This window comes from Polypterus senegalus, chromosome 18 (genome assembly GCF_016835505.1).
Source record: "Polypterus senegalus isolate Bchr_013 chromosome 18, ASM1683550v1, whole genome shotgun sequence".
Lineage (NCBI taxonomy): Eukaryota > Metazoa > Chordata > Cladistia > Polypteriformes > Polypteridae > Polypterus > Polypterus senegalus.
Genome location: NC_053171.1, coordinates 62,382,404 through 62,454,492, shown reverse-complemented (window position 1 = coordinate 62,454,492; position 72,089 = coordinate 62,382,404). Strand labels below are relative to the sequence as shown.

Genomic DNA, 72,089 nt, shown 5'->3' with positions numbered 1-72,089 from the left:
GACTTGGAGAAAGCATATGACAGGGTACCTCGAGAGGAGTTGTGGTATTACATATGTCACAGTAGAAAAATATTCTTATAACTTTAAGGCATTTTATATCTCTTTTTATATTTTGAGAATTAAGAATATTTTTAACTTTTTGTATTTCTAGATTATTTTATTACATTTTTCATAATCTACTACATTTATTAAAAATACTGTGTATTTTCTAAACTCTTTAATGTCTGAGTGTTCATTATTTAATTTAAAGTGTTAATCATGCAGTAACCGAATTAACTAGGTCTGATGAGATGGTGAGATGAATGCATGTATGAATGCATATAAAAAATTTATGGCAGGTAATATCTAGAATCTTTTTTAATAATATTTAGTACATTTAACAGAGATTGTACAATTGTTTTCTTACATATTTCATAGTTAAAAAAACACTTCTCACTATTTATTTTACCTTTTAAGAACTTGACTCTCTTAACAACATTTAAACCCTTCTTTTATAACATCTACCTTACAATTCTATAACAAAATACTTTTGTCAGTCAAATTTTTACCCCAGTCATTTTTTCTGTAGATGTGTAGGTCATTCACTTTAAGAGCAGCAGACCTGTTCACTATTGTATCCCATCATCCTCAGGTATGACCAGAAGCCACCTTTAATCTCATTGGCCCAATTTCTCTTATGACTGCATTCTGGCCTGCTACTTTACAATAAGAGCAGAAATCATAAGTGCTGGAAAAAACTTACAGTACTTTTAACTTATGACACCATCCGTTCATAACACCTGAAAATCACAATGAAGACAAGAGCCTCCGCTGTCTGGAAAAGCAGGTAAATAAATGGAAAGAGAAACAAACTCCCTATCACATGTGGAGGGAAGGCCACCTTGAGGACAGCTGTGCAGAGTTGGATGTTTTGACAGCCGGTCTCCATAGCCACTGTTCTTTTGCACCTGGACATTGAAGCAAGAAAAAGCTATCAGCATATACTGTAGAACACCTATCCAACTATTTTATCAATTTCATTGTGGAACGACTTAAATAAAATCAGTCTTGGGTTATCTTCTGTCTGCCACATTTGTTATTTTTTTCATTTCATCTTATTCCAATATATAATACACTTCTCTTTGCAAGATTATAGTTCTGTGAACATCTATCCACCCATCTTGTTTACTTACTTATCCAGGATATTTGCATATATAACTCAAACAAACAAATAAAACAACATTTATTAAAAACACAACACACACTATGCAATATGCATATACCCTAAGGTACAGAAGGAGTGCACTGGGCAACTGTGTGTAGTTTTTCAGGGTAAGGATACTGATTTTTGACTTCTCTAGTGCATTCAACACCATAATGCTAACGAAGAAATTCTGGTCAATGAGGGTTGATGCTATGACTGTGTCCTGAATAATGGACTACATAACTGGCAGAGCACAGTCTGTGCAGCTTGTGAATGCTGCTTTGGACATGGTCAGGAGCAACACAGGTTTCACAGGGAACTGTGCAAACTCCTGTCCTGTTTACCCTGTACTGTATACCTCAGACTTTAGATAAAATACTGAATCAGGTTATCTACATATATTTTCTGATGACACTTCTATAGTTGGGTGTATCAGCAGTGAATAGGAGAATAAATACATCACATTTGTGGAGGACTTTGTTGAATGGTGCAAAATGAAACCACCTGCAGCTCAACATAAGTAAGACAAAGGAGATAATCATAGACTTTGTTAAATTCATTTTGCCACCTCTTCTCAATAATCCTCTCTTACATGTTTTCAACCAGCCTGTGTTGGCTAGCATAATATTCTACATGGTAGCGTGCTGAGGAAATGGCATTGGTGCACATAATGCCAACAGATTAAATACACTGATTAAAAATGCTGGTTCAATCTTGAGCGTCAGGCTGGACTCACTGCAGGAAGTGGTAGAACAGATGGTCAGTCACTCAGGAGGCTGCTTTCTATCCTGGGCCATGACTCTCACCTCCTCTATGAGGTCTTGGCTTAGCAGAGGAGCCCCTTCAATAAGAAGGTAGGAAAACTTTGTTACTCTAAGAATTGTTTGTATCCTCAGTTATCAGGCTCTATAATGAATTACCCTGTAGCCTAGGTGGTCTTGTTCCCTGTTTGTTGAATGGTAAGTGGGTCTAGCACACATCTTAACAAACAATAATACCATGTGCACTATACAGTGATAATGATGGACATCCTGTACTGTGAAATTGTAACTTTTAAGTATTTGCAGTTCTAATCACCTAGTCGTTACTTATATATCATTTTTCACAACCTGGAGTCTAGAAGCTCCAACTAATATAGTGATTTAGTACTAGTTTTTGTGTTTTTGTATTTTTTTTTGGGTCACCTTGGTGATTAAGTCATTGTGTTCAGTCAAACTTTGCTGTGGGGCCTTTACACATTCATTAAATGATGAAGTTCTTGAATTTATTTTATTTAACTGCAAAGGACTGCAGTCTTGTCTGAACTTGACCTGAAAACAAAAGCAAACATTTCCATAAAGCAATGACTAAGTATGGATTTGTTGAAGAATTACAGGTACGTATGTGGTTGCACTCTCTGATTCTTTTTTTAGCCCAAATATAACAGTTCACTCACTTATTCTATGGTGGCTAACAAATCTCTGCCACCAAAAAATATAATTTCATAAAACTACCAGCGCTGGCTCTCATTTATGAAAATGCTCTCAGGTTTCACAAATATATTTCTTTACACAAGAGCTTTACTAGGTCATTAAGTATGTATGTTGTTTGGTAGCTTCTTATTAATCAGATGCTACATAAACTGGTGATTATTATTCACATTGCACCATGCCTCAATGCATACATATTCATGCAGAGTGAGTTCTGTATGAGCAAATGCATTTTAAATATTTGTACACTGAAATGAACAGTAGTGCAGAAAAAAAAAGCTGCCTGAAATCAACATAGCTGTTGTTGGCAATGAACAAAACACACAACAGTCAGTACTCATCACACCACGACAACACATTTTGAAAGCAGCAATCGTTTTCAACCTCCACTTCTTCAAAATCCTCATCCCCTGCCTCGTGTAATTTGTGTAATTCAAGTGAATCAGCTGACAACTCTGCAGTATATTCCCTGTAGTGATCTTAATATTTTGAACTCTTGGGAATGTTTTTTCATTAATTATTTATGAATTAAACTCCAGTTTTACAATTATTATAATTAATTTTAATTTTGTTTCTGACATTTCAACACCACAATTTTGTGCATTGTTTTGGGTCATAATCACCATTTTGTAGTCTCTGCAGCAGCCAGGACTGTATTTAGAGTAAACTAAACCAGTTAGGTGTACTTATGGTATCTGCAAGTGGATTTTTAGCTTCTTGTCAGGTAGGAAGCAGTATGTAAGACTGGGCCCTTATATGCCGGATCTAATGTCAATTAGCATAGGCACCCCCCAAGACTGTGTTCATTGTCCCCTCCTGTTCTCATTTTATCCAAATGACTGTAGATTCTTGGACAAATCTGTAAAAATCCTAAAGTTTGCAGATGACACCACCATAGTAGGGTCTAATTTCTAATAATGACATCTTCTTATCAAAGAGAGGCAGGCCATCTTGTAGAATGGTGTTCTTGTAACAACTTGGAGCTCAGTGCTATTAATAATAAAAATCCTTGGGTACTGTTTAGAACAGTGGCTCAATTAACAAATGGGAATTCAGACCTACAGTGCAAAATACCAACAGATATTAGCAGTACAGACTTTATGAACTTCTTCAATGAGAAAATTAAAAATATAAGATCCCAGATCTCAGCATCACAGTACAAACCAAATACTAGCTTAACAGACCCTGCCTCACATTGCATTCAGCACTTTAGTAATTTTAATCCTGTAACTAAGCAGAAAGTCTTAACTTTAATTTCTAAAATGAAACCCACTACTTCTTCCCTAGATCTAGTGAAAAACAAAACTAGTAAAAAGTGCAATGGATGTTCTTGCAGCGCCTGTTCTAAACATTATCAATAGTTCATTATTTCATGGCACAGTACCTGATGCATTAAAGTGTCAGTCATTAAACTATTACTTAAAAAGTCAGACCTAGACCCATACATACTTAATAATTATAGGCTTATTTCAAATTTACCCTAGAAAAAGTACTAGAATACTAGAAAAAGTAGTCGCCAATCAGCTTCAGTCACACCTTACGCATTACGCAAATTTATTTGAGAAATTCTAGTCTGGTTTCCGCACTGGTCATAGTACAGAAACGGCACTAACACGGGTTGTAAATGACATTCTGATATCCTCTGATGATGGAAACTCCACTATAATTATGTTGTTAGACTTAAGTGCAGCATTTGATGCCATTGACCATTCTATTTTACTGCACAGGCTAGAAAATAATGTTGCGCTTACAGGCACCGTGCTCGCTTGGTTTAGTTCTTATTTATCAAATTGATTCCAATATGTACAGAAATGTGCTGACAGTACTCCATCATTACACAGAAGTGAGATATGGTGTCCTCAGGGGTGGTCCTAGCCTGTTTGGTGCCCTGGGCGAACACCCCCTCTGGCGTCCCCACAGAGCCCCCCCCCCAGCATTCTAATAAACACTGAACAAAATCAGTGCAATAAAACAAACTATTGGAAATGTAATGTCTAACAGAGGCAAAATCAAATTTTACATTTATACAGCACCAAAATATTTAGTTACAGTGTAAAGAATTTTCACTTTAGTACCATCTCCAGTCATCAGTTCACCAGATCACTAACAACTACATAAACCTTTTCTCTCAGAGCTGCAGTCAGTTTATTATTTCAGGTTAACTTTCCCCACCTACCACTCTCCACTACGTGAGTCATTTGCATTAGTAAGTTAGCACACAAACATATATATCCATACAAAAAAACTCTTACTAACTCAAATCATTTTATCAACATGTTCAAAATCTCATTGATGATATTTTACCATTTTAAAGCCTGTAATGTGCACTCCAATTATGGCAAATTTACTAACCTGTGATAAAGAATAGAGAGAGCACATGCGTTGACCTGGCGTAAGCTTCACACAGGAGAATCCCCGCTGCCCCGCCCCTCTCCTCCCTGTGCAGCAAGCAGCAAGCGTACCTTGCAAATGGAGTGTGCCCTTACTCCCTGCAAATGGGCAATAGAAAACCAATCGGTGCCCATGCAATCCCAAAAATGAGCTGGCATGATGTGGGCGCACGCAAAAAAAAAATAAAATTTTTTTTTGCCAATGCCCAAGATGCTGCCCCCACCACGATGCCGTCCTGGGCAACAGCCCATGTGGCCCATATCAAAAACCGCCACTGGGTGTCCTACAGGGTTCAGTACTGGTACCTTTACTGTTTTCACTTTACATGCTTCCACTGGGATCTATCATTGGGAAACATAATGTTATTTTCATTCGTATGCAGATGACACCCACTTATACCTTTCATTAGACCAAATGAAGTTTCTCCAATGTTGTCTTTGATTAGTTGTGTTAGTGAATTAAAGGAGTGGATGGATGAGAACTACCTATTTTAAACACCTATAAAACACAGATGTTAATTATTGGAGAGAATGATGCTGATCGCAACAATATTTTGTCATCATTTTGTAGCAAGGCTACATACCTTGTCAGGCGGGTTGGCCTTCTGGAATGTCTGTCACTTTATAATGTGGCTGGGAGGGTGTCTATGAATAGCCCTTCAGGCACTTTTGTGGATGACCCAACCAAGCGGGAAAAGATGTTTCGGTGGGAAACTTTTCTTTTTAAGGGGAATAGCGGATCGAGGAGAGGAGGAGGAGGAAAAAAAAGAAGGAAAAGGCAGAAGGCGACTATCTGTGTTTTAAGAATCATCAGGATCTGACTTCACCCAGGGCCATCTGCTATTTGTGGGTGGCCACCCCGAAGTAATAATCAGTGTGACAAATCCACGAGAAGAGGCCAGCAGTTGGTGTTCTCCAGATGCTCCCGTTTGGTGAGTCAGACTTGAGATTGAGTTTCTTCATGATAGCCAGCGGTGAAGCCGTTTTCGCTGGAGGACTGTTGTGTTTTCCTCACGCCATCCTACAGTAGGAACTGAACTGCAGGTTTCTTCTTCGTGTATATGGACTTCGTTAAATCTTTCTTTTTGTTTTCTTTGAGAACAGTTCCTTTTTATTTTTCTTTATGTCTGTGTTAAACCGGGGGTTAAGATTTGGCCGCTGGGGAGGGTGTCTAGGGAAGAGGATTAACAAATGAGCACTCAGGCACTGGGCAAGTAAATGTAATCAGTGGATTTCAATATATTTCCCAGACCCACTTTCTTCAGATTTTTTTGCCAGTTATTTAAGTGCGCACATAGGGGACAAGAGGGGCCGAGGATCAAATATGTTAATGCTATTTTATCCTTCAAATATCGGCCACTTCCCTCTCGGGTGGTGAAGTGTAGGAATCACGTTCCCATATTGGGCAATTTTTACATTTTAAGTCAGTTGGAATTGCCATTAATTTTACTGAATCAGTCCACAATCTAGGAGTTATCTTTGACTCTAGCATGTCATTTAAAGCGCACATTACAAAGTTGTCCAAATCATGTTTCTTCCATCTTAAAAATGTTGGGAAATTAAAGCGCTTTCTAAATAAACAGGATTCTGAGAAATTAATTCGTGCATTTATTTCTAGTAGGATTGACTACTGCAATGCGGTGTTCACTGAATGTTCAAACTGTTCTTTATACAGCTCCAGTTAATCCAAAATGCTGCTGCAAGAATTATTGCAAGAACAAGAAAATACGAACACATAACTCCAGTTTTTAAATCCTTACACTGGCTCCCGGTTAAGTTTAGGAAAGATTTCAAAATCCTCCTTTTATCATGTAAAGCAGTGTTTCCCAAACTCGGTCCTGGGTAGCCTCTGTGGCTGCTGGTTTTTGTTCCAACCGGATTCCTAATCAGTGACAACACCTGATAGCGCTGATCTCATTTAATTAGCTGGTATTTTTTTTCTTTTATTCGACATTCAGAAAAGCACAGCAGCATGCTTTTTACATCTATAAGACATTTAGAAATATTTCTGCTTTTGCTATAGATTTAAATGCTTAGCTCTCTTTTGTTGATTTCATTCTATTTTGCCCTTTCTTTGTGCAGTTTTTCCCCTTCGTTGTATCTTAATAATGACAATTAAAAATGAGCAGATCACTTAAGCAAACAACACTGAATAATCAAAGGCTGCAACTACTTTAGAGTCAGACTCACTAATGAGTAAATAATGGATTACTTAAGCAATTAGAACACCTAGAAAACTAGAATGTAAATCAAGATGAAAATACTGTTTAAAAGAAAAAAAATACATTATTTCTATATAACTGCTTGGTACATTTTAATATTTTTTTTTAGCAAACTTAGTTTTCTAATTTCTACATTGTTCCCTAAACAGAGAACTTGGGAAATTATCAGTTCACTTAATTAGCCCAGGAGTTCAATTAAAAGCAGAAGCCAGTTGGAAGAAAACCTGCAGCCACAGGCGGTCCCCAGGACCGAGTCTGGGAAACACTGATATAAAGTATTAAATGGTCACGGTCCGGCTTACTTCTCTGAACTTATCATGACTTACAAACCAGAGTGCATATTAAGATCTCAAGATGCTGGTCTGCTTATGATTCTGAGAATTAATAAAATAACAGTGGGAGGTTAAGCTTTAGTTACAGGGCCCCTAAACTGTGGAATGGTCTGCCTACTACTATAAGAGATGCTCCTTTGGTCTCAGCTTTTAAATCCCGACTGAAGACTCACTACTTCAGTTTAACAAATCCTGACTTGAGCTGCTGATTAACTATACAGACTGTATCTCTGTTGTTAGTCATTAGCACTAAAACATAAGAAACATGATATGTATAATTTGTTACTAACCCTCACCTATTTTGTTTCTCTTCTCAGTACTCAAATGTGGCACTTGGTGCCACGGCCAACCTGCCAAGTTTCTTTGCCTGCCTAAGGTAAAGTCATCCCTGATGGAGGATTACAGGAATCGTGGGGTAGATGAGTCCTTTCATTGGATTGGCTGGCCCAGCGCTGTCTCAGCTGTGGAATGGCCAAATAGGGGAGACAGATTGGTGGCCAAGGTCTCCAGGACTCTAAACAAACCCAAATCATATTATATGATATCATCGACTGTTAAATTCTGCTCCATACTTGTAAATCTTTTATTTTTATATTGTATTGAGAATTTGTTCTGTTCTATGTATTGTATTACGCTCGTTGAAAGGAGTGGCATCGGACACCATAGGAAGAAGCCAATCTGCTACAGCAACAGCTACTCCTCGAATATGACAGCCATCAGAGCGACCAGACCAATAAAAGATGTATCCATCTACAGAGATCTGGCCAGTCCCTGGTCTACGCACCTCGGAGAATGCTGCCCCTGAAATGCGTAGTTTACGCAGCTCCCCTGACAGCAGAGGAAGATGATCTTCTTGCTGGAGAAACAAGATGTTCCATGTGCCTACCTGTAAGGGCTGCCTCAAATTGGGACCCAAGTGCTGCCGTACAGCGGGCGACACCTCAACACCAGACCAATTCCGATCCCCAACAGACCTGACCCCATTGGCTCTCCAACGGTTTCGACTCTTCCAGAGATGGAGCTCCCGAGGGCTTTTCCCCATCCCCTTCATAATGCGAGCAGCCTTCCTATCTGCGGCTGCAGCAGAGCTACTCCTGCAGAGAGCAAAAACGACTGTTGACTCAGTGTATGCTCCGACCACGGTGAGTGATATCTCAGCAAGGGAGACATGTGATTCACAGCTTTGCTCAGTGATTGATGGGTGCACATGAGGTGACACTCCTCTGGTCATGGGTGACTTCAATGCAACCACTGGCACTGATGGGGCTGTCTATGAGGATTGCCTCAGTTCCCATGGGTCTGGTGACTGTGGTGAAAGTGGCTCCATGTTCCTTGACTTTGCAAAATGTCGGACGCTTCAAATCGCTGGATCCAGGTTCCAGTGCCCAGAACCACATGGTGCTGTGAAGGAGATCGATCACATCCTCGTGGGCAGACACTGGAGGCTCTTGCAAAACTGTAGGGTCTACAAAAGTGCCCAGTTTGTGAATTCTGACCACAGACTTGTTGTTGCTACTTTAGGATCCAGCACAGGGCCAGTAGGTTACCACCTACTAGGAAAATGAGCCTGAACATGGCAAGACTCCAAGATCAGGCTGTTTCTAATGAGTTCCAGTGAAGAACTCTAATGAGTTTGTGTGAGGAACTTGCAGATTTGGGTGCACCTACTGATCTTAATGTGGTGTGGGAGACCTTCCGTGACAAAACCCTGAAGGTTGCTGAGGGTTGTGTTGGTGTTACTGGTGTTCCCAGAAGGAGGTGTTTCATCTCGCAGGGCACCCTGGATATCATTGAGAGGAGTCGCAGTGTTTGGCTCAATGGCAACTCTGGTCTGTACCAGGAACTGAGAAGGACGGCTGTGAGGCCTCTGAAGGCAGATAAAGTGGCGTTTTTTAGAGGAATCTGTGAGCAAGTGACACACCATCTGTGGTCTAGCAACCCACATACCGCTTACAGAGGAATCTGTTCCTCAGAGTGTTGCAGTCAGGGCAGCTGATGGAACGGTCCTTATGGATGACACTACAGTTGTGACCCGTTGGGCTGGATACTTTGAGCAGTTGTTCAAAGCTGATCCTCTGGCTAGGATGTTGTATATCTCTGGGTCCACGGTTCTTCAATTAGCTGTGAACCACCCAATCTCACTGAGATTGCTCAGGTGTTGAACCAGATGAGGGGAGGAAAGGCTGCAGGGATCTGTGGTATCCAGGGTGAACTTCTCCAGGCTGGTAGTATGGCTGTCTTTCTGGCATTGGAAGCAATCTTTGCTTCCATTTAGAAGACTGGCATCATCCCAACTGACTGGAAAACAGGACTTGTTGTCCCTATCTGGAAAGGGAAGGGTGATCACCTGGATTGCAGCAACTACAGGAGGATAAAACTGCTCTTGGTGCCGTGTAAGTTCCTTGCTAGGTATCGTCCTCAATAGGATCTGTGATCACTTGCTCACCTACCAGTGACTGGAACAGTTTGGATTTATGCCTAAGAAGTCTACCATCGACCGCATCCTGGCACTGAGGGTTGTCATGGAGTGGAAACACAAATATCGGTAGAGTTTCTTTGCAGCCTTCGGTTCGATTTTCATAAAGCGTTCGACTCAGTGCATTGAGCTGCCCTGTGGGACATCCTGAGGGTTTGCGAGATCCCCTCAAAATTGCTGGATATCATGGTCAGCCTGTACACTGGTACTGTGAGTGCTGCACAGAGAGTAGGCAGAACCACTAAGTTTTTCCCAGTTGATTAAGGGGTTTGTCAGGTGTGCTTTCTGCTCCAACTCTGTTCAATGTTTGTATGGACTGGGTGTTTGGCAAAGTCGTGGGGTCTAGCGGCTGTGGAGCATCTGTTGGTGAAGAAAGATTCACGGATCTTAGATAGATAGATAGATAGATAGATAGATAGATAGATAGATAGATAGATAGATAGATAGATAGATAGATAGATAGATAGATAGAGACTTTATTAATCCCAAGGGGAAATTCACATAATCCAGCAGCAGTATACTGATACAACAAAGAATATTAAAGAGTAATAAAAATGCATGTAAAACAGACAATAACTTTGAATAATGTTAGTGTTTACCCCCCCGGGTGGAATTGAAGAGTCGCATAGTGTGGGGGAGGAATGATCTCCTCAGTCTGTCAGTGGAGCAGGACAGTGACAGCAGTCTGTCACTGAAGCTACTCCTCTGCCTGGAGATGATACTGTTCAGTGGATGCAGTGGATTCTCCATGATTGACAGGAGCTTGCTTAGTGCCCGTCGCTCTGCCACAGATGTTAAACTGTCCAGCTTCATTCCTACAATAGAGCCTGTCTTCCTAACAAGTTTGTCCAGGTGTGAAGTGTCCGACATCTTTATGCTGCCTCCCCAGCACACTACTGCGTAGAAGAGGGCACTCGCCACAACCGTCTGGTAGAACATCTGCCGCATCTTATTGCAGATGTTGAAGGATACCATCCTTCTAAGCAAGTATAGTTGGCTCTGACCTTTCTTACACAGAGCATCAGTCTTCATCACATGTGACGTCAGAGCGACAGGCCGGAAGTCATTCAGCTCACTAGGATGTCATACTTTTGGGACTGGGGTGATACAAGATGTTTTCTTGTATCAATTTCTTGACTTTGCTGACAATGCTGTGACCTTTGCAGAGTAAATTGAGGCTCTAATCAGGGCACTTGAGAGATTGAGCGAAGAGTCTGAGTGTCTGGGCTTGAGAGTGTCGTGGATAAAAACCAAGATCCAGGCCTTTAATGACCTCTTGGGCACAGCCATCAGCAAAGTGTCTGTTTTGGGAGAGAGTGTCGACCTTGTCGAGAGGTTTACTTACCTTGGCACTGACAGTCATGTCTTTGGTGACTCTTCCTATGAAGTCAGTAGATGCGACGGATTGGGATAGCATGGGGGGGGTCATGAGGTCGCTGGAAAGGGGTGTGTGGTACTCCCGATATCTATGCAAATGGATGAAGGTACAAGTCTTCAGAGTCCTGGTGCTTCCTTTCTTGCTATATGGTTGCGAGACATGGACGCTATCCAGTGACCTGAGATGAAGACTGGACTCCTTTGGTACTGTGTCTCTCCAGAAAAATCCTTGGGTACCACCGGCTTGACTTCATGTCAAATGAATGGTTGCTCATGGAGTCCCGAATGAGGCACATTACCTGCATTGTGAGGGAGCATCAGTTACGGCACTATGGCCATGTGGCGTGTTTCCCTGATGGTGATCCAGCTCATAAGATCCTCATTGTTGGGGACCCAACTGGCTGGACCAGTTCAAGGTGTCGCCCACGTAACATCTGGCTGCGGCAGATAGAGGGTCATTTCCGGAGGGTGGGACTGGAGCGCGTGTCTACCTGGGGGAGGTGGATCCCGATTTGTTTCATTTTGTAGTGTACCAGTGCATGCTCCCCAACTTGACTTGACTTGTGTATTATATTGTATTGACCCCCTTCTTTTTGACACCCTCTGCACGCCCAACCCACCTAGAAAGGGGTCTCTTTTTGAACTGCCTTTCCCAAGGTTTCTTCCATTTTTTCCCTACAAGGGTTTTTTTGGGAATTTTTTCCTTATCTTTTTAGAGAGTCAAGGCTGGGAGGCTGTCAAGAGACAGGGCCTGTTAATGTCCAATGCGGCACTTCTCTTGTGATTTTGGGCTATACAAAAATAAATTGTATTGTATTGTATTAAGACAGTGGAAATGAGGATTGATTTCTGCCAACACGTCACTAATAGTCGATCTTTGCAAATTAATGGCCAGATTGTGTCTGTGGTTCATTTGTTTAAATTACTGGGGATTACCATATTTACTTGTGTACCACATGCCCTCGTGTAACACGCGCACCCTAATTTTTACAAAGAAAATCGTGAAAATCATTTTGCCCCGTGTACAACACATGTTGAAATTGTATAGGAAGCTTGGCATATTGAAGTTTATATTGTTAAATTTTTACTTGGCCATCATTGAGAGCATTGTGACCTCCTCCATCACTGTTTGGTTTCCTTCTGCCTTCTCTCTTTCTAAGACTCGGTCACAGTGGGTGATTTGTTCAGTTGAGAAAATCATTGGCTGTTGTCTCCCAACATTAAAAGATCTATTCATCGCCAGAGAGAAAAAAAGAGAGCAAGAAAGATTGTAGCTGACTCCATCCATCTCAGCAGCCATCTGTTCATTAAATTGCCATCATAGAGGAGGTACAGGCATTCTTTCCTCAAATCATTCAGATCCTAAAGAAACTTACATAGGGTTAATTCTGTTTTTGCAACATATAACTGGTAACATGTGCTGTTTGTCTATTTGTAAATACTGTACTCATACTTGTCTTGTATCCCATGTTTTGCACCTAAGCAAAGTCAATTCTGGTATGTTTCACATGTTATGGTAGCAATATAGTGATTCTGATTCTAGCAGTTTAATAGTATATTTAATCTAAAATGAGTACATGATTCTTAAGAATGAATGTTGTTAAGGTTTTTAAACTCTTCTGGGACTCCCCCCAGTGGGAACGACACGCTGAAGAGCATCCCGAAACATGATCACCGTGTCTGTAGAAGACAGCCTATTAGTTGTTGGGGCAACTGCAGGCTCCCAGCACTGTAGTGGCTTGCAGTGAAAGCATATCCGAAAAGATTGCGTTCACGTTATAAGCGCATGCCATCAATGGGTGATGCAAGGAACATTATAAATGCAGGGAGTAGTATTACTTGGCCACTAACCTGGCCACAACCCTGCCTGATTTCTGTGACTGTGAATGGGTAGATCCCACTGTAATAAATAACCGTGCTGTTCCTGTTTCAAGCTGAATAAAGCTGGTTTTGCTACAGTACTGAGACTCAGCCTTGTGTTTTGGGGTGCAAGACAGAGACTTACACATCACAATGTCTTTTGAAAAAGTGTCCTGTACTGTGAATAATTTTTAAAAAGTCTTGAATCCATAATGTAATTAATGGGTTTACATTCACACTGTTCAGTTTCTCAACCAGTATTTGAGGCTAGATGGTATGGAACACTGAAGAAAAATCACCAACTCCATCCCTTTAGCTTCCTAAATAACTAGAGTTGATACAGAAAGGCAGCATTAATTTGGGACATAGCTTCCAACAAGGATAGAGAGAGACCTCGGCTCCCTCTGGAAGTTATTCAAAGGCTAAAGAAGCCAACTACATATCACACATAAACTTTGCAACATTCTTGTTGTTTTTTTATTTATCGTATACGAAGTATAGGGGAAAGTATTGTAATCGTCCAAAGATTTGATATTGAGATTTTGATGAATCTCAACATTTTAGACCTCCCTGAGTCTGAAATACCATTTTTGGAATTATGTCTGTGTGTCTGTCTGTGTGTGTTGCCACACACGTGCGAGTAGGGGGACGTCGTATGGACCAAGCAAAGGTAATTCCACACCAGGCCGGGGGGTGGCGAGGTGCACTAAACCTTCTCCTGTTATCTCTACAGATCAGCTACGGGAAAACCTATCTAATTCAGTGCTGGTTCTGGCACCTAGAAGAAGGTCACTTCTGGTTCCGGCGCCCAGAAGAACATCACTTCCGGCACACAGGCTGACATCAGAGGGACATCACTTCCGGTCTGATCCCTTAAAGCCGCCATTTTTTCCAACCCTCGTCAGTTCTGTCTTGGACTCAGCATTGTCAACAGCTCTGTGCAATTTCATAAAACCATTTACAGCCAGGAATATTATATGGGTGGCTGCCCCAAACCTTTTTATGTGTGTCGAGTCTGTTCATTTTCACAGTGTGTAAACATAATAACTTGATTTCTCTTTCACTTAGATCAACCAAATTTTGCATACAAGTATTAGATATAAAACGTAGATTTTTTTCAACTTTTGGGCGATTTCTGTTAACCAGAAGTGGTACTTTAATTTTTATTCATGCAGCCGCAGAGTCTGATTTATTCAACTTTACTTTTATAATAATTGTTCAATTTATTATTAATTTGATTTGATTTGTTGTTGATGGTTCTTTACTGTAGATAATATAAAAATATAATCATTATCTTGTGGTTTACTCCTCAAATATCCATCACCTTATCTGAGTATACGAGGAAGTCTAGGGGAGACCACTCCCGATTTTTTCAACATATTTTCTTATTCTCTCTTTCTGATTTATTCAAAGAAACTATATGGGGAAAGGATAATCAGTTAGAAGTCATTTTTTATCTTTGTCTTAAGGCCTTCAAGTAAAACATATTTACAAATATACATTCTGTGTCTTTCTAAAAGGAAAGAATCATAACAGTTTATTGCATTATGAAACAATGTGAGAGACAGTAGGATGTGTCACATTGCTCTAATACAAATTTTACTATGGAATCGGACTTCCAATTAGCAGTGGTTCAACAGATGCAAATATGGAGTTTATGTTTCTCTTTGATCAAAGCATCATGCTCTGAATTCAACAAACAGTTAAATTTTTGTATGTGAAAAAATCCTTTCTTATAACAAACAAAAATAGGCAATTCATTTCTTCCATTTCCAAGCATTAGAGACTCAGCTTCATATACGTTATGGCTGCACCACTTTAAAAAAAAAGAAAAGCTTAATTTCAGACTTACTCCTCATTCAGGCAGAGCAGGCTGGACAGGATGTAGCCCAGCAGGTATCCAATGAGTGGCATCAGGGTGCATGTACTAATCAGTCGGGGTGAAAGCAACGTCCAGACTTCTTGACCAATTTTCATGGCTGCAATTATACCTACAGTCGTGGAAGCCAGGAGCATTATCGTCAGTCCAACCTAGTAAAAGAAAAAGATGCAGATTGTTAGAGTAGCTTAAAATTCAAACGTTATTGAAAAATATGAACTTTATTTTTTCAGTAGATCAAAAGTGACTGCTTAAATTTTATTTTCACATTATGCTTATGTTGTAGTCACTGTGTGGACTACTTTTCTGTCTGTGTTGACTACTTTGCTGAGTAGGAATTTTGCTTCTAAATTTTGTTTTTACAGCAAATTATCTGAGGTTGTAGTAAGTTTCTGGTTCTCTGTCCAGGGATTGTTCCTGCCTTGTACCCTATGCTCCAAGAAACCCCTGCAACCCTATTCAGGACTAGACAGGTTAGAAAATGACTGACTGACTGTGGTAAGTTTTCCCAGTCTCTGGGAAGGATTGTTAATGTGTTTATATGTATATATATATATATACACTCACCTAAAGGATTATTAGGAACACCTGTTCAATTTCTCATTGATGCAATTATCAAATCAACCAATCACATGGCAGTTGCTTCAATGCATTTAGGGGTGTGGTCCTGGTCAAGACAATCTCCTGAACTCCAAACTAGATGTCAGAATGGGAAAGAAAGGTGATTTAAGCAATTTTGAGCGTGGCATGGTTGTTGGTGCCAGACAGGCCGGTCTGAGTATTTCACAGTCTGCTCAGTTACTGGGATTTTCACACACAACCATTTCTAGGGTTTACAAAGAATGGTGTGAAAAGGGAAAAACATCCAGTATGCGGCAGTCCTGTGGGTGAAAATGCCTTGTTGATGCTAGAGGTCAGAGGAGAATGGGCCGACTGATTCAAGCTGATAGAAGAGCAACTTTGACTGAAATTACCACTTGTTACAACCGAAGTATGCAGCAAAGCATTTGTGAAGCCACAACACGCACAACCTTGAGGCGGATGGGCTACAACAGCAGAAGACCCCACCGGGTACCAATCATCTCCACTACAAATAGGAAAAAGAGGCTGCAATTTGCACGAGCTCACCAAAATTGGACAGTTGAAGACTGGAAAAATGTTGCCTGGTCTGATGAGTCTCGATTTCTGTTGAGACATTCAAGTGGTAGAGTCAGAATTTGGCGTAAACAGAATGAGAACATGGATCCATCATACCTTGTTACCACTGTGCAGGCTGGTGGTGGTGGTGTAATGGTGTGGGGGATGTTTTCTTGGCACACTTTAGGCCCCTTAGTGCCAATTGGGCATCGTTTAAATGCCACAGGCTACCTGAGCATTGTTTCTGACCATGTCCATCCCTTCATGACCACCATGTACCCATCATCTGATGGTTACTTCCAGCAGGATAATGCACCATGTCACAAAGCTCGAATCATTTCAAATTGGTTTCTTGAACATGACAATGAGTTCACTGTACTAAAATGGCCCCCACAATCACCAGATCTCAACCCAATAGAGCATCTTTGGGATGTGGTGGATTGGGAGCTTCATGCCCTGGATGTGCATCCCACAAATCTCCATCAACTGCAAGATGCTATCCTATCAATATGGGCCAACATTTCTAAAGAATGCTTCAAAATTTCTGGAACTGAGAATTTACCTTGACTGGTGATTTTACAGGACAAAATAGATTGCTTATGTCTAAGCCAGAAAAGACTTGTTGTGTTTACAAATTGCAAAAAACTGTGTCAGTGAGCTGCAAAAAACTGCAGTGTGTTTGGAATGGCACTGCCTAAAGCTGCGTTCAAACACTACCAGTAGGTGGTCTCTGGAAAACCAGGAGTATGTTTTTCAAAGAAACTGCAATGGAAAGACCTCCCTCCATTCCCAGTGAACACCACACAGTGCAATCACTAGCAGGATTCTGTGAGAAGTTCAATTTGTTTTTTTCATTTTCAGAAATTTACAGCAAATACGCCATTAGCCTAATTGCGTTTTAGCTTTTTAAAAAAAAACATGACGAGGCCTGACCAAAATGAACAAGACATGGAGAGGGATCAATGCTAAACACTCAACCAGGTTTTCTTTGTACAGCAGCTTACAGTATTTGTATATTGTCTGTGTTGAAGCTCACACTCTTGTTACAGCTAAGAACATATCCATCCTTTAAGTTTTTGAACATTCTAAAGTACCAATTTTATCTTGGAAGAAAGTTCTGCAGAATGTGGCAATTCAAGATGATGTAATGCTGACATTAGACTCCCAGAAAATCACAATAGCAATGTTTCAGCTACATCTTGTTTTGTAGCTTCTGCTCCTGTGCTTGTATTCATTCTGCAATGTAGTGTTTTTTTTACCATCTTTCTATGAATGCGTTTTCAGAGCTACAGAGTCTGCACATGCTTGTGTGAAAGTTGTGCATTGTCCCAATGTACCTCATAGACCTGGATTTTAGATTAACTGGTTAATCTAAGATGGACTAAGCAGGCGAATGTGGGTGTGTGCCTGAGTGTGTCCTTAATGGGTTTGGTTCCCACCTTGTACTTCCCAGTAGCCTCCATCTCACTTCAATTCTAAAGTGGAAATTGGCTTAAAGCATGGCTGCATGGATGAAGTGAATCAATTTGGACTGTATAATACTAACTGAATCCCCCATGTTCTGAAGATATGACCAATTAAGGATTTCTTAGACATGTACAACAATTCAGAATGATCTTGTAAGTTCAGTTTGGTGCTCATGTAACTATTTGCCTAACAAAGTTACTTGGCATATTGAGGTGTCCGGTTATCCCAACAATTCTGACGATAAGGTTAGCATACTGCCTACTGAAAAGAAAATGACAACATGCTAGAAAAAGAAAGCAAAAATATGTAGGTAACAGAAAAACAGATTAAGATGCTGTTCAATGCTCACCTTTGTGATGATCTTGGAGTAGCGTGGAGTCTTGGCATTAATAAAGATCCCAATTGCACATGGCACTATCGTCATTATGAGTGCAATAACAATGCCATTGTAAGGAATGGCATTCTTCATGTTAGGAATGAGAGCTTTACAGTAAAGGTACAAGAGCAGTGGCATCATGACCAAAGCCAGGGTACTGGAGCACGTGGTCATAACAATGCTGCAAAAGAAACACAAATTGAGAAGCTTTACTGGTTAAGGAGAGCCAGTAGACAAAATGCATACTCCAAAAAACAAAAAAGTTATATTATTTCTGTAATTTTTCTTGTTCTGAAAGTCTGCTGTGTTACATTAGAAATCAGGGATGTCAAATAGTTTTGCATACAGTTTCATATTTAAGTGAACTGTACTACCTTTCATAGAACTGCGTTAAGGGAAGGAGGGATAGAGTACATACCACATGCAGAACATAAGAGATGGGAGTTGTGAAAGGTTAGGAAAAAAGCTTTAAAAGAGTTAGAGAGAATTCCAATCGCTGCGTACACACACTCATTATATGGCTTTACAAAAGTGAGTGTGGGTGTGCATGTGAATGATGCCTGCATTACCTGTTGTTAATTCCTGCCTTGCACCCACTACCAGGATAGGCTCCTGTCCAAGCAAGCTTGACCAGGATAAGGACATGGATGGATGGATGAATGCTGATGCATGGATTGATGAGTTCATTAGCATATATGTCTGCTTCAGATGTTGTGAATTAGATAAAGTTCTGCTTGTTAGGAAATCACTGGGATCTTTTGGATTTCATTGTATTTTATTATTGTACACAATTATTTTACTGTTTTGTGTGTTGTTTTGAATTGGTATTGCCGTCTTATCCTGTAGTGCTTATGGGTGACTAGTGAGTGCAAATTTAGAAATTCACTGTACACTAGTGTTGAATCGATACCAAAATGTTGACTGACACCAGCTTTCACACCTCAGTACCCACAGGGCCATCTTAATGCATGGGCAGGCTGGGTAGTTGCGTGGGGGCCCCACGAGCATAGGGGCCCCATGCTAATCTCTATATGTTGTGACTTGCTGAGTAGTTGTGTTGGTATGGGCCCCAGTGTACTGCTTTGCTAGTTGTCCTATAATACTGTTTAAAATGATACGTAAGCAAATAATGGATAACTGTCCCCCCACCAAACCCCAGCTTCCAGCTGCCTTTTCCCCTGGCTCACAGGGGTCAGAGGCAACCCAACTGCCACCATATCCCACAGTTCTGCCAGAGTCCACTCCAATCTCACTGTGCTCACAGGACAATAGGTCTCAGAAACAGGGAGGCATGTATTAAAGTGGTTCTCACAGTGCTGGATCTACTGTACAGCTTCATGGTCAATGTGTCCCTCTCAGGTCCTCGTCAGATTTTTGAGCTTGTTATTATTTATGTATTGTTTTTCGCTCCCTTGGAGTTTTGGGAATGCTTACATACAAATATTATAGCAGTGCCTCCCTTAGGAATTTTAAGTATGCTAATATTCAATTATTCCTTCAAAGAGCAGGGTGTGGAGTTGGCTTTCTGGTGCTCCTGGACTTTTGAGGCTTTAATGCATTTTGTACCACTATACCACACAACACTACTATACACTGGAGAAATTGCTAAGGACTTGAAGTGATCAAATATTATTCCAATATTTAAAAAGAGATTGGGCTGATCCAAATAACTACAGGCAGGTAAGCTTTACCTGCATCACAAGTAAATCAACAGAAGGAATTATTTAGCTGCACGTGTCAAAAAAAGATGTTATATAGTCAGTATGAGTTCACACATTGAACATTCAAATCTAACATTTCTACTTCATGTAATGTAATACTTTACATTTATTTATATTAAATTTCTTCTGTTACAAATTTGCCCAAGTCTTTATACTGTCCAAGTCCCTCTGTAATGATTTAACTGATTCTAGATGATCTGCCAATCCATGTGGCTTGGTATCCTCTATAAAACTTAACCAGCTTGTCATGTATATTCTTTTGTAGATCACTTGCTGTCTGTACATTAAATCGAGTAGCAGCCCCAGCACTGACCTCAGAGGGACATCATCTAGTTCTGAAAAAGTTTCTCTCAACATAATCCTCTGTTCTCAGTGTGTCAGCCAATTCTGACCCCATCTACATACCATACCCTAAATAACCCACTTTTTTAGCATCAAGCATAGCCTCTTAAGAGGTAAATTATCAAAGGTTTTCTGAAATGCAAGCCTCACTGGCCGACAGTTACCTGATCTGCCTGATCACCTTTTTAAAAAAGTGACACAACATTTGCTGACGTCCATTTCTTAGGTATTCCCTCTCTGTGCAGAAGGACAATTTAGGCTACAAGAACTCTTTTGATCAAATTCCCAAAACATGACCTACTGATGTAAGCACTTGATGACAGATGCCTAAAGACTGATTATTATTTTCATTATCATTTTACATGACACGTGCATGATTGAAGATTAATTTTTTATTAAATTATGGCATGTTGATGGATATTGAACTAGAATGAATGTCATGAATATGTGAATATTTTCTGCCAGAAAGGAAATGGTAGAAAAAAATTGTTAGCATACCAGAAGAAATCCCAAGCAGTTAAGCTGGTTCGAAGCATAGGCAGACCCACCTGCCTTTTTAAATCCAAACATCCTTGCTACAAAAAAAAAAACTGTCAGAAAAAGAACTGGGAGCTGAATAAAGTCAAAGTCAAAAGATACACCATGGGTTGTGAGCATAAGAGCACAACGCAGGCCTCAAAACAGAAATATAAAAAATATAGCCAAGTCGAAGATGACATTTAGATTAAAACATTAAATAACAAACTGGAGAAATGTTTGGATTTTGAAAGTGAAGTCTTTCCTTTATTAAAGGACCCCTAAGCTTCCCTAACAGGAGGGAGGACAAGTGACCTCTGAGCCAAACCACTAAACCAGATTCAAAAATAGGTCAAGATTGTCAAAAATCAGACTTCTTTACAAATCTCAAGCACTATAAAGGGTCAAAGAAGTATCCACCTTTATGGATAAAGAACCAGGCACAACTCCAGCTTCGATAGCATCATGCTAATAACATCACATGACACAATGATTAAGAGTGTGGCCAAGCACCAGGAGAAGATTTTGACAAGATTTTCAAAACGTAATAGTAAAATAGTAACTCTAAATAGAACTTATTCATAGAAAATGAAGGTACCATTAGATATTCCATGTTTCAAAACTAGACTATAAACTTAGAACAGACAAAAGAAAAATGTATTCAGCCCAAAACAAATTAAAAAACAAGCACTAACCTAACACAAAGTACTAATAATTTCTTTCATCCATCCATTATCCAACCCGTTATATCCTAACTACAGGGTCAGGGGGGTCTGCTGGAGCCAATCCCAGCCCATACACACCAAGCACACACTAGGGACAATTTAGGATTGCCAATGCACCTAACCTGCATGTCTTTGGACTGTGGGAGGAAACCCACGCAGGGAGGACCCAGGGTCTCCTAACTGCAAGGCAGCAGCGCTACCCACCGCACCACCCTAATAATTTCTTGCATCCTAAAAATTTCTTTATCTCATGAGTCTATTATATTGTGTGCATGATTAGTTTTATTAATACTAGATTAATATGATGCTGATTTGTGTTTCATACGAATCTGACTGCCAGGTCATATTGCTCTATTATAATAAAGACGATTTTCTCGGAGACACTTTAACATTCTGCAAGTTAAGGAAGTGAGACAAAAGGACAGTTGCTCTATAGGCTCCATGTTGCCATTCACTCCCGTACCCTTAGATTTTCTTCCTCCATTCACTTGACTGTCCCCTTTGTCCATCTTACTACAACGCTTTGGAACTCACTACCATCTAAGCTTAGAAATATTGAATCATTTTCACTTTTCAAATCTAAACTTAAAACTCATTTGTTTAAGACTGCTTTTTCTCTTTGATTATAATTGCTCTGTCTGATTTTAACTTTTGCATTTTACTTTTGTTTATAATCTGTGTGTTGTCTATTGTTCCGTGTCCATGAGTGTTTAGCAATGCTCCTACAAATACATAAAAAATATTATTATTATTATTATTATTAAATGACCGACGCACAGTGCAACATTCAAATCACGCTGCACGGCATAAGCAGCAGCAGCACCAAGACAGCTGATGCAGCATTGAGGAGGTAAAAAAAATGTATTTGTTTCCCATTGTATTATAATTTAAGAGGGGGTTTCGGAGGAGTGACCACATTTCCTTAGCGTGCGCTCAGCCCCCCCCCATGACAACTCGAAAGGCAGAGATGCAAAGTGGCTGCCATTCAGTGTGCCCCAGAGGATCGGGGGTTTGGTATAGGGAATAACTCATTCACTACAGCTTTATTACTGGCAAATATCAAGAAATAAAAAATGAATGAAATGAAAATAACAATCTCTTTAAATTGTATATCCGGTTAACCAAACCTGGGGGTGGGCGAGAGAAGCAAGCAGGGGGTGGAGCCCCCTAGTGACTCAGATAGTCAAGCTGCCAAAAATAAAGAACACGCAATGCTACATATCAGTGTATTGCAACTAGTTTACTTGCCATTATTTAACACGCTGCTATGATAAATCAATATTTTGTTTGCATTTTACTCCACCAGCATCTCAAAGCACTTTATTTTTTTAGTGCAAGACATGTTGTATAATGTCTCACACTTGCTGTGCAGTGTGATTTAATTTTGCAAAGTTGTGGTTACACATCTGACACCTTGGCTTCAGGACTTCACTGCCCATAATTAATCTTGTAATTAAATATGCTGCGCTGCCTTGTGCGACTTTCACTCAATTTCATTTTCAGATTTCTTTTCATTTAATTAATGATTTGCCCAGATGTCATCATTTAATTACTTTTTATTTGCTAAAGTTACATGAAGATTATGAATCAAAGTGCCATGGTTACTTAACCCCCACTTTTGATTCTTGATCATCTGTAGCATCATATTTTAGTTAACACTTTGAAATCATTTGACAGCAGTATTGTATATTTACCTGAGGTTCATGTCTCCTTTGAGGGCCAGAGAGAAGATATTTGACAAGTTGCCTCCAGGGCAGCACCCACAGATCAGCACTGCCACAGATTCAATGTCTTTCAGCTGAAAGAGCTTCGCCAACAAAAAGGCAGAAAGTGGCATAACTCCATACTGGGCCAGAACAGCAATGACTATTCCCTTTGGTTTAACTATATGGATTTTGATCTTGGAGAGCTCCATGGTGCACCCCAGTGACACCATAGTAATGAACAGGATGAGGATGGTGATGCCATTAACAATTTTGTCCAGAAGTGGAGGAAATAAAGCAGTGGTGGAGTTATTCATGACAGTGAAATTGGTAAATTCTGTAGAGTACATAGCTGAGAATGCAATCATTTGGTAGATACCTATATTAAAACAAAAGATTCAGTTATTGCCAGTTCCCAGATTTCAAAGAATAAGGCATATCAAAATTGTCAAGAGATAAAAATGAAATATATAAAATGATTAAAATACTGTAATATAAAAAATCACATATTCAAATAACCTCAGTCAACCTCAGTTTTCATTATCCCTAAAACAGTAACACATCTATATTATGGATGATGTTCAGCTTATATGTTAGTGCATTTCACACTTATATTGCTTTTTTTGTAAAACAGTTGGCACATGAAATTAACAAAATTACAGTAAGCACCAAAAATAGAGATAAAACGAGATAGAAGCATAACATAAAAACCTTGTAAGATCTTTCTACCAGCCATTGCAAGAGGAACTAATAGTTTTGACCTTACTGGAGAGCCCATTTATCTTGGATTGGCCAGCTGCATTGCTATGGACACACCCCAGAAACTGCATCACATGATATCATTGGTGCAATGCTGTTTAAGTCGGCACCATGTGGGATCTTGGCATCCTCTAAGCATTTTGTGTTTCAGATCTCTAAGGTGAATTCTGCTTAGGCTTTTTGACATTTGTTATTTGCTTATATTTCCTGCTTTGGAGATTTTGTCTGAGCTCCTAGTTTTGACCTTAGCCAATTTCTTGACTTTGTCTTTATCCCCTGGTCTTTGTTCGTTGGCCTTTTAACCTGCCATTCTCCATTATTGTGGCAGTACAGCAAACATTTTGAGAATCAGGATGGAACTTTCACAGTACCTGACTTCAAGTCTGAGAGCATATCACATTTAATAACTGCAGTTCTGGATCTTGTTACCCTGAGGATGTTGGATTATATTACTAGTAATTACAGATGTCCTGGAGGGCTAAAGTCATCATTTTGGGATGGAAGGCTGTTCAGATGAGCTAAGATGAGCTGTATTTGAACGGTAGAGATTTACTGAAAAAATATTTCAGAGGGAGAAGTGCTGTGAGGCCCAGTGAGTAGCACTGTAAGAATATGTTTTCTTTTTGTGTTTTTTTCAATTGTATGTATTTTGTCTATTTTCCTTTTACACTATCTAAGTGTTTCTTGACATAAAGAATGGAAAGCCTGAGGGTGAGAGAGAAAGACTCCATTCACCTGGATGTCTATGACTGAATATCACTGAAAAGTTGTATAGTGTGACACTGGCCTAATGTTGCTTTTGGTTACCTTTCCCTGATTTCTTTTTATGTAGAGGCCAGTAGCTGTGTATTGCAGTCAATACACTTGATTTATTGTTTTTATCCTCTTTCTCTGTACATTTAGCATTTGTTTGAGGTCAGAGGTTGATGTGCTTGCTGCTTCCTGAGCAGGTCTTGTTTTCTCCATTCTAGCGACCCGCTTCTTCTCTTCTTTCGTCGGCATCTTTTCGCACTGATTAAGTCAGTATTTGTGTTGCAATTACTTAGTATGTTTTTCTTAATTTTTAACTTGAGCTGGCACTTAAGTCTTCAATCTGCCTCAAGAATGATTTAAGATATGAAGAGGCAGGGGAAGTGACGGCGAACGTGGTAGGGATGAGAATGGTGCCCGTACGCATGTGCTGCACGGCTGCACTGCTGGCCGCTGCCGAGAGTTGATTCTACAATAAAATAAAATAAAAATAAAAAGAGGAATAAAAATTATCAGCAGATGGAAGACATCATGTAGTATATGTGTACCAAAGTTCAGGTCAATAGGTCCAATGGTTTGTGAGCTACAGGTAATTTAAAATCCTGGACAGACAAACGAACAGCCACGGTAGCGTATTATATAAGAAGATATATTTTGTTTTGTTTACATTTTCTTATGTTTTCTATTTAAAACATATCTGAGCATTGGAAGATCGTGTGAACTTTGTAAGCATAGGCGTCTTGTTTTGACCACTTAATTCTAGTAAATTGCTTTCCTGTCAACTTTTATATCAGTTTAAAAAAAAAATATCTGGCACAAGCTAAAAAATAGTTTCATAGGTGAGGGATCACTTAGGGCAAAGCTTACATTTTCTCTTGTGAGGTTATCCATAAGAGAGCAGAGGTCAGATGTTAACACAGCTCACTGCAATCAGAACTACATGTAAAGAAAGTCTCTGTTAGCCATTTGTAGATCTTTGTTGTGATGCTGTTTTTCTTGTCTTCTTTCCTAACTGAAGTAATGACCTTTACTAAAGAGCAAACAGATTTTTCAGAAGAAGGTTCTCATTTTTCTCATTTCTTTTTTTCAGTTTTTGTTTTTTCCTTAAAATTTCGGTGAATGTTTTACCAGGTTCATTGTTTGAAATCTTGGTAACTACAATTTTCTGGTTTTGCCCTGAAAAGAAAGACCTCATGTTTTACGCCGCTCATTTCAATATCTGTCTGTCACTCTTCTGCCTTACTGGTGACAGCAGTATCTTTTGAACTTTATTCCTGTTTTAAAGCAGCCTTGTTTAAGATGGATTTGCTTGTGTTTCTTTAGCATCTTTCAAGGTGTTGTAAGCACATTTGAATACCCAAAAGATTGTTGTGAGTCTGAAAACAGTAAAGGAGATGATAGCAAATAGAAAAAAAAATCATAGAGAAAGAGGTCAAAACCAAGACGACATGACAACTGAGCTACAAAGTAAAGGACCAAACAGAACCAAACAGAAAAGTCTTCATACACAAACCAAACCTCTCTACTTGAATCGAGAAGGTAAACTACTGAGACACGCAATGACAAAATTTTATCCACTGAGGGCTAACTCTGCATATGATTGTCACAACATTTATTTTGCAACTTCTGTTATATCCTCAACACACCGATCTCAGTTAAGGTGACAAATTAAGATGGCTTTGCATAAAAAAAATGAAGCAGAAGGTTAACAGAAATTAACATTGTGAAAATGACACAAAAGCAAATGCCCGAATTGAATTCTCCATGACAAAAATATGAAAGGGTAAGGAAAATCCATATACTAGTAACACAACTTCCAGAAAATAAATAAAAACAAACCAAAATTATAGCTGGTTGACTTCAAGCTGGCCACCCTCCAAATCACCCCTTCAGACTGCCTCAGATTTTATGATATAAATAGCTTTGTAACACATTATTCTTATTTGTTAAGTAAAATAAGTTGGTTAACAGTAGTCACCCAGCTAATGCCTACATTAAAAACAAAACAAAAAAATGTACAAAAAAACAAATGAGGTCCATCAAAGTACTTTAAAATCCATGAGAGCTTCAGTTGCTGAATAAAGTTGGAATCCTAAAAGATCTGTAAAGTTCTTGTGAGAAATGCCATACTAGTTTACATTCAGCAGACATACATTAAAATGTTACTTAGCCAAACTGTAGAGCCTGGGTTTCCTCTTGCTGACACATTTACCAGTAGCACTCCATTCCGATCACCTCAGGTTGTGTGACTTTGTTCCCGTTTCCAGGGTACAGACAATCTTTGGCATCCTGGCATTGCTCGACTGGAACTGTCAGTGTTTGAAAGGCATTTTTCTCATCCAATCAAAACCCCCCCATCCAAACCCACAATTATTTCAAAGGCCCAGTAGTAACAAAGCTCCAGTGTGTTTGGAGCACTGGGTAAAGCCTGAGGCCTGGCAGACACTTTCATTTTTAAGGAACGGTGGGTATTGTGTATGTGTCTAGGCACTTCAATGATGTGGAATTTTATTCATCTGTTAAAAAAAGGGTTATCAGTTTGAATTAACTCATTCTTACTTACTCAAAAGAGTAATAACAAGTAATATGTAGTGCAGCAAGATTACTTTAAAAAGAAAAAATTAATGATTGATAGAAATAAGCAAATAAACACAAAGAGCTAAAGGGAAGCAGCCTTTTAAATTCAGTCCGTAATATAGCCATACCATTACATTTATTTCTTATCATAATGTGTCTTTAATGTTTTCTTCTCTAATCTGGCCTCTAAAAATGTTTTAACTATAGTTTTTGGGGTTTCTGAGGCAAGTAAATCTAGTAGTTATATGCATCTTTTGTTTCTTTGTGTTTTTAGCATTGTTTAAAACGATTCATGTTTTCCCAACGCTGTCTTGTTATGCTTAGGGGCGCCACCATGTTAGAGATTGATTCTTAGGCTACGGTGCTCGTTGCTAGGAGCCATTCCAGGAAGGTTTTTAAAAAACTGAAGCTTCATATCCCTAATCATCCAAGATTTGGATTTGTAAGAGAAAAAACAAAAACCTTTGCATCATTGGTATTGTTTGTTTTTTGATTTACTGCTTATGACACCTTTTTCTGCCCTCCAAATTACAATGTACAGTAGGTCTTGTGTTTTTTGGCTCTGGTTTTGTGTACCTTTTTCACCATTCTGTTCTCTGATTACAATTCTAGCAACAAGTCCTGAGTTTTGTTAATTAATGTTTCTCTTCCCAGTTATGAACTCCGTGTGAATTCTGATTTCCATCCTAATTCCACTTTCTCACTAAACTGCAGCTGCCTTGCACAAACCATAAGTTTCTAGATAATCTCTTTTCACAGTACTCACAGTTGCCTTGAAATATGTGTCTGCTTTCCTTAGTTGGAAAATGTATGCCAAACATCACCATTTTAAACAAAAACCATGGTACCAAATCACAGAATCGCATAGATTTTTTTTTCAACTCTGGTTTCATTGGCCCCCTCCATTTTGTGTGTAGTCATCTGGCCATCTGTATTTAAGACTTTTAAAAGATATTGGGACAACTTAGCTGTCAGCTAACCAAAGAAGCTTAGCCTCCTTTCTTTTGTCATAAATCACTTACGTTCTTATTTTTTCTTGCTCAAAATTGTTAATTTTTTTCAATTACAATTTGTTTTATTATTTATTTTTATGACAGTGACATCTTTTTGCTGCCATTTTGTGTTTTGGTTTCATAGACACTGCCATGTTATTTACAGTTTTGAAGACCATTACCATCCACACTTTTGCTACCAGGTCACTGTTGATCACATGACATGTAGTGGTTAGTACTTTATGAATGGGAGCTCATGAGTCTCAATACAGAATATGACATTAAAGTTTCATTTTTAACTATCCAAGCTGTTCCTTGTCACTGTGTTAAGTGCACTGCATCTATCAAGTTAGTGCTTCGTGGATGAGTGGATTTGGCCGGTTTAAAGCTGATGTCACATTATGTGGCTTCTAGTTGTAGGGTATTTCAGACATGTTTACAAATGACTACAGGAGTTCACACAAGGACAGGCAAATCCTTAAATGTGCAAATGACTGTCATGGTGAGTCTTCTGCAAGATAAGTAGGTCAGATGTGGACCTGTGGTTGATGAGTTTGTTCAATCGTGTTCCTTTTTACAGCTATCTCTAAGGCAAAGGATATGGTTATAGATTTTAGGTGATCTCCTCCTTGCACTCTCTCAACATTAACTAAAGGGGACACTATGGACATGGTAGTACACTACAAATATCTGGGTGCAATCATTGATAACAGGTGTCACATGTGTGCGATTAGGAGGAAGCTGTGTAGACCAAGTGATGGTAATTACCTGCTAGGTCAGGGGGTGGCAGGGTGCATTAAACCTACTTCTGTTGTCTCTGCAGGCCAAATACGGGAAAACCTATCTGATTCAACATTGGCGATGGCACTTCCGGTTCCAGTGCCAAGACTGACAGCATTTCTGGTTCTGGCAGGTTGAACGTCACTTCCGGTTCCGGCCATTAGATGACACCACTTTCGGTTTTGGCTTTTAAAGCCGCCATCATTTAACCAATTGAGTTAGTTTAGTCTGGAACTCAACACATGCACATCAGTGCCTATTTCAAACCCTTTTTGCAGCCAGGAACAATATATGGGTGGCTGCCCCAAACCTTTTTTGTGTGTTGAGACTGATTCTTTTACAGTGGTATAGTTGGCCTCCTTTTTGAACCGGAAGTGATGTTGTTGATGTTGAATCAGATAAGTTTTCCCGTATTTGGTCAGCAGAGGCAACAGAAGTAGGTTTAGCGCACCCTGCCACCCACTGGCCTGGCAGGTAATTACCTTCACTTGGTCCACTCAGTTTACTACTAATCGCACACTTGTGTGACACAAGCTAAACTTTAATCTCAACACAGAGAAAATTTGCAAGAAGGGACAGATAACAGCTTTTGAATCTGTTGTTATATTTGCTTTTATACTGTATGTTGGTAAAGAGCAGCAGATTTAAGAACTCTTTTAGTCCTAGAGCCAAGAGCATTTTGAATTCTATTACTTGTGGGGATGCTGCTAAATTCTGAATTATTATTTTGTGTATGGTTAAATGTCAGAAGGGGACCTTGTTTTTCGATTTACTGGATTATCCAGTTACTGATTGTGCAGGGTTGTCTGCAGGATGTAGGTATTGCTGTCTGGCAAAGGAGTCACCACTTTGAAGTCTGGCTGGTTGAGTATACAAATAATACCAAGTTGTGATAACAGACCTGCTCCTTCCTTGGAGGTCTCACATGTGTATTTACCTGACTTGGAGATTACATGTCTGATGCTATTGGTTTCTAATCAGCATATCTGTACTTATTCATTATTGGTAACAATACATTTTGTTAACTTGTGTTTTCATTAATTGTTAAATCTAGGAAATGTAGATGTGCCATTGTTTAATCCGATTGTCCAGAACTGATAATTGCAGGGACTGAAGGAGATATAAGCTTCTGGGCAGCAGAAGGCAAGAAGAGGGACGGTCCACTGAGAACGCTGCCACGATACTTGGACAGAGCACAGGGGCTCGTAGGCAGACGAGGGTACCTAGCTGGCACAACATGAGGCACAAGGATGGCAACGTTTACTTCCAGGGAGGAAGAGACAGCTCCACAAAGAGACGCCAGTTGTGGGTCCAGTGAGAGAGGGAAGCTGCATGAAAGGACTGAGCATAGCTGGCAAACGAGAAATAAGACGTGCCTAGGTCACAGCAACACAAGGAGCCCCGAGTGGAAAAAAGGAACAATGAAGAGACGCTGACAGGGATTCCATGATTTTGACAAAAACTTCTGTTGGGAAACGAGTGTCCGGTGAACAAAGTGCATCCGTGGACAGTTGCACAATTAAGTGTTAACCCAGTGGTCAAACTGGATTCTGCACCACTAAAGGTTGTATCCTCTCATGTTTGTTTTTAATGGACTTTTAGAGTGTGGACTGTGTGCTTTCCTTTCTAAAAAAAGGAATTTTCTTCCTGATACTGTTAGATTTTTGTTTATGCTCATTTATCTTTTTAATGTACTTATTATTGTCTGGTGTAATAGAAGTTACTGTTGCTTTTCCTGAAATTACTGTTATGTCTTTCATTGTGTGTTTACTCACCGCCCAATTTAAAGAAACCTGTGTACTATTATTGGTGAATTTCAGGAGTTCCCAGTCTCTTAATAAAACTGGGTGGCGTAGTCGGATATTTTAACGGTGTCTAGGTTAGATTACCTGTAAGTGTGACCAGACACCTGTCACATAAAGGTAATTAATCATCTTGTACTGATCTTGCCCATGTGTACATACGATAGCACTGGTTGTCAGTTGGTTTGTCTTGGCTTGTTTTCTTCTATTTGTGTAACAATATTTTATCTGTTTGCACTTTCCTATTGCAAACAAATTTCTACATGGGATAATAAAGTCTACCCAACTTAGTCTATCCATGAATAATATCAAGGGGTTTATCTGTGCACATACTGAACATTGTTTTTGACTTCACACTTGTGCTTCTGTATCCTGCTGTAGGTTCCTTTACATTTATCTTTCAGAAGACAATGATAAATGTGCCTGTGTGTTTTTGAAAGCATGAAAATCAATATTTACTTTATACAGTGTCATTAACTGCGCACAACATCACTTGGCTTTTTATTAACAAAAGAGGCTAAATTATAGCATGAAGTTGAAAAAAATGACTGAAACAAGACGAATAAAAAACAAAAACACACAGTGCTGAAGGAGACACAAGGAGGGCTGAAAAGTACAGTGGATTCAGAAATTATTCAGAGCCATGCGCTTTCTGCACACATTATTGTTATTGCCCATCAGTCTACACTCAATAATCCATAATGACAAAGTGAAAACATGTTTTTAGAAAGGTTCGTAAAATCATTACAAATGAGAAACTGAAATCACTCATTCATGGACCTGTTCAGATTCTTAATTTAGAACTTTGTAGACGATCCTTTGGCAGCTTAAAGTCTTCTTGGGCAATTCCCTACAAGCTTTGCCCCCCTTTGTAACACAGACAGAAGAGCTTGTATGCCATATAACTCGCTTTACTAGCCAGCATCCTACAAGGATTCTTAGGTAGCATGTGTCTGCTCAGACTGCCGGTTTCTTGTTACCTTTTACTGTTATTACTAGATCTGCTTGCTTTATACAAACCATAACATTTTAATTTCACTTTGCTGCATAATAAGCAACTTTACTCTTGTACATGTGTTAGACATACATCAAACATGTATTTCCTGTATATAACAATAGTCATTTCTTTAAATACAGTAAATATAATGATGCTAACAGTTTAGATACAAAAAAACGTGGTCTTACAAATTGTTCAAATTTCAGACTGTATATTACTATTGGAATGATTTCTTAAAAGCTAATCTGACTCTCATAATCTCTTTTTTGTATCATTTTTCCTTTCCTTTGTGAAGACAAACCTGGCACCTGATCCATACTTGGTTTCTGCCATTAGTTTCGCTCGCACACGGCTCTATACAAGGCAGGCAGCAGGGCATCTTGATTCAGATGACAAATTTTATGGAACTTGCAGAAGAGTGAGATTTTGGCTTCTTTTCTGCCTTTAAATCAAGGCATGGCCACACAATACATTCTAATTTGGAGGATCACAGTTTAAGATCACAATGGTCAATTGGAACTTTTTGTGTATTGTTTTGCACTGGCATTGAAAGGACATTTTTTGCGTGCCTCTCCTCTACTTGAGCTTTGGATGGGGTGTCGACATTGAGACAGTACTCCAAGTAGCTGAACAGATAGCCCTTGTGTACTGTAGAGTCAACTCTTAGAGATGAGTGAGGCTCAGGCCTCATCCGGTGCACCAATAATGTTCCTGTTTGGATGCAGTGTTGTTAGGTGGCATACGGTTTGCTTTGAATACCAGTTTTTAAAGCATATGAAGCAGGAACTGATGATAGTTACAAACCAGTCTGTCTCCAGCACCTTCTATTCTTTTTCTGGCTTTATTTCTCTATTAAATTTTGCACCAGATTGACTTCCTTTAGCTTGTTGTCTGCATTGGTTTTTGGATCTAGGAAAGACAAAAAAACAATGATTTAACCAGCAGAAATCATGGCAGTAGAGGATAGATTTTGTGTCGTAAGTTGAGGCGACTTCTTATCTAATTTACCTTTTTAGAAAAAAGACCTGCTTGTGATTGTCATGTGTTGTGTGAGTCTATGTTAAAGTTAAAAAATTCTTCGTGTGCTTGCCAGTCAAAACGTGATTGGTCAGGCTGCTGTAGTTCAGGGGCCTCATGTATAAAACCCACTTACGCTCGTAAACACGCATAAGCCATTTTTTCAGCAGGCGTTGGGATACATCCAACACAAACATGGTATGGATATTGGCTTAAAGCTACAGAAAGTCTGACCATCCCTAAGTCCTACACATACTTTTTTGGTGTTGGCATTTTAGCAATTCCAGGTGGCAGGACAATGAAGTACAAAGAGAATCTTGTTTAATTGCACATTTCAGTGATGTGTCTGTCACATTCTGATATCCATGTATCAATTTTCTAAACCCAGTTATACTAAACCTGTAACAGAACAGAGACTGTGTGTTTTCTGTGTGGCTCCAGTTCAGCACACAACTCCAAATGGGTAGCTCCAGAACATCTAAACTGGTTTATAAGTCAGTCATCATAACAGAAAGGGACACAAATAGCATTGACCATATTCAAATCACATTGTGTTTTTAAGTTTGTTTGTCTATGGATTTTAATTGTGGCAAAATATGTAATTTCTTATTTCAAGAAGTTAGAGAATGTACTGTACATATGGCGTAACATTCAGGTGCAACTTAACTGATTTGAAAGTTGGAGTGTTTCCTGTTATTTATTTGCTTCATCAAAGAGAGAGATTTTACATTTTTGTTTTTCAAATATTTAGTCACAGGGGTACATATGACATTTGATGGAGATTTTCTCCAGACTGTTACTCCGCTGTTTGTACAGGCTGGCATTGGACACAGCTACATGTATTGCCATTTAACTCACTCATACTGATTCCTGAGGTAGCAGAAAGGAAACAAAACCTAGCATTTGGTCTGCTTGTTTAGAACCTAACTACTCTAAAGTCGTCATTTGTTTATCCAAATGTGGGATACTTCAATATGGAAGTTCTGCCTTCTTTATAATAATAAAAATAATACATTTTATTTATATAGTGCCTCTCCCATTCTCAAGGTGCTTAACATACATATATTTTCTGCACAGAACAATAAACAAATAATTACAGGATATACAAAGAATTAAACAAAATAAAAGAAAAAATAATCAGAGTATAATACTAAATTCAATAACAAAAGAAATGCCTGAACAAATCACTTCATTTGTTATATAACACACACACAGAAGTTATCCTGAGCTTCTGGACAGAAAGGTTACCTGAAAGGGGCAGAATGTTTGGTTAACTTAAAAGCCTTCCTGAACTGATGAGTTTTAAATAGTTTTTTAAAAGAATGAATGGAGTCAGCTGATCTCATTCATTTCAGGAGGTCATGCCAAAGTCTGGGCTCTATACATCTGAGTGCCCTGCTGTCTCCCACAGGGTGCAGGTTAGTGTGGGGCACAACAAGATGGCCAGAATCAGAGGACCTTAGTGGGTGAACAGGAGCATAACAATGAATAAGGTCACTGATGTAGTCCAGTGAGGCCATTTAAAGCTTTTTAGGCTATTAATAGAATTTTATATTCAATCCTGTAAGGCACAGGGAGCCAGTGAAGGAGGAGCAGGATGGGTGTGATGTGCTCACTGCTGCCGGTCCGTGTAAGGACTCTTTGGAGCAGAGTTTTGAATTAACTGAAGATGTGATATAAGATTAGAAGGGGCACCTGCCAGTAGGGAATTACAATAATCGATGCAGGATGTGATCAAAGTATGGACAAATCTCTCAGTAATAATAGTGAAAATAGGATATGTTACAGAGGTGGAAGTAAGAAAGTTTCTTTATGTGGTTAATGTGGGTGGAGTAAGAAAGGGAGGAATCAAAAATGACACCAAGATTAGTTGCATTAGAAGAAGGTCTGATGAGTTCACCGTCAAGAATGACTGAGAAGGAGCTCATTCTCTTAAGTTGCTCTTTAGTGCCAATTTGCAGGAGTTTAGTTTTGTTGCAATTTCATTTTAAAGAGTTACACTCGATCCAGGTTTTAATTTCACTGAGGCAAGTTATGAGCTGAGAGAGCTGTGATGAAGTTTCACTTTTAACATTAAAATAGAGTTGAGTATTATCTACATACAATGATAACCCAGTCCGAAGCTACAAATACTATGGCCAAGGTAAAGCATATAAATACAGAAGAGAAGATCTCCTTGTGTGACTGGCGCTGAGCCTGATCTGCTGTTGCCAAGACTAACAAACTCTTGTCTATCAGTAAGGTAGGACTTGAACCACTGGAGGGCAGTGCCAGAGATACCCAGTATGTTCTCTATACAGGACAGTAGAATGTCATTGTCATATGTCATACTGAGATCAAACAGAATTAATATGCTGGTTTGTCCAGAGTCTGCTGTCATAAGCAAATCATTGAATACCCGAAGAAGTGCAGTTTGACAGCTGTGCTGCGCTCTGAAACCAGACTGAAAGGGTTCCATCAAATTATTAGAAGTTAAGTAATTGGTGAGTTGGGAGGCTACAACACGCTCAAGAGCTTTAGACAGAAAAGGTAAGTGAGAGAAAACTGTTAAGATTGTCAGCATCAAGACCAGACTTTTTTAACAATAGGGTTGCAGAAGCGATTTTAAAATTGGCCAGCACAAAGCCGTGTCAAGGGATGTATTATTATTGTTGTAACATTCAGGATTATGGCATGAAGGCAGGATTTAAGAAGTGTGGTGGGGATGTGGTTCAGTACACAAATAGTTGGCCTCATCTCACAAAGCAGGTCATTAACAAATGCAGAAGTGACTGGTGAAAATTTAGAAAAGGAGCTGGATGGAGTGGGAAGGCAGACGAAGATATAAATTGATGTAGGATTTTTGTTAGTTGAATTATTTAGATCTTTAATTTTATTGCGGAAAAAGTGGAGGAATTTTTCACAGACTTCAGTAGAGGAGGTAGTTGGGCCAGATGCGGGTTCAAGTAGTTTATTAACTACAGAGAACAAAACCCTCAGGTTATCGTGACGACTTTCTTTTATTCTGCCATAATGTGTGTTCTTGGCAGCAGTTAGTGCTTCTCTGTAAGCTCTTTGGTGGTCAGAGAAAGCCTGGATGTGAACAGTAAGGCCAGACTTATGTGACATTCTCTCAAGGTGTCGGCCAGCTGTTTTCATAGACCATTAATTCTGAATTATACCAAGGAGCCAAACACTTAAAGAAAACTTCCTTATGTTTTAACAGAACTGTATTATTTACTGCTGAATTAAAGGCTGAGTTATAGTGGTCAACAAGACTATCTAGTGTGGATGGAATAAAGGAAGACAGAAAAAGATCAGAAATGGATCCAGCAAGGATAAAGGGACAGATATTTTTAAGTTTTCTGACAGAAAATTGACTTTTACAGGTAAGAGGAGGGAGAGGTAATGAAACAGTGAAAAGTACTGCTTTATGGTCAGAGAGTCCCAAATTAGTTCTATTAAGTGCTGTAGAAAGATAAGCCAGATGTGCAGATCAGGTCCAGTATATGACCACCAGAGTAGGTAAGGAAATCAACATGGTCCATCACGTCAAAACAGTCCAGCAAGGGCAGGAATTCATTCATCAGTTTACTTATAGGGGTATCAATATCGGTGTTGAAATCACCAAGAACAAAGACTCTCTGTGACAGGGAACTTAGTGGGTTAAAAGATCAGTCAGGTCAGATAAAAAAGACCAACTGTATTTTGGGGGACAATAGACAACAATAAGTAAGACAGCACCAGATTTCGTTATTAGTTTAAAATCCACACACTTGCCAGACAATGGACAGTCAATGGGGATTCTTTTAAAGTTTATCTCCAATCTAACAATTACTGCAATCCCTCCACCTTGTCTTGAGCTGCGAGCTCCTCAGATGTAAATGTATCTAGATGATGTCGCCCCCCATCAGAGATGTAAAGTCATTCATTTTTTGCCAGGTGTCTATTATGCATATCACATCAAGGCTGGCATCTATGATAAATTATGATTGCACCAATGCTTTGCCATTAAGAGATCTTGAAAACTTAGCACACTGACTCTCTTATTTTCAAAGCCATTAGTAGTATGGCATATTCCTGAGCAAGTGCTGCCAGAAAACCTTTCATTCTCAGCCCTGTAGTGATGATGACCTGACCCGTGATGTAAATATTTCTGCCCAATGCCAGTGCCTTTCAGGACATTCTAGTCTGACCATTTTCTCTGAACAAACAGTCTAATGTGAAGGAGTTTGTCATGAGAATATTTCAGCATAGTTTCAAGCAATGCATATCTGATAGTAGCAAAGATGTGGAGCAACACAGCGGAGAAGGTGAGACGAGCAGGGTGGGATGGCGCAAATGAGCAAAGATAATAATGCAGCAAAAATCCAGCAGAAGCATAGTAGGTGATATTACAAGATGCACATGAAAGATAGCTACCAGAATTTGCAGATTCCAACATACAACCATATGCATATAGCGTTGGTTATTACAGACGTGATTATCTCAAGGCCGCATGCCAGGTGGCTGCAAACATCAGATCCCTTTTCAGTAATTCCTAGTCGAAGCATGTACAGAAGCAATCAACAGCAATCCAGCATATGCATTATAATCAAGGAGACAGAACATCCCCAGCTCCAAGATCTCTAAGGTGCAAAGAAAAAATGTTTGGAGATCAAGCATCAGGCAGGAGGGGGCAATCAAAAGAAAGTGTCACCCACTGAACCACAGAAAAATTCAGTTGTTCCTGAGGCTGCGAACCCAGTCAAGGCAAGGCTATAAAAATAAATCCAAAATAATACTATTCTAGTGGATTGCATCCATGAACTATACATACAATAAAATACAATTAAAGAAGTGCAAAAAGTGCAAAGTTAATTTGAATTTTAATGAAAAATCCTGTTAATAGGCAGGAGCAGCAGCAACATGCATGTGCCAGTGTCCTTTCACCTGAGTCACTACCTTTGACATAAGGAGCATGATGATTATGGTCACATGACTCAAGTCCCCTATCATATAAACAAGAAACAAAATCTAAATTAAACTTTGTAAAAATATTTAAAAATGGATATAAATCTCCATAAATGGCCCAAAATAACACTATATGCAGGTACAACCATGCACAATTACACCAAAGTATGTAACATCTTACATTAAAATGACAGCTGACTGGGAGAGCTCATAATCATGCTCATGCATTTTTATTTTTGTACCAATTCTATAAATGGACAAAAGTGTCAGTTATAAAAGCTTTTATTCTTTGAAAATGTATCAGCATATCACCACATCCATAAACCTTCTCTTAGGCCTTCCTCTTTTTCTCTCCTCTGGCAACTCTATCCTTAGCATCCTTCTCCCAATATACCCAGCATCTCTCCTGTGCACATGTCCAAACCAACGCAATCTCGCCTCTCTGACTTCGTCTTCCAACATTCCAGCCTGAGTTGACCAGCTAATGTCCTCATTTCTAATTCTGTCCATCCTTGTCACACCAGGTACAAATCTTAGCATCTTTAACTCTGCCACCTCCAGCTCTGTCTCCTGCTTTCTGGTCAGTGCCACCATCTCCAACCAATATAACATAGCTGGTTTCACTACCATGCTGTAGACCTTCCCTTTTACACTTGCTGATACCCGTCGGTCAGAAATTATTCTTGACACTCTTCTCCACATATTCCACCCTGCCTGCACTCTCTTTTTCACCTTTCTTCCACACTCCCCATTACTCTGTACTGTTGATCTCAAGTATTTAAACTCATCCACCTTCGCCAGCTCTACTCCTTGCATCTTCACCATTCCACTGACCTTCCTCTCATTCACACACATGTATTCTGTTTTGTTCCTACTGACCTTCATTTCTCTCCTCTCTAGAGCATATCTCCAACTCTCCAGGGTCTCCTCAACCTGCTCCCTACTCTCGCTACAGATTACAATGTCATCAGCAAATATATACTTATTTTTAATATGAATACTTAAACCTTAATTTCCAGCTTATATTATGTCCAACTGTGGACATAACATAGACACATAAACATGGAAAAATGGACTTTCTTAACAGTCGCCATGGTGCACAACCTTGCTGCCTTTAGCCTCTGGTTCGAGGCCATACTTTCACATTTGTTCCTCTAAATGGTCTGAAGTGCAAATCTGTGACTCTTAGAGAATCTGGGTATTGCCATCTCAAGAAGTCAGAGTTGTTCATTGCTTGCAAGCAGTAGATGCACATATCTAAGCCAAAGTTTAATTTCAGGACAGTCCTCCTTGCATCTAAAACCAAACTACTAACCATTGGTTCATAAGTTAATACAGTCGTAGAGTGAATATTGTCACATATGCAGAGTATAGTCAGAAAAAAAGCAAGAGGTCTAATACCAGAATACATTAAGACAATTACACACCACCAGGATTTTGTGTTAAGATCCTCAAACTCAGATGACCAGGAAATATTTAGCACTGACCTTTATACAAGCACACAATTGATATTACCCACAGTGCACTTCTGGCTAATGTATCATAGGAATGCCAACAAATTAGCAACATCTGTAGTGTAAACAATAAGAATCCTGAGAAAGATGTTAAAAATATTTCACCAGTAACTCACTGGCACATAATTCATCATAGTTACTCTCAGCGAACTCTCAGAGTATTAAAACTCTTATAGAACTCACAAAATAACAAAGACAACACAGAAAAGGTGTTAAAGATGTAAACAAAACAAGATCATAAAATGGGAGTGTGCTGTAATAGACTGACTTCCCACCTGCAGTTTCGTCCTGCCATCTTCCCAATGCTGCCAGCATAACCCCTGACTTTCACTGACTATTTACTTGAGAGAGATCAGAGATCTGATGGAAAACTGTTTGGATTTGGCAGTATATTGAAAATTTTTACCTAACAACTATCTGTGCTCCCTGTCTAAGATGGGTGGAAATCTAAGTAATCAACAAAGACCTCAGTGTTTTAAGTGTTAATGTTTGCAATGCACCACCTATTGGAATTCATTTTGTAATGCATGTAATAAAATGCAATTAATGTTTCATTTAAACTGACTGTGCATCACTAACGTCAGCACCGGTTTTATGAATCCCATTCCAAATGGCATATAACAGAGACACAGCAACTGGATGGCCACACATCTACACAGATACTTGTCCATTTATTAAGGTGGAAGTGTTGGAATATTAAATATAGTATACTGTGACCATGCTCTGGGTAAGAGGAGTTTAGAAATTTTATGGATGGATTTAATTTGGCTGTCATTTTTTACCAAAAGCAACTTAAAAGATAACCATACATTAAAGTTTTTCATAGTTTGAGCACAGGCAGTTTAATCCTAACCCTAACCCCAACCCTAACCCAAAATCAGGGTCATTTGGTGTGCTGAAAACTGTATTTGAACTAGTAGCCTTGGAAGTCAAAGTCCAATACGACCAATAGAGATTATGCCCATTATACCTAACAATTTGCAGAGTGGGTTAATATTGGAGTTCCTGATAGGATCTGAACCAGTCTCTTGCAGTTGTGGGGCAGCAGCAATCATCACTGTGCCACGGTTATAGAACTGCATTCTGTAGTCTGTAATAAAACTATTACCATACTCATTATGAAGCATTATGGGAGTGTACAGTATTGTTATGCTGCTAAATGTGAAATTTCAGTGATTACCATACTTCTGACCACTCACTCAACACATGACAAATTCTAAGTTTCATTTTAAAATTGCTTTTTATTTAACAAATGGCCCCAACAGATTTGTAAAAAAATAAAAAAACAAAATAAAAAAAAAACACTTACTATTCATTTTTGACTTGATCTTTTCATAACATCGGAACACCACAATAAATATCAGAGCTTCCACTGCCTGAAACAGGATGTAGATGAGAGGAAAGAGAAACAAAGAGCCAATCAGCTCGGGTGGGAAGGCCACCTTGAGGACTGCTGTGCACAGCTGGGTGTTTTGACAGCCGGTCTCCATGGAAACTGTCCTCTTGCACCTGGATATAAAAGAAAGGCCAAGGTACCCGCATTACTCTTTCAGTTTTTTTTTTTTTTCTAAGCCCCATCAACCACATATTATAGTTGTGAATAAACCAAAATTGTTTAGATGATTCATCTTTGTGCCACCGCTGATCCCTGATGAACTGGAGTTATAACTGAAGTTGGTCCTTACCTGTTGTGAGTTCATCTGCTTATTTATGACCGATTCCAGAAAGGCGCCATATATACAGTCAGCGGAGCCTTCATTATGTTCAACTATCTCATAACTTGTACAATTCTCTTTTGCCTCCACAGCAACCTGAGTTCTCAGAGGTATCTCTTAAACCTGTCTGCAGGGTATACTTATTAAAGTGTAGCCAACATGATTGCAAGGGTAGAAAATTTCTCATAATGAGCAGGTGGATATCATAAAGTGGAAGCTGAGAGCTTTTAAAAAAATACAGTTGAATATGTGGCTGGGAAAGCAGATTACCTACGGTGCTGGAGACCTTAGAAATTTTGGTCCACGTTGATTCCATAGCATTGCCCAATTCTTTCAGATCTTTTTGGCCACACAACCATGCTGACAAATCTTTTGTTTTACCTTATCCCAAATGTACTTTATTAGATTTAGTTATTATTTGTTATATAATTAACATGAGCAAGAAAGATATTAGATATTAGGCCTGGGATACTACAAATGATCTGATATATTCTATGTGGATGATATAACATTAATTGCAATAAGTGAGCAATAGTTGGAAAGGAAATTAATAACATAAGTTGGTAAGACCAAGCTAGAAGCAAAAAGTATGATAATAAATGTACAGAAAAGTAAAGCAATGAAAATACAGTAAGAACAAGAAGAAAAATGGCAAAAGTGCATACAGATTGACGGAAAACAAGTACAGCATGTGTTACTGTATGAGTACCTGAGAATAACCATAAATGAAGATGGAAAGATAGATGAAGAATTAATAAACCAAATAAACAAAATAAATAAGGTATGTTATCAAATTAACAACATCCTATTTGGGGAAGAATGAATTAAGTATAATGGTGAGAATGCCTCTATATAAAACCATATATGTACCAACAACATCATATGTTGCAGAATCATTGGCAATACTGCATAAACAACTATATAAAATAACAGCAGCTGAAATTAAGTATTCAAGATTAGTAGAAAGTAAAACAAAAAGAGACAGGATAAGAAATAACATAATCCATAAACAGCTGTAAATGTAACCACTCATGGAAAGCACAGAGATAAAACAGTTACAGTGGTATGGCCATGTAGTAAGGTTGAGTGAAACAAGAAATCCCAAAAAGGTATTTGAAATGAAGAGTGAAGGAAAAAAGACTGAGGGGAAGACCTAGAAGGGAACAGGAAGAAAAAGATGGTTATCCATGAAACAAATGAAGATCTTGGCAAAGACAAAAACATAATCAATGGCTCCACATAGTACTGTATAATGGGAGAACACTAAGCAGGTGGAGTGACAACTGAGCAGTCCAGGGCAGTACATTGAAGTCATAGTCACAATAATAGACCAGCTTGGGAAAATGTGTGCCTTTTGACATGATGCATTACTACACTGTGGCAGTTGTGATCTGCAACAACAATGCTTGATACACCATGGAAGTCATATGACATTTAGCTTATATTAAGAAGTGTGTTTGTCAATAAAACATTCTTCACAATATTATAGCACCACCACCAGCCAGTACCACTCTCCACATCAAATGTTAATAACACCACCTTCAAGTTCCAGTAGAAAAATAAACTCCTCATTGTACTGAATTTTACCGACCATTTTACACATCAGACAAACTTCAGATATAGATAATTCTCCAATTCAAAGTTTACCAAGTTAGAGATAGACCAGGGGCCTCATATATAAACGGTGCATATACACAAAAATTTTGCGTAAGCCCGTTTCCACACACAAATCGCGACGTATAAAACCTAAACTTGGCATATAGCCATGCACATTTTCATGCTAGCTAAAACCCTGGCATACGCAAGTTCTTTGCTTGGTTTTGAAAACTGGCGGCACCCAGCGTCAAAGCAGTGCTTTTGTTCCAGTGTGGTTTCCCTTTCGTTTTTAGATGCACATCCCTGACGTGGCTGAAATTAAATGAAATACACTGAAATTAACTGCATATTGTTTATTAGTTTAAGGCATCTGATTGTAATTAACCCGTAACAATACTGTACTTTAACTGTACCCTAATAATGGTCCACGGAATGGCCAAACTATTCCAAACACCATAGCTGTTTTAGTGTTGTTACTCTCACTGCACCTTCTTCTTCTTCTTTCAGCTTCTCCCATTAGGGGTTGCCACAGCGGATCATCTTTTTCCATATTACTCTCACTGCACAACTCTGAATATTTATATCACTGTATCTGAGTGTGGAATCACAGCTGTACAGCAGCTGATCAGAAAGAGAATTATCGGTATACAGCATCAAGCACACGCTGCCTCAGCCGTGCTGTCTATTGAACTGCACTCATACAGCAAACACTTCAGAGCCTTTCCTGTACGGACCTCGTGATTCAGAAACAGTTTCATCCCAAGAACTATAAACGCACTCAATCAGTCCATCAAGTGCTCCTGGTAGAACTGTCTGTACAATTACCTCACTGTAAACTTGCGAAACAGTTATAATATTGCACAACCTGAGCCACTTTATAAAGTGCATATTTACATATGATGGCGATATCATTTTTAAGATGAAATGCAGCAAATATTTTTATTACATTATACTGATAAAATGTTAACATTATTTAAATAATCTATTATTGTTAATAATTAAACATGCGAGGACACGGTGTCGCAGCACTAGCTAGTTCAGGGATTGTTCCTGCCTCGCGCTGTGTTTTTGATGGTGCTGGCACGACACTGGAATGATAGATAGATAGAACAATTAAACATGTATTACTAAGATATTTCAACGTTCCTTAAAAGTTTTGAAGAATCGGTGTTCTAAGCTTACAGATGGCTTACAGCTCATCACCATCACTGCGCCACCGTGTTCCCATGTTTGATAACATGCTTTAACCCCTATCATTATGAAAATGATATCACATATATATATCAGTATTTAAATTATTCAGAAAGCTTTAATATCATGAATGTAATGGATTCTGTGTCCAGTTGGAGGAAGAGAAAGCCCGTTTAAGAAGCACGTAGTAATTCACACACATAGAGCACATAGAAGAATACATAAAAAACAAAGCATTTAACGTGCTACTTTAGTTACGATGGTATTTGAGAAACTAGTAAATTAAATGATTTAAAGATAAAGTTCATGATGTTCTACTTTAATGACAAAATACACTACTTGATTAAAGTGGAAATTTCAAGATTAAAGTTGACATTTCAAGCTTATTTTCCCTCTGTGTCCCTATTTTTTTTCTTTTCTCTGTACCCTAATAAGCTTTCATATGACACTCTGACTTAGATATCCAACAACTTCTTTTTTATTTCAGGCACTGTGAGACTTTGTGAACTTGAGCTTTCGAGTTTCGCTGACACTCTATATTACTCAATCAACTTCCTTTTGTTGTTTATACCACTGTTTAAACCAACAAATAGTATGTTTATCCTTGCCTCCACTTGGTATTCGCTGAAATTTTTCTATTTTTCCTCGTGCTTTTGCCATTGCCTTTTCACAGAACGCTGAGCTTAAGGGCTATTTATATTGATTTGCATATTCAAAGAGGCGTAATTCTGGGAGGAGTTTGGGGAGTGGCAGCAGGCGCGTGCACGTGCATTACTTTTCACGCTGACTGGGATTTATGGAGCGGAAAAACGTGGAAGTTGGCGAACGCACAGATTTATGCATCTGGATTTTTTGTGCATGTGCACATTTCTGCTTTTGTCCTTACGCCATGTTTTAGTGTGAATTCTACACACAGCATTATGCATGAGGTCCCAGGACTTTTTTTCTTGTCTTCAAACTGTAATTTTTAGGGCCTTTTACCGGTGTATATTATGGTGCTTTGTCATAAAAATTCTGTTTGTATGATTTATTTTTCATTTTGATTTGATCTGATAAAGTTCTTTTTCGCTTTCTTGATTTACTTGTTTTAGGCAATGTTGTTTGGAAGTTGCATGTGACCACAGATGTTGCACTAGTGACATCATTGCGTTAACGTTAAGTTTAATTCTCTTTTAGTAAAGTTAGATTCCTTTTCAAGCAGGCCCTAGTGTCAGGTTTCTGCTTTGGGTTTTGAGTTTTATTTTGCCTTCAACTTTTGAATTATGACTATGATGTCGTCAAACAGGGCAAACAGTCCTGTAGCGCCACAGTGTCTGCAACTTTTCATTTCAGCCACTTTCTTAATTAATTCATTAATGTTTTAAATTTACTAATGCTTGCCTTCATTTTAGTTGACTTACCGTTCAAGATTCTGAACTCTTCCTTGTTTCTTTTTTCCTTAACCAGCAACCAAACAATAAAGTGAGTGAGAAAACAGATGACCGGCTAACTTGATCCCATTTGCGCCTGCTTGTTAACCATAAAACATCAATTTCACTAAAACATTTGGAAAGGAAAATGTGTAGGTGTAGGAAATACTGATCTGTTCTGGTCTTAACAAATAATAATCTCAGGAAAAAAAGCAAATCAGCAGTTTTGGAAATTCCTGGTGTGACTGAATGAGAGCACTAAGAAGCCATAGAACTCAATAATGTGTTTCAATCAACAGGAAGAATGGTCTTCTTATTAAGAAACTGATTGGAGCAGAAATGGTGGCCATCCAGGAATTAAGTATTAAACCTGTGAGTTAGCGGTTATCTGTTACCACCTGGTTAAGTAAAAAAGCAAAAACTGAGGGTTCTTAAAAAGCAAGACAATTAATCTGAATACAAAACAAGAATACTCTGTTGGCAGCAGTCCTCAGCTATTAAATAATAAATTGGCTGAAACAAAAACCCACAGCTCTCTGGGATCTGAGTTTATCGGTCTCTGTTACCACATGTAAATTTTACAGTGAAATGCATACAACGTGCAACACATCACAATTCTTTGTAGACATCATTAGCCTACCTTGAAACATCGGTTTTCCTTTTCTGAAATCATTACCTTCTGTCAAAATTATAATACAAGTTTGATACCCGTGTTGGGAAGACGTGGTTAGTATTAGGCTTACTGTTCATTCAAGCAGAGCAGGCCTGACAGGAAGTAGCCCAGGAAGTATCCAATGAGTGGCATGAAGGCACAGGTACCGATCAGTCGAGGAGAAAGCAATGTCCAGACTTCTGTGCCAATATTCATTCCAGCAATGACACCAATTACAACTGTGGCTATCAACATCAGGATCACTCCAATCTGGAAACAGCAAAGGAAGAATTAATGAAGTAACACTGCTCCATATTTTATCTCTTCATGACTAAACTCAAGGCAGGAACCAGTAGGCAAACTCTCTCAAATTAGGAAAACAGAATAGCTAATTAACCTATGGGCATTGCAATGCCAGGGACACATTCCTGCTTTGCACCCTATGTGCTTAGAAGAGGTTCTGGTCCTTCACCACCCTCAGTAGAATAAGATGAGAATGGTAGGGTATGTTTTGTATGTAATTTGCATATCTTGCATATCTTTGGGATAAGAGAAAAAAAATCATCTTAAACAGGGAAGAAAACATTCAAACTCCACATAATCACTGACAAGGCTGAAATCTGAACTATGTATCCACAGTGCTGCTCATAAACTATATCAGACTTTTGCCTTTTTATGAAATATTTGTGACAAACTTTATCTCCAAATGAAGTGATACTCCAAAATCAAAAATGATTAAAAAAATACCAAATAAGTGCTTAAAAATAAGAAAATCAGACTTTTTGGCCTATTCTTTTTTATTATTAATTTTATTGTAAACATTCCATACAAATCAATCATTTTTTACAAAAAGTAGGATTGAGAACAAGTCGATCCCCACCCCTGAGAGAAACAGCATGGCCAACGGAGTAAAACTTAAGGCTTGTAAACATACCTAAATTGATAAGTTTGATAAGCCAATAGAGATGAATGGAGAGGAAAAAGAAATGCAGAAATAATTGCTTCCTCTGTGCTTTAAGAGCTTATTCTAAAATATTACTGATTAGATCCTGCCATGTTTTGAAAAAAATCTATACAGATCCTCTAACTCAGTATCTGATTTTTTCCAATTTTAAATAGTATAAAACATAGGTTCCCACTGACTTAATAAAGGAGAGTTTGGATTCTTCCAGTTTAGCAGAATAAGTCTGCATGCCAAAAGTGTAGTGAATGCAATCACAATTTGTTTGTCTTTCTCCACTTTAAACCCATCTAGAGGAACCCCAAACACAGCTGTTAATGGGTTAGGAGGAATTGTGACACCAAGGCTGTCTGAAAGGTAATTAAAAATTTTGGACCTGAATGATGTTAGTTTGGTGCAGACCTAGAACATGTGACCCAGTGAGGCTGGGACTTGATTGCAGCGTTCGCAGGTTGGATCTTGGGAACATTTTGGAGAGTTTTAGATGAGACAGATGTGCTCGATATATAATTTTGAGTTGAATAATTGTATTGTAAGTGAAAGAAATGTGTAGCTGGAATGTTAAATTTGGAATGTAATTGTTCATAGGATGCAAAGATGTTGTCTATATAAAGATCTCTAAGCAAGTTAATCGCTAAATGCTTCCAGATATTAAAAACTGCGAAGGTTGAAAGAGGTGGCTCTCTTGCAGAGGTGCCACAGAAAAAAGCTTCTCCATCGTAAAATGCTTTCTACTGTACATTGGTTCCATATTCTGAGTGACTGAAGGACAATTGGGTTATTAGTATATTGCCAATAACTTGCATTTATTGGGGCACAGAACAGGGAATACAAAGAAGTACTGCAGGATTTTATTTCTATTGTGGACCAAGCCTGTGTTTGTTCTTCTATTTGTGTCCAGGCTTTTATAGCTTGTATGTTTGCTGCCCAGTAATAAAACTGGAAGTTAGGTAGAGCCATGCCACCTTCTGTCTTTTGTCTTTGTAGGGTCATTCTTTGGATACGTGGATGTTTTGAGTTCCAAATAAATGAGGTTATTGTTGAATCTAATTGCTTAAAAATTATTTATTGATGTATATTGGATGTTTTGAAATAAAAAGAGCTTAGGAAGAATATTCATCTTAACAGTGTTAATTCTTCCAGCTAGAGTAAGATGAAGGGTTGACCATCTATGCAAGTCTTGCTTAATTTTTTCCATGCAGACGGCAAACTTTTGTTGATAAACAGCTTTATGTTTACTTGTGATGTTTACCCCTAGGTATTTAAACTGTTCTGCAATGATAAAAGGTAGGGTATCTAATCTAATATTATATGCTTGAGAATTCACTGGAAAGAGTACACTTTTATTCAGATTAATTCTGAGACCAGAGATCTTTTGAAATTCTGTGAGTGCTGTTAAGACTGCAGGCACAGAATTTTGTGGGTCTGATATATACAGTACCATGTCATCTGCATATAAAGAAATTTTCTGTTCCAGTCCTTCTCTGATAATCCCCTTTATCTGATCAGTATTTCGACAGTGATTGCCAGTGGTTCAATGGCGATTGCAAATAGCAGCGTGACAAGGGCATCCCTTGTCTGGTACCATGTTCTAGTTTAAAGTAGTCTGAGCAAATGTTGTTGATACAAACTGAAGCTTCTGGATTGGTATACAGTAGTTTGATCCATGCACAAATGTTGGGGCCAAACCCAAATTTCTCCAATGTAGTAAAAAGGTATTTCCATTCAATCATGTCAAATGCTTTTTCTGCATCCAATGATAATAATATTTCTGGGGTGTTTGACTTTGTTGGTGAGTATATTACATTAAACAGCGTCGAAGATTTGAAGATAAGTGTCGACCCTTGATAAATCCAGTTTGATCTTGTGATATTACGAAGGGAGCACTTTCTCCATCCTTCTAGCTATGATTTTTGAGAGTATCTTAACTTCATTATTCAAAAATGAAATTGGTCTGTATGATTCACATTGTAATAAGTCCTTATTTTGTTTAGGAAAAAACAGTGATTAATGCTTGGCGAAAAGTTTGAGGAAGAGTTTGATTGTCTCTGGCTTCTGTAAATGTTGCTAATAGGAGGGGAGCTAGCTGAGCGGAGAATTTCTTATAAAATTCTGCAGGGTAGCCATCAGGGCCTGCTGCTTTCCTGCTTGAAGTGACTTTATAGCATCTAGTAATTCTGATAAGCCAGAGGTTTATCAGTTCCTCCACACTAAAAGTATTTATTTGTGGTATCTGTAATGTATCCAGAAATGTATTAGATTGTGTGCTGTCTTCTTTAAACTCAGTAGAATATAAGGATTTATAGTAGTCTCTAAATGTGTGCATTATATTTTTATGGTCGATGATTTTGTTTCTGTTCGTGTTGGTGATTACTGGGATTGCATGGCGGGCTTCTTGCTTGTGAATTTGTTGAGCTAAAAGCTTATTAGCTTTCTCTCCATGTTCATAGTAATGATGTCTGGATTTATAAATTAGTTGTTCAGTTTCTTTAGTTGTCAAGAGGTTTAGTTCTGAATGCAGAGCCTGCCTTTTCCTATGTAGAGCCTCACTTGGAAGCCTGGCATGTTCTTCATCTATTCTAGTAATTTCGCTTCTTAGCTCTGATACTTTCTTGGTTTCTAATTTATTTCTGTGGGAAAGATATGAAATAATCTGTCCTCTTAAGAAGGCCTTAAGAGTTTCCCAGAGTATTCCTGCAGAAATCTCTGAGGATGTATTTGTCTCTAGGAAGAAACTGATTTGTTTGGATATCAATTCTGTACAATTCTCGTCTGCTAATAGAAGCGGGTTGAGACAGCATCTGCGAGGGGAGTGTGTGGGGCATAGTGACTTTAGCTCCAAGATCAGAGGTGCATGGTCGGAAATAACAATAGCATTGTATTTGCAAGATTTAATCATAGGCAAGAAATTATTATCTATAAAGAAATAATCAATTCTTGAGTAGCAATGATGTACTGGTGAGTAGAAAGAATATGTTCTTGAGTTTGGGTTTAAAAACCTCCAGGGGTCTGATAAGTTGTGATCAGTTATAATCTTTGTAATTATCTTTGCAGTGTTAGATGTCGCCCCCCCCTGATAGAAGTCCTATCTAAGAGTGGATTTAAAACACAATTAAAGTCCCCAGCCATTATAATTTTATGAGTGTTCACATTGGGAATGGATGCAAATAAATTTTATCAAAATCATTTTACAGTTAGATTAGTTGCCCATGACCATCACATATCTCCCTTCAGGATCCAATACTATATCTGACGCTACAAATGAGACTGTTCTATGTATGAGAATTCCCACACCTCTAGTTTTCTTGGTAAAGCTAGAATGAAACATTTGGCCAGTCAAGTCCTTTTGCAGCCAGAACTGATCCTTGCTTAGTAAGTAAAAATACTATTTTAGCAATTAAATCTGTTAGGTGAGAAACTACTTTCTTTCTCTTTGATTCGTGATTCAGGCCTTTAACATCTCAGCTCACAAAGTTAACTGTCCCATCATGGAGACATTGATTCTGAATTTTTGATGTCATTTTATTGTCTTAACCTAAAGTGAGACAGCTTTAACCTTAATTTCCTATTTCCCCAAGAGTTATTGCCATGCAGCCTATTGTTACGTTGGTAGTTATAATTATAAGGATTAAAAGGATAGATTAGATATGGATATAGCCTGCTCTCTTTCTCTCCCCACCTTAACCCCCCTTTTTGGCCTATTCTGTTCTACGCAGCATTTACAATTTTATATAGAGTTTATAGCTGTAATGCTGACCCCTTGCAAAAGCGGACAATATTCCTTCCAGTTAGATAGAAACAACTCTAAATAAATAATGCAGAGATTTGTTCATTTGGTCTGTTAGTCTGGATATACAGGGTGCCCACAAAAACAATCCTTGATTTTAAATGGTTACAAAATCAAAATTTACTGGAATATTATTTCTCCATTGAGGCTACAGTTTCATCAACTCATAAAGTTTCATAAAGTTTCACTCAATATGTGCCCCACCTGTTACTCGGCAAACATTGATGCGATAATCTAGCCCGGACCAACCTCTATGAAGCATATCCAGCGTGATTGCGTTTATAGCTTCAATGATGCGTTCCTGCAGATCATCCATAGTTGTGTGTAGTGGAGGTGCATACACTCTGTCTTTCATGTACCCTTAAAGAAAAAGTCACAAACAGTAATGTCTGGTGATCTCGGGAGCCACTTGAGGAACACCTGGTCATTTTGTCCAGCATGACTAATTCATCTGTTTGACAGGTGCTCGTTGAGAAAATTATGGACAACGAGATGCCAGTGCGGTGGTGCCTCATCTTGTTAAAAAAGGTAGTCATCTACCTCAGTAAGTTGTGGAAAACAAGAACTGCTTTGAGTTAATGTATTTGCTGTCATCTTATTTATAAACATATTCCAATAAGTTTAGATTTTTAAGCATTTGAAATTAAGGAGTGTTTTTGTGGGTAACCTGTAGTCTGTTCAGATGTGTCACTTGCTGTGACCAAGCAGGTGGAACTGGTGTGCAAACTGTAGCACATGAAAAAAAAAAAAACACTGAGATCCCTACAGTCTAAATTTTAGGTTTCAAAGTAGTCTGTCTTGTCTGTATGGCCCAAGAGAGCAACTGTACAAAATTTGGTCCAGATCAGTCAAAGGGTGAAGGATCATATAGGCAGCACATAGGGAGATGGACATTCTATTTTACATTTATAAATTGTAATGATGCCAGCACCTCAACACTCTTTTGTGTTGTTATTTAGTGCGTGTGCTGCCACTTTATGTCTATCTTTGCATGGCAGTGTGTGCGTAATTTAGTGTCACTTCCCAGTCACATGATGCACAGCGACATCAGGCTTCTCCTGTATATGATGGAATCGGCCAGCAGTATTCATCCATGTACGGGGCTGCATTCAAACAATGATTTTGCTATGATCTGGTATCTATTTACATTTTTAGTGGGAATTTTAGAGACCTTTTTTGATATTTATGCAATCGTTTTGAAATATACTTTTGATGTTGGTTTGTATAATGAGACACGTGGTCTCTAAGGATTATAGCAAGCAAAGTGACTAGACAATGAACTGTGAAATGAGACTGAAAATACGTTGTCAAAGGTAGGCAGAGGTAAGAGCTGGTTAATCAAAGAGACCAAGCAAAAAAAAAACAACTAGTTGTACTCGGTTTTTCAGCCACGTTAGTGTACGATTGCATTTCATTGATCAACATTAGATCAGCAATGGAAAATTTTTCCCAGAATTACAACTACAGTATACCTTTTTTCCCCTCCTGTTTGTGAATGCTGTATTGGTTAACAGTGCCCTTGTCAACCTGTGAGCCCGTTGGAGGAAGAGTGGAAAAAGTGCAGGTGTGCATTCGAGGTTTCGGCATCTATGGCGCTGTGCTTTTGGTGTAGACTTGCAATCTTTGCTTGAGGATTACCAGACCAGGCCGACATGCTTGAGATCTGTTCTGCCTGCCTGGATTATCCTATGTGTTGCATTCCGCCCCCCCATCCGAGACGCTGAGTTCGCCATGTAAGTAATCTCAGACTGTTCTGCACTATCTCTTGTATTAAAGGCAATGCTACTTTGACGGCTGCTGTTTTTATCTTAGAGATAGAATTACTAGACGCCGCATGACCAGCAGCATCGTACATCAACGTTACCGCCATATTGCGAGTGGCACTGCTGTGGAGTGAAGTAATGAATAATGTGCTGCTTGGGATTGTACAAACTGCTGTATGCTCTAAACCAGATCCCGGGGTATTACATTTCATAGGTAAGGCTGAACAATTGTTTTGGTTATATTTGGCCATTAGAAAACCCTGTTTTATAATCCTAGCACTCAAGGTCACATTATAAATAAAAATAAACAAAATTAGTAAAATTAAATCAAGAGAATGATAAATCAAAAAGCAATAATTAGCAAACAAATAAAGACAACTGGCAGTAACAGTGCAAAATTCATAATTGGTATGCCAGTTAGAAAAGATACATTTTGAGGATAGTTTTAAAATGTGTTATTGAATCGACCTGACATATATGAGAGGGAAGAGAATTCCCGAGTTGAGGAGCACTACGAGAGACACTCGAGCTCACATAGCACTGAGTCTGATGTGTGGTACAGAAAGTCGAGCTGCTGATGAGGATCTGAGTGAGTGAGAAGAGTGTCAGTCTGTAGGAGATCAGTGAGGTTGTGGAGAGCTTTAAATTTTAAGAGCAGTAATTTGTATTGTATTCTGTAGTTAACAGGGAGCCAGTGAAGTTGAGAGAGAATTGGTGTAATATATTCAGTGGATCTAGAACAGCAGGTTATTATCCTGGCAGCAAAATTTTGAAGAAATTGTAAGCGATGGATATGTTTTTGTGGGATGCCAGATAGAATAGCATTACAGTAATCTATATGTGAGGTGACTCAGGTATTAACCAATACTTCAGTACTGTCTTGCGTAAGAACAGGACGTCTAGAAATGTTTTGGAGATGGAAGAAAGCAGTCCGAGAAATGTTACTTATATGGGAGGAATTAATTAATAATAATAATTATTATTATTATCTATACTAATAAAAGGCAAAGCCCTCACTGACTCACTCACTCACTCACTGACTGACTCACTCACTCATCACTAATTCTCCAACTTCCCGTGTAGGTAGAAGGCTGAAATTTGGCGGGCTTATTCCTTACAGCTTACTTACAAAAGTTAAGCAGGTTTCATTTCGAAATTCTACATGTAACGGTCATAACGGTCGATAACAGTCGACAACGTCCGCCATGTTTTTCTTATTTATGGCCCCATCTTCACGAAATTTGGTAGGCGGCTTCCCTGCGCTACCTGAAACCGATGTACATACTTATTTCGATGGTATGACGCCACTGTCGGCTGCCATATTGAACTTTCCAACGTCACTAATTTTCCAACTTCCCGTGTAGGTAGAAGGCTGACCCCATCTTTACGAAATTTGGTAGGTGGCTTCCCTGCGCTAACCAAAAGCAATGTACGTACTTATTTTGGTGGTATGACGCCACTGTTGGCCACCATATTGAATTTTCCAGCGTCACTAATTCTCCAACTTCCTGTGTAGGTAGAAGGCTGAAATTTGGCAGGCTCATTCCTTACAGCTTACTTACAAAAGTTAAGCACGTTTTATTTCGAAATTCTATGCATAACGGTCATAACGGTTGACAACGTTCGCCATGTTGAACTTTCTTATTTATGGCCCCATCTTCACGTAATTTGGTAGGCGGCTTCCCTGCGCTAACCAAAAGCAATGTACGTACTTATTTCGGTGGTATGACGCCACTGTCAGCCACCATATTGAACTTTTCAACGCCACTAATTCTCCAACTTCCCGTAGGTAGAAGGCTGAAATTTGGTACTTATTTCGGTGGTATGATGCCACTGTCGGCCGCCATATTGAACTTTTCAACAGTCTTTGTTACTTATGGGCCCACCTTCAACAAATTTGGTACACGGGTTCCCAACGCTAACTGAATCCTACTTACGTACATATATATGTCCATAGCCTGCAGCTCGGTCACCATGTGAGGCGGCGTTGGGTCCCACATCCCAACGCCTCCCACGTTGTTGGCTGCCTGACTATATAAGGCCGTCCGTCGCTCCAGTCTCTACATTCCCTTCCTTGCTTCACCATGGGATTCACGTCTCCTTGCTGATAACTACAGCCTTTTTATTTAATCCACAGCTTCTCCGCTGTTTTATTGTTCATTTATTACGATTATAGTTATTGTGTAGGTATTTTAGACTTACTTTACATCGTTCAGGTACCCATTTCCTTTATCATTCCAACCGTATCGCATTAACATGTCTATCGAGGTGATCACCATCGATCAAAGAACTGTCACTTACCGAGTGGTTTCCATGCCCGGAGATGGCACCTACCTTTTCCATTCTCTTTGTTACATATTGCACGGCCATATCAGGCTCACTCTTGATATCCGGAGGAACATTGTGTCTTATGTATTGAATGACTGGGACAGGTTCAAGGTGTGGACTGATGACAGTACAGGAGATAATTATACTACACAGGAGCACTATAAGAGTGAAATGCTTAAGCCCTTCACCTATGCATCTGCATGTGAGTTGATGGCTGCCGCTGAATTGTTCGGTTGTCACTTTCAAGTGTATTGAAATGACCAAATATTTTACACCTTTCGACAACTGGCAATGCCTCTAAAACATCTTAGATTAACAGGTGACGATTTCAGCAGTGGTCACCTACTACTAAACACTCAAAAGCTGGATGTGAAGTTATCGATGAAACCGGTTGTATACTTACAACGCTTGACAGATGCCGAATGTCTCTTCAACACAAGTCCTACAAATACTGTCGTAATTATAACAAACCATGCAACTCAAACCGATTATGACAGCAGCAATCCAAGCTGTGAGATTTGAAACAAGATTACTGTTTACAAGGCCAACTGTACGTTGCATGCTTAAGAGTAAGCTCAGCACACAGCTTGGTCATATTACAACCGGAGGGCCAAACTCACAATGTGGTATACAAAGAGATCCTTAACAAATAATTATTGGTATATTTTCCCTCAGTTTAAAAAGGTTTAATTTTCATATGTATATATATATATATGAAGATATGTATGTGTATATATATGTATATATGTATGTATATATAGATATATATATATATATATATATATATATATATATATATATATATATATATACATATATACATATATATACACATACATATCTTCATATATATATACATATGAAAATTAAACCTTTTATATATATATGTAGACTCAAACCGATTATAACAGCAGCAATCCAAGCTGTGAGAAAACACTAAAAAGGAGGCGTGTCAGACGTCGTGGTACATTTTCGGATTGTAACTAGACGAAAACAACTTTGTGGCGCTGCGGCCAAATACACAAAACAATTACTTTGACAATCATGTTACGTTATTTTTAAAATGTTTCCTTTTCTTTTTCATAACTTCTTTAACACACGACTTCGCTCTGAAGCGCGGGTATTTTGCTATATATATATATATATATATATATATGACAGCAACACTCATAACAGTGACAAAACAATTACATTGACAATCATGTTACGTTATTTTCAAAATGTTTCCTTTTCTTTTTCTTTACTTCTTTAACACACTACTTATCTGCTGCGAAGCGCGGGTATTTTGCAAGTTATTTAATAATTGCCATTATTAGTGTATAAATGTATATAAATAATTGCATGTAAACGATTTGCCAAAATCTGTTGTATGTTAACGATACTGTTTTAAATGATATTGTTTTTTCATCAGAAAACCCGGTGTCAATGTCTACATGTATTAGTTTAAATGGCACTTTGCCTCTCACAATAAGGCTGACGAGCTGACGTATCGTGTCGACTGGGCAACACAGTGAATGCGATGTCTATCTATATATGTCTTTGGTTTTTATGACTCTACCAGCTAAGGTAGCACTGATTAATGCAAGCTCTATCACAAACAAGTCGTTTATTTTGAATGACTTTTTTACTAGTCATAAATTGGATTTCATGCTCCCAATGGAGATTTGGCAGCACGATTCAGATTTTCCTAATCTGACAGAATTGTGCCCTGAGGACTGCTCTTTCATTAGCACACTGTGGCTCTCTGGCCATGGAGGAAGGATCACCATAGTTTTTAAGAAGTTATTTTTATGTCATTCTGTTACTACCATTTCCTATAAGACTTTTGAACTTTGGATTGTTAACTTTGGCCGTGTAACCCCAATATATTGTATTTTAATTTATCGTCCACCTGGTGCGATTAGTCCTTTTCTTGCTGATTTTCAAGATTTTGTATCCACCATTATTAAGCTGCATAGAATAATAATAATGCTTGGTGACTTCAATATCCAGGTGGATGATAATTTAAGTAGTGTGGCTTCCAGATTTTTGTGTATCACTGACTCTTTTAATTTTGTACAACATGTTGTTGGCCCTACCCATAGCGGGGACACACACATTGGATTTGTTATTTTCATATGAAGTTACCTTGAATGATGTTACTATTTGTGATGTAACCTTTAGTAATCATTAGTGTGCTTTGTTTGACTTGTCCTCTGATTTAGAGTTGTCATCTTCTGTTAACTCTAGGCATACTTGTTTCATTAATGAGTCAGTGATTTATCAGTTTGTTGATTTGGTTGTGGTATCTGATGCCAGTACTAATGTTGATAATGTTGAGTTAGCAGTTCAATGTTTTAATGACCATTGTACTGATATTTTGAATAAGATTGTTTCTTTTAAAATCAGACAATGTTCTTTACCCATTCCTTGGATGAATAACTTCATTCGTGATCTTACGCATTCTTGTTGAAAAGCGGAGCGACTATGGAAGTGTACTACTCTGACTCGAATTGTATGGATTTGGATTAATTTTTACGCACTTTATGGACTTTACCTTGACTAGGAACAATTGAATCTGTGGATCACGGACGAGACCTACGAACATTTCTTTGTACCTGGTGATCTAGGAGCCTGGGATGATCTGTCTCCTTGATTATAGTTGCTATACTGGTCTGTTCTCGATTCGTTTTATTGTGCTTTATGACTAAAAACTGATCTGATGTTCACAGCCACCTGGCTTGTGGCTCTGGGGTGATCATGCCTGTAATACCCAGCATTACTTGTTTGCTGCTATATGTTGGAACCTCCAAATCCTGCTACCTCCTCCTGCTATGCCTTCTCCTGCTTTGCTATCGCTGCTCACCACCACCACCACACCCACCCATCTCATCGACTCCGCTGTGCTGTGCTGCTTCTCCACTGCTATCAGATAAGTATTGCTCATTATCATGCTAAAATACTCTTGTGACAAACTCCTTCATATTAAACAGTTTGTCCAGAGCAAATGGTCTGACTGGAATATCCTAAAAGACACCGGTATTTTGCGGTGCCTGAAATATGTACATCGTGGGTCAGGTCACCTCCTCCGCCACCGCCAGGCTGCATTTGCATTTGCTCAGGAATACGCCGTCCTATTTATGGCCCTGGAAACAGAAGTGTCAGTGTGCCAAATTTACAGTATGTGAAAATAAATTCCGGTCACAGCTTTGTGCAAAAAGAAGTCTCATCAACTAATATTGCATTGTTTAATTTAAAATCTCTTAATGGCAAAGCATGTTGTGTTTAACAAAAAAACTTGGCAAAAAAGGAATGAATTTACGTCCCTCACAGAGGCGACACCACCTAGTTACACTTTCCTCACAGTGCCTTGTAGCTCAAGACAAGGCGGAGGTCTTGCGGTAATTTTCAGAGTGGATTTAAACATCAAAAGAATCCCAATTGATTGTCCATTGTCTTTCGAGTGTCTGGCTCTTAAACTAATAATGGGATCAAGTCCTGTCTTACTCATCTTACTTGTTCTTTATTGTCCTCCAAAATACAATGTATCCTTCCTATCTGATCTGGCTGAACTATTAACCCACTTAAGTTCCTTTTCCCAGAGAGTCATTCTTCTTGGTGATTTCAACATTCATATTGACATCCCCACATCTAAACTGAGAAATGAATTCCTATCCTTACTGGACTGTTTTGACTTGACACAACGTGTTGATTTTCCCACTCACTCTGGTGGTCATATATTGGAACTGATCTGTACATCTGGACTATCTGTTGCCAACATTTACAGCACTGATTTGGGACTCTCTGACCATAAAGCAGTACTTTTCACTGTCTCATTACCTCTCCATCCGCTTACCTGTAAACGACAAATTTCTTACAAAAACCTTAAAAATATCTGTCCTTCTGTCCTTTCTGGATCCATTTCTGATCTTTTATGTCTTCACCTATTCCATCAACATTAGATAGTCTCGTTGATCACTATAACACAGCCCTTCACTCAGCACTAGATAAAACAGCTCCTTTAAAACATAAGGAGGTTTCCTTTAAGCGATCAGCTGCTTGGTATAATTCAGAATTGCGATCTATGAAAGCAGTTGGCTGACACCTTGAGAGAGTGTAAGGCTGGCCTCACCGTGCACATCCAGGATTTCTCTGACCACCAAAGAGCTTACAGAGAAGCACTAACTGCTGCCAAGAACACCCATTATGGCAGAATAATAGAAAGTGGCAACGATAATCCAAGGGTTTTGTTCTCTGTAGTTAATAAACTAATTGAACCCGCATCTGGCCCAACTACCTCTTCTACTGAAGTCTGTGAGAAATTCCTCCACTTTTTCCGTAACAAAATTAAAGATCTAAATAATTCAACTAACATAAATACATCATCTGTTTATATGTTTTCCTGTTTTCCCCCTCCATCCAGCTCCTTCTCTAAGTTCTCACCAGTCACATCGGCATTTGTTAATGACCTGCTTTGTAAGATGAGGCCAACTATTTGTGTACTGGACCCCATCCCCACCACACTACTTAAATCCTGCCTTCATGCCATAATCCCGACTATTACAACAATAATAAATTGTCTTGTTGTTTTGTTGGCTGGGTTTGGCTCCAGCAGACCCCAATGACCCTTTGTTCTGATTCAGCGTGTTGGAAAATGGATGGATGGATGGATAAACTCATCCCTTGACACTGGGTTTCTGACTCTCACTTTTAGAATTGCTTCTGTAACTCCAATGTTAAAAAAGTCTGGTCTTGATGGTGCCGATCTTAACAAATTTCGGCCTATTTCCCACTTACCTTTTCTGTCAAAAGCTCTTGAGTGCGTTGTAGCTTCCCAACTCACCAACTACTTAACTTCTGATAATTTGATGGAACCCTTTCAGTCTGGTTTCAGGGCGAAGCACAGCTGTGAAACTGCTCTGCTACGGGTATCCAATGATTTACTTATGACAGCAGACTCTGGACAAACCAGCATATTAATTCTATTAGACCTCAGTGCAGCATTTGACACTCGGGTCAGACATGACATTCTACTGTTCAGAATGGAGATCATGCTGGGTATCTCTGGCACTGCCCTCCAGTGGTTCAAGTCCTATCTGACTTATAGACAAGAGTTTGTTAGTCTTGGCAACAGCAGATCCAGCTCAGCGTCAGTCACACAAGGAGTTCCTCAGGGCTCTGTCCTCGGCCTTCTTTTCTTCTGTATTTATATGCTTCCCCTCGGCCATATTTTATGCAGACGATACTCAACTCTATTTCAATGTTAAAAGTGGATCTTCATCAGAGCTCTCACAGCTGACAACTTGCCTCAGTGAAATTAAAACCTGGATGGAGCAGAACTCTTTAAATTTAAATTGCAACAAAACTGAACTCCTGCAAATTGGGACTAAAGTGCAACTTAATAAAATGAGCTCCTTCCCAGTCCATCTTGGTGGTGATCTCATCAGACCTGCCTCTACTGCAAAGAATCTTGGTGTCATTTTTGATTTCTCCCTTTCTTATTCTGCCCACATAAATCACATTAAGAAACTTTCTTACTTTCATCTCCGTAACATATCACATGTTCGCTCCTTCCTCTCCTATTCTAACCCTGAGACACTTGTCCATGCTTTTATCACATCCCACATCAATTATTGTAATTCCCTTCTGGCAGGTGCCCCTTCTAATCTTATATCACAGCTCCAGTTTATTCAAGACTAGGCTTCAAGAGTCCTTACTCGAACCAGCAGCAGCGAGCACATCACACCCATCCTGCTCCGCCTTCACTGGCTTCCTGTGTCTTACAGAATTGAATATAAAATCCTACTAATAACCTACAAAGCCTTAAACGACCTTGTGCCAAACTACATCAATGACCTCCTCCATCACTGTATGCCTGTCTGCCTACTAAGGTCCTCTGATTCTGGTAATCTTTTTGTGCCCCACACTAACCTACACTCCATGGGTGACAGGGCCTTCAGCTGTATAGCGCCCAGACTCTGGAATGACCTACCAAAATTAATCAGATCAGTTGACTCCATGAATTCTTTTAAAAAAACAACTCAAAACTCATCTGTTCAGGAATGTCTTTAGCTCTACCTGACTTTATTACCCTTCTCTCAGTTTACCTCTCTGTCAAGATGCTCATGTAACCTGTGTGTGTGCTAGACCATCAATTATGTTGTCTGTTAGGCTTTTCTCTGAATTTACTGTCTTACTCTTCTTTATTTATATAACTGGTTTAGTACAATGCTATGTACTGTATACTTTGGCGTTCTTTTTAAACTCTATGAATTGCCTTGAGCATGGGAAAGGCGCTATATAAATAAAATGTATTATTATTATTACTCTGGAAGTTGATCATTCTTACTTAAAGCATTTGCTTATTTCTTTTACTTCTTTGGTTAAGTATGTTATAACATCTTATTTTTCTAATTTTATTCAGACTCACAAGTGTAATCCCAAAGTGCTATTTGATACTATTCACAATATTATTTCCTCAACTCGATCTATTATTCAGTTTTTTTCTGATACTGACTGTAATAATTATCTTAAATTTATTGGCAAGGTTAATGTTGTTCGGGCTAATATTGTTCCAGCTGTCTTACCTAGTGATCTTATTCACTCATGTTCTGAGTCTTTTGTGTTCTCAGAAGTTTAACTTTCTGATCTCCCCGACTTGCCCAGAAAGATGAAATCTTCATCATGTCCTTTGCCAATGTCATTAATGTTAAAAACTTTGAGTTGTATAGGTCTGTGCGTTTTAAATACCATAAATTGCTCCTTGAGATTGTGTGTAGTTCCATCATATTTTAAGCAGCTGTAATTCAACCAAAGTTGAAAAAATCTAATTCTGATCCCTCTATTTTGAATAATTACAGGCCAATTTCAAAACTGCCTTTTATTGCCAAAGTTTTGGAAAAGGTGGTTGAACAGCAACTCTATGCCTTCTTAGAGGAGCAGCAGTTCTTTGATTCTTTTCAATCTGGTTTTTGGAGGTAACATTCTACAGAAACAGCTCTTCTAAACATTTTTAATGATCTTTTAATTGCTGCTGATGCAGGCAAGTGAGCTGTTTTTGTACTGTTAAATCTTACCAGAGCCTTTGATACAGTGGAGCTTTGGATTTTAATTAATAGATCAGAGTGGTTAGGTGTCTCTGGCTCTGCTTTGGGCTGGTTCTCCTCTTATTTGTTGAATAGGAGTATCTCACTCGGTGTGGCTGGCTTTTCATCCGACTCTGCTCCTTTGACATATAGAGTGCCGCAGGGCTCGGTTCTTGGACCTTTTTATTTTCCTCTTTATATATTCTTCCCCTATCACAGATTCTTAACTCTTTTAAGGATATCTCGTATCATCTCTCTGCAGATGATATACAGCTTTCTTTTCATTTAAAACTAACCAAATTAAGGCTTTGGTCACTTTGGTTGATTGTCTGTCTCAGGTTAACAAATAGTAATTACCTGCATTTGAATTCAGGAAAGGCTGAGGTACTACCGGTAATTGTTGCTCCTCCTGTTCTTTATTCTGAGATTAGCTTAAAATTATCTTCTGTCTCTCCTGTTATTAAGTCGAGTTTCTTGACTTTTCTTGACGAGTTTCTTCTTTTCATAATCTTGGCGTTATTTTTGACCAGTCCCTGACACTTGATGAATATGTAAGATCAGTCAGCCACTCGTGTTTCTTTAATTTAAAAAATCTTTCTAAACTAGGAAATTCTGTTTCAAAGTCAGAATTGGAGATACTTGTTCTTTCTTTTATTTCCTCACAACTTGATTACTGCAATGCTCTCTTTACAGGTTTCAACAAGTCCTCTTTCTCATGTCTTCATTTAGTCCAAAATGCAGCTGCCTGTGCTCCTAACTCGACCTAGCCAGAGTGATCAAATCCCGCTCGTTTTGCACACACTGCACTGGCTCCCAGTGTTTTATAGAATTCATTTTAAAGTTTTGGTACTTACTTTCAGAGCTTTGGGTGGACAAGTTCCTGAGTACCTAACCAGCCAGCTCTAACGCTATACAGCTTGTCGGACTCTTAGATCTGGGCAAGAGGGCCTTTCAGTTGCCCAACACACTCGGCTAAAAACCCGTGGGGATTGTGCCTTTCAGTCTGTGACATCGAGACTATGGAATAGCCTGCCTTGTGGTCTGCACGCAGCTGAGTCTTCTAAAAAACAACTGAAAACATTTCTTTTTAAACAGACTTATAATCAGTGCTGAGTAGTTACTGTTTGTTTATTTATTATTTTTATTGGTTTTGTTTATGTTTTGTTTTGTGTATTGTATTTGTATTGTATTTCTGTTCAGCACTCTGTGACCTTATGTCTGTAAAGGGCGCTATATAAATAAACTACTACTACCTGTACCATCCAGGGTGTTCATAACTCAATCAAAGTTTAGTTCTATTTTCTACGATAACAATGAACTTGTAATGATTTGGGAAAAATCACATGCGCTAGTTTTTCTTTCTTTTTGCTTTATGATTATGCAAATGTTTTACTACCATGTTTATCATTTTTGCTGGGCCATCATTTGTTTTGCATTGTAAATTGCAATTGCTGCTGTTTTTTGTGCTTCTGCATGGACGAAGCCCTGTTTATGGCCGCTAGTAATGTGCCTCAGGAAGGTCACATGGCATTTTAATTCTTGACTTTCCACCTCTGTTAGATGGTAGAACACTACCCTCTGTGTCCAAGTTAGTCCATACACTTTAAAATAACTTTTAGTAGTTAGTTCTTTGTCCTCTTCGTTGTAAAGAGTTCCTGTGCATTCTCTTTCATCTTTGATTCTTGCTTTTTATATAAAATGTTTTTTTTATTGTTTAAACTGGTTTTGACCTGTTTTTCTGTCTAAGATTAATGAGATGTTTGTCTATCTCACTGTTTAGGGTGATAATCTTCCATCTTTAGATCGAAATGCCTCGTTGATGTGAGAGGTCTGAGGAGAACAGCCAGACTGGTTGGAGCTGACAGAAAGGCTACGCAAATTCAGATAATAATTCTATATAATCGCAGCAAGTATAAAAACATCTCAGAATGTACAGTATGTCAGACGTTGAAGTGGATGGGCTACAACTGCAGGAGACCATTTATTCCTGTCAGCCAAGAATAAATAAAGCTAAGGCCTTAATGGCCACAAGTTCACTAAAACTGGACACATGAAAACTGGAAAAAACGTAGCCTGGCCTGATGAATGTCAATTTCTGCTGAGGCACACAGAGGATATAGTCAGAATGTGGCACCGACAGCATAAATTCATGAAGTCCAGACTGGTGGTGGTGGCTTGATGGTGCAGGGAATGATTTCTTGACACACTTTGGTCCTGTTAATATCAATCAGTCATTGCTTGAATGCCATGGCCTATTTGAGCATTGTTGCTGACCATGTGTATCCCTTAATGACCACAATTTGCACCATGGCACAAAGAAAATTAGTTTCATGAACATAACTAACTACAAGTTCAGTGTTCTTCAGTGGCCTTCCCAGTCCCCGGAGCTGAATCTGATAGAACTGGGGTCTTCAACTCAGATTTTCATTCTAACCCTTGTCTTTATAAGTGACAAGTTTTTTTGCTTCAAATTAACTCTTTTGCTGTAATTTTAATTTAAGCAAGTCAATTTTTATTAATTAGTACCCAAACAATAACGAGGTACAAAATGAGCCTCCAACACATGACCACATAACCTGTGGCCATCATTTAATATCTGAGAACAGAGGAAAGTGAAGGTCTTAGTAATTTTTGTCTTCTCAGGTCCACAAGACATTTTGATGGTGCCCTCAGAAAAAAGAAAATAAACAGTTTTGGAAACGCCTGCTATGGCAGAATGAGAGCACCAGCAAGTCATGGAATTAAATAATATGTTTAATTTAACAATAATAATTGGCTTCTAATTAAGAAACTGATTGGAGTGAACTTGGTTGGAGTTTGAGACCCTGACTTTGCTGGTCATCTGTTGGCTCACTTTTTTGGGTGCCATTTAAGGTAAAAAATGAAGCAATTCAGCAAGTGAATTAAAATGAAGGGAACAGAAGTAGCAGAAAAAATTATCAGTAATTAAAAAAGGGTTAAATGAAAACCTACAGCAACAGTAGCACTCCATAACCGGAGCTGGAGTTTGGGATGTGGTGGAATAGGAGATTGGCAGCATGAATGTGCAGCTGACAAACCTGCAGAAAATGTGTGACGCAATCATGTCAACAGGGACCAGATTCTCAAAGGAATGTTTTCAGGGTCTGGAATCCATGCCATGAATAACTGAGGCTGTTTTGAGAACAAAAGTAGGCTCTACCCTGTATCAGTATAATAACATTTCCTAATAATTTGCTTAGTGTATTTATTTATTAAGATCATGATTTTAGATGCCACAGTAGCACAGAATTTAGCAATGATATCTGCAATGCCAGAGCCCAAGATTCAAATCCCACCCCAGTCACTTTGATTTTTTTCTCTAGCCTGACTGCTCTTCTAGAACACCCCAAACACATAGAGGTTACACTGGATGGTAATTGTAAGTGAGGCAGTCATGAGTGAGCTAGAGAGATTTGCAAAGGGCTAGTAGGGCTAGTTAGGCTATGACTTAGTGCCACTCTAAAACTGGAGGGGATAAATACATATCACAATTTGAAAACTTTAATTGCACAGACTTCTGTTGACTTTTTTTATTGTCCTTTCTTCTAATTACTTTGCATGTATTTTATTTTGTTATGATATTCAATATGGTCAGTTAATGCTGGGTTGTCAAATAAGGATCTTTACGCTGAGAAGGTTGCTTTTTATTCTAATAAGATGAATATTATAGCCACAAGCAGTCCACAAGTTCAGAAATTACACCAGGCTGTACTATGATGGAAAACATGTAGGTGAGTAATGCTACTCCCAGCTTCCATCTCACTTCGCCAGTTTTGGAAGGCACATACCTTTGTAATGATCTTGGAGTAGCGTGGAGCCTTGGCATTGATGAAGATCCCAACTGCACATGGGACTATCGTCATGAGGAGAGCGACGATGATGCCTGTGTAGGGAATGACACTCTCTGCATTAGGAATGAGAGCTTTGCAGTACAGATAGAGAAGGAGTGGCATCATTCCTAAAGCCAGCACGGTGGAGCAGGTGGTCATGACAATGCTGCAAAGAAAACACAAAGGGCCGGGATGAGCAACTCAACAGCCAGTCCTCTAAAGGGTGTCAGAGAGACAAAGCACCTATTTCAAAAGACGAGGATGCTATGGACAGATTTTTATGACCGCTCTCTTGAAGCTGGCACCTTCATTTACAAATCAAACATTTCCAGCATTTCCTCAGTTTCAAAAACCCATCTTTCCACCTGTGCTTTATTCTGTGTACTCAACATCCTTCAGCACTGCCTTTCCAAGCCCCATATTACTGTATAACAGCTTTTGTGGGGTTTGTGTTCTTACCATAAGTCATCCAACTGCAACTCTGCTCTCTCCTTTCACTCTAAGTGATATTCTACATTTAACAGACAACCGAATTTTATGATATGATTGTGATGAACATTTTTTCTGAATTTTCTGTCACATTTTCTTCATGTGACATTTTTCTGGCGTATATTTGGTTTTGAATTAAATAGAATATATGCTTTTCACTTAAAATGTATTTATTATAGATGAATTATTTTTTGAGTCTTTTTTAGATGCCATTTTGCTTATCTCAGACAACACAATTTTATTGCTACTGCATTGCTAAGCTCTTTAAGTTACATCATCAGCAAGGTGCACTTCTTTATCATCTGACTTTACATAGTGAAAAAGAAGATGTTAGTGTGTAACATTTAGATTATGTTCTTGCCAAACAAATCCATGTAAAACAAATATTGACTACAATACACAGTACTGATTTTAGACTTGGCAGCTCTGTGTTTGACTTCCTGGAGAGATTTGCCTGTTTTCTTGTTCACATTTTATCTTCCACTGTCATTCAAATTTTTTTCTTACTTTACTTTGTTAGGATTATGTTTCATTTTAATTCTTAAACTTTGTGCATGCATTTTGCATATTTTGACTTCCAGTTTCTGGCGAAAACTTTGACTTTAGTTGAGAGTTTTATTCTTGTTTTGGCTATCAGTTAGAACTAATGCTTAAAACCTTGTCATATTATTTGACACATACTTATTCTTTTGGTCACTTCTTTTTGGTAACGTCCATGTGCTCTGCAGAACACTACGTGGAGGACCCTGGGAGAAGAATCAGACTCTGGAGGGTGTCCGCAGAGTCAGACATTAAAATCTAGTACTCCACTTTTCCTGTTAGGGTTAACTGGCGACTCAGACTTGGGAATGTGGGTGTGTGTGTGTAGGCAGTGAAGATCAATGATAATCAGTGCTGCATTACTGTGTACTAAGTATTCAGTAACGCCTACAAATAGCCTGCTTACGAAATATTATTCTTTCATATAGTAAATATTATTTCTACTTGTCAATATGTTACATCACGTAATGCTCCTTTCTGTTACGGATTGTTTTAACTTTTTCACTGTATAAGTCCTGGACTCAGCCAGGAGAGGCATTAAGGAGATTCTGTGTTTACAGATGTTTTTATTATGCTGCATGATTAAGCTCCTAGTTAGATACTAATGTGATATCACTGATATAAGATTACAATATTATTATCTGACATTTGAGAACATCACCACTGCTGGACCTGCTTTTGAATTGTGTCCCTCTATAGCCATCCACCCTCCAGACTTCCCAGGTGCTGTCATAACAAAGAGAGGACATGCAGAGAGACAGTGAGGAGGGGCATTTTGACCACAGAAACATTCATCCTGCTGTTATTCAAATGGAGTTTTCACGGCTGAGCCTGATGTGGGTAGCAAAATATCAGCTGGAATAAACTGTGTAAATAATTAACAAATTCTATTAACAGCTATAAAAGAGAACAAGTCTGAGACCATCTAGTTAGCTAGACCATCAGTGTGACAGTGAATAAGCAGCTATAAGATTAGCACCTTCTCTATCGGCCTGTTCTTATTCCTAGCATTTGTTTCTGTTTAAAATTTCCTTTATTAGTTTATAGCATTACCTGTATGTACTTTCAAATGGAGTTAAAAATACAATGTATTTTATTACTACATGCAACAATTGCCTTGGAATGGGCATGTCGAGAGTGATACCCTTGAGTGACAACATAGGTGTTGTGGCCTACTCTCCTACTCTGTTAACTTCATTTCAAGTAGCTAATGTTTTTACACTCATATTTCAGTGCTAAACCAACAATGATTTATCATAGACTGGGTAGCTAATAACTGCTGTGTTTACCTGAGGTTCATGTCTCCTTTGAGAGCCAGAGAGAAGATATTTGACAAGTTGCCCCCAGGGCAGCACCCGCATATCAGCACTACCACAGATTCAATGTCTTTAAGCTGAAAGAGCTTTGCCAACAAAAATGCAGTAAGTGGCATAACTCCATACTGGGCCAGAACAGCAATGGCCACTCCCTTTGGCTTGACAATATGAACTTTGATCTTGGAGATCTCCATGGTGCACCCCAGCGACACCATAGTAATGAACAGAATGAGGACAGTGATGCCATTAACAATTTTGTCCATAAGAGGAGGAAACAAAACCATGGTGGAGTTACTAGTAACATTGACATTGGGAAAGTCGGTGGAGTTCATGGCAGAGTGTACTGGCTGATGGATACCTGAAATGAGAAAACATCTTTAGTTATCAGTTGTCAGGGAAATGAGTGTATACATTTTAAAATGAATCTGTTTTCTTTTTTATGCAGATTCATGGGGCACCTGAGATAAGCACTGTGAACAAAGCCAGGATCAACAGTGGACAGGCAGTGAACTTACCATGGGGTACCACCATCCCCACGTTCACTCCCATTGATGTGTCATAAGAAGCGCAAACAGACACAGGGAACATGTAAGCTCCACATAGAAGACACCCTGACGGGAATAAAAACTGGAGTCCAAGTAAGGTCCAAAGTAGATTTCAGAACTTCTACTTAGTAGAAAAGTGTGGTGGGTTTTTCTCTGCACTGGGTTGTGTTTTCCTTCCTACATATGCTGTTGGCTTTAAAAGGTTTTTGATAGTTCACCATTTGAGTTTTACCAACCATATTATACATCAGACAATTTTCAAATATACATCTCTCTTAAAGTTAAACCTGACCAAGTTAGAATGTCACAATATTCATTAATGATATGCAAACATCAGGAGGCCTCCGACTAAGCAGCTGTTGGGATCAGAAGCCAATCTGGGCTGAATCGGAGAAGCTAATCTCTGTGAAGTGGTGGATTACTTTAGTCAGGCCTGATGCTGCACTGCTACATTTTGCACTGGCCAAAAATACTGCAAATACACAAAGAAAGTGAAAAAGCTTAGCTTAACTGTGTGTGTGTAGTACTGTACCCTGATCACTTGGGTTGTTCTGCTTATCACGGATTTACCTTTACTGTCCACTTTCTAATGAACCCAAAGGCATGTGCAACTGATAGCATAACTGATAGTGTCAAGGACATGTTTGCTAAGTGTTATAATCAGTGGACTGTAGGCTGAGCAGGGTTGTCCTTCTGAATGCTTTGAATATCTGTTTGTAAATTTTCATAATGTGTTGGCACAATGCTTTAAAGGCATAAATGACCTGAGAAATTCTGATAGAGTTTTATTAAATATACCTAACAGGAGAATCTGCTGGCTCATCACTTAGAAACACCAAAAGAGGACAGCTGCTAAAACTACATTTACAAACTATAGCCTTAGGTGTCTGTTAGAACCTTCTACATTATATGAACAGTATATATGGTATGCTCAGAATGTCTAGGCGGTGCTGTGCAGGGAACGTGAAATATCTGCTTTCTATCTGAAAGACACGGCATGTTAAGTTGAGCTCAAAATGTATGTTCATATCATGAGGGTACAGATTAAAATCCCACTTCTGTATAATCTGAAACAAATTAAAATGCAGCAGCTCTCAGAGGTAACAGTAAGCATCATAATAAATAATTTGGTGAGCTGAAAGGTGCTATATAGGATCAAAATGGACAACAAACAACATTTACAGTATTTTTAAGTTTTGGTTAACATATACATTTTTTAACAGAAAAAAATAAAAAACAGGGTTGACTGACACAGAAAGATACATGGATATGTAATGAACTATATAGCAAACAGATATGAAAGGCACTATAAAACAGATAGATATAGCTAGATATGAAATTAACTGTATATCATAGGTATGAAAGGAACTGTATATGAAATAAACAGAAAAATAGGAAAGTATATAACAGGTGTAGCTTGATATCAAAACCACTACTGTAACGGAGTAACATGAAAGGCATTGTATAACAGAGAGATATGCACATCAGACAGATATAGCCAGATATGAAAAACACTACATAGCATAGATATGAAAGGTGCTATATAAGAAATACACAAAGAAATAAATATGAAAGTCATTACAGATAGATAGACATCAAAGGCATTATATAACATATAGAGATAGAAATTAGAGGCAGTGCATATAAAACAAATATAAAAGACACTGAATAAGAACTACAAAGAAAAATAGGAAAGGCACTATATATCAGGTGGATAGAGCCAGATATGAAAGATGACGTTTGACGTAGATATGAAAGGCATTATATAACAGCTAGACATCAAAACCACTACTTAACAGGCAGTTAATCTGAAAGAAATTATATGATACAGTCAAATTGAAAAAGAGAAAAATCGTAGTGGCACTATCTAACAAACAGGTAGATATGAGAGGTACTATTTTACAATGTAGATACTGCACACACAATAGATAAACATATGAAAGGCACTATATACAGTGCAGACAGAGATGAGCAACATGGTATACAGGATAGACAAGATAGATTTGAAAATACAAAGCAGTATGTGAACCCTCAGAGCCTGACACTTACTGCATTCACATTGAATTTCATGTACCCTACAGCCTCTCTCATATGCATTCTCCCCATTTTTGACATCAAATGTATATTTCTGCATTTATTTATTTTTAAGGGAGAAATGACTCCTGTTTTTAATCAATCACTCTTGCCACACTTAAACAATCACATTTGCCATCCTTCCATTAAAACGTTCAATTCAATCACATCTGTAAGCTTTCTCCAACAGCAGCATAAGCAGACATATTTGAATGAGGAGACTAGAAGGTGAATATTCCATCCCGTAACTAATTTTTTAATAGTTTCCAGATTTATTTTGTTATACACCCCCCCTTCCCTTTCAGCCGTTTAGACTGTCACAGAGTTCAGTCATTTACCTTTAGTCTTTCGCCGTGTTCAGTAGCACTGAGGGTTGGTGCACTCAGAATCCCCCCTTTAAATAACTTTATTTTGCAAGGTGAGCACTAATTGATCGGGGTTAAACACCAGGCAGGAGTACAGCCAAGGTGCTATTAGCCTTTGCACTTAACATTATATGCTTTGTGTATTTTTGGCTTTAATACAAGAACACAAGAAAGTACACCTGACTGACTACTTATTTGTGCTATTTATGTTTTTTGCCTAATTATGATAAGGGCACACCTACATGACAAGTTATAAAACTTGGACATTGGAGATTAGAGCAAAATCTGACAAGCAGGAGGCTGTTCACTTGGTGGCAGCTACTGGATTAACAGTAACCTGCTGAGACTGCTGGTACTCTTTTACTTATTAAACTGTTGTCTCCTGGAGGAAAACATGTCTTGAGGGTCCCAATGCTGATCCTGGTTCTGGATGTCCAGTACTGAAGTGTTGTGATGCATTTGGGAAATTTGACTGTTGACAGTAGCAGTCCTTCACTGTCCTGTGACCCAGAAGGACATACTTCAGCTTTCCGCTTCAACTCTTTTGATCAACCTCTCATTTGCTTTGCTTTAATGACAAACACAACAGAAAGTAACTCAGACTTAAAACACTGACATGAATCAGATCTTCTAATCTCTTGTAAAGAGGGTAATCTTCTCAGATCTTGGAGCACAATAGAAGGGTATAAGTTTATGGGGCGTTGGGACCTGTTCAATCATGGTAGGTTACATTTAAACAGAAGGGGTTCAAATGTATTTGGGAGGTGTATCAGTAGGTTTGTTGAGTATATGAAAGGCCAGGTTTACAACTTTACATGAAGGAATGAACAGTAATATAATATCAAATATACATGATAAATTCTAGCACAAAGAGAAAGTCAGTCAGTCATTCTACAACCTGCTATATCCTAACACAGGGTCATGGGGGTCTGCTGGAGCCAATCACAGTCAACACAGGGCGCAAGGCAGGAACAAACCCCAGCCCACCGTAGCAAAGAGAAAGTGCAAAGGTAAAATAAGCAATACATTGAAAATTGCTTTCCTTAATGATAGGAGTATTAAGAATAAAGTAAACTAAATGTATGCAGCTACACACTTCAAATAACAATTATAACAGAAACATGGATAAATATTAGAGATGGGCAGGAG

The 72,089-nt window shown here is 38.7% G+C and overlaps 2 protein-coding genes across 2 annotated transcripts; both read right to left on the bottom strand.

The window, feature by feature from the left end:
* Positions 1-437: 437 nt before the first annotated feature.
* On the bottom strand, positions 438-28,295 carry LOC120519031 (sodium/bile acid cotransporter-like). The gene is made up of 5 exons (XM_039742112.1): positions 26,838-28,295; positions 23,167-23,554; positions 18,142-18,349; positions 15,162-15,340; positions 438-947 (listed from the first exon to the last, which is right to left on the bottom strand). The coding sequence occupies exons 2-5, from the start codon at positions 23,541-23,543 to the stop codon at positions 755-757; spliced, it is 957 nt and encodes a 318-aa protein (XP_039598046.1). The 5' UTR covers positions 23,544-23,554; positions 26,838-28,295; the 3' UTR covers positions 438-754.
* A 3,013-nt stretch (positions 28,296-31,308) lies between these two features.
* On the bottom strand, positions 31,309-71,039 carry LOC120518659 (sodium/bile acid cotransporter-like). Its single transcript, XM_039741562.1, has 6 exons — positions 70,914-71,039; positions 67,931-68,315; positions 65,571-65,778; positions 45,950-46,128; positions 40,605-40,804; positions 31,309-32,741 (listed from the first exon to the last, which is right to left on the bottom strand). The coding sequence occupies exons 2-6, from the start codon at positions 68,287-68,289 to the stop codon at positions 32,674-32,676; spliced, it is 1,014 nt and encodes a 337-aa protein (XP_039597496.1). The 5' UTR covers positions 68,290-68,315; positions 70,914-71,039; the 3' UTR covers positions 31,309-32,673.
* Positions 71,040-72,089: the final 1,050 nt, after the last annotated feature.

Excerpts from the sequence above, each read along its gene's own strand:
- LOC120519031 (XM_039742112.1), bottom strand. The coding sequence starts at position 23,543 with ATGATTGCATTCTCAGCTATGTACTCTACAGAATTTACCAATTTCACT. Across the intron at positions 15,341-18,141 it reads ACTCCAAGATCATCACAAAG|GTTGGACTGACGATAATGCT; the intron begins GTGAGCATTGAA and ends TTCTTTTACTAG. Across the intron at positions 948-15,161 it reads CTGCTCTGCCTGAATGAGGA|GTGCAAAAGAACAGTGGCTA; the intron begins GTAAGTCTGAAA and ends TTCAATGTCCAG.
- LOC120518659 (XM_039741562.1), bottom strand. The coding sequence starts at position 68,289 with ATGAACTCCACCGACTTTCCCAATGTCAATGTTACTAGTAACTCCACC. Across the intron at positions 40,805-45,949 it reads CTGCTCTGCTTGAATGAACA|GTGCAAGAGGACAGTTTCCA; the intron begins GTAAGCCTAATA and ends TTTTATATCCAG. Across the intron at positions 32,742-40,604 it reads GATCAAGTCAAAAATGAATA|ATCCAAAAACCAATGCAGAC; the intron begins GTAAGTGTTTTT and ends TGTCTTTCCTAG.